This window comes from Pogona vitticeps, chromosome 5, assembly GCF_051106095.1.
Source record: "Pogona vitticeps strain Pit_001003342236 chromosome 5, PviZW2.1, whole genome shotgun sequence".
In the NCBI taxonomy this organism is placed as follows: Eukaryota; Metazoa; Chordata; class Lepidosauria; order Squamata; family Agamidae; genus Pogona; species Pogona vitticeps.
In genome coordinates this window covers 154,357,961-154,419,548 of record NC_135787.1, presented here as the reverse complement: position 1 = coordinate 154,419,548, position 61,588 = coordinate 154,357,961, and the positions used below count along the sequence as shown (strand labels likewise).

General features: G+C 40.1%; 1 protein-coding gene across 3 annotated transcripts; it reads left to right on the top strand.

Annotated features, from left to right (window-relative positions):
- Positions 1-4,534: 4,534 nt before the first annotated feature.
- On the top strand, positions 4,535-42,652 carry POC1B (POC1 centriolar protein B). 3 transcript variants are annotated; one of them, XM_073000292.2, is made up of 13 exons: positions 4,535-4,809; positions 6,308-6,392; positions 7,899-8,070; positions 8,929-9,108; positions 10,997-11,104; positions 12,578-12,693; positions 17,833-17,966; positions 18,635-18,703; positions 19,049-19,201; positions 22,111-22,203; positions 38,019-38,081; positions 39,884-40,123; positions 42,372-42,652. In XM_073000292.2, the coding sequence occupies exons 1-13, from the start codon at positions 4,795-4,797 to the stop codon at positions 42,468-42,470; spliced, it is 1,527 nt and encodes a 508-aa protein (XP_072856393.2). In that variant the 5' UTR covers positions 4,535-4,794; the 3' UTR covers positions 42,471-42,652. The 3 variants fall into 3 exon arrangements, with proteins under 3 accessions (XP_072856393.2, XP_020633134.3, XP_072856395.2); XM_073000294.2 differs by lacking the exon at positions 4,535-4,809 and adding an exon at positions 4,823-5,711; XM_020777475.3 differs by lacking the exon at positions 38,019-38,081 and having other exon boundaries at positions 4,537-4,809.
- The last annotated feature ends 18,936 nt before the right edge of the window (positions 42,653-61,588 follow it).

Here is a 61,588-nt window from a genome sequence, read left to right as displayed (position 1 = left end):
ACCGTCTTTAGTGTGTGTGCCAGGTCTACACTTAGGGGTGTCTCTGCTTTTCAGTGATCAGTAGTACTGTGCAGCTATTCAACAATTAGATTTTCTCTGATATAAGACAGGGCATTTTGAACATAATTGACCTTGTCTGAAACTGACTTTGTCTCTTAAGCACAAATGGAACCTTTTTTGAAAAGTGTGAAACAAATATATAAAATATGGTTTTCATTTCATGCCTGTGTACACAGCTAACCATCTTTGGACTTTTGATAGTACAATAGCTGATGTTTGAAGTGATGTGAACTGATAAACATCCAGTGCATGAACAAATATGGGAAAGTATAAGTGAGACTGCATAGTCAAATTTATTCTCTAAACCCAGAAAAAATGGGGGGAGGGAGTAAGGTTTTTTAAAACATTTGCATATGAAAACTAAAATAAAATTACCTACTTTTTAAAATTCAGAACACATTCAAATCCTGAATGTACTAAAGCTAAAACATTATGAGAATTACAGATGGGGTTCTGAAAAATAGCAGTAGAAATCCAAGATGCATTTCTGAGCCTATCATTGTCATAAGAGGAGCATAGAAGGAAGCCTTCACTGTTGGTGGAGTGCTGCTGCCTGCCTGTTGCTGATCTAGAATGGTAGAATTAGTTACAGAAATAAAAGTATTTCTGTCCAAAAAGAGAGAGCCTTATTTACTTAGTTTATTACATTTGTTTGAAGGTCTCCCTCTGATATGTTCTTATTTTGCTTGCACAAAATTAAGACTTCCATATTTTTAATTTGCAAAAATATGCCAACTAATCTCCAAACTTTCATTTCCTTCCTGGCCAAAGGAACCCCAAACCCTAATGTTCTTCCATGACTTAAAAATTTCTGAAAAATGTATATCTCTGCCCTTGAATTCTAATCACCAAGATAATTGCCAGTTCTAAAGCCTTAAAGTCAAAACTGAATTCCAGTTATCCTATTTCCCCGAAAATAATATCTAACCTGAAAATAAGCCCTAGTAGGATTTTTCAGGATGCTCATAATATAAGCCCTACCCCAAAAATAAGCCCTAGTTAAGTGAAACCCCGCCCTCCACTATTGTGCAGGAACCAGAAGACGACATGACTGTATAGTGGTGCCTCGCATCGTGATCACTTTGTATAGCGATGAAATCGCTTTGCGATGGACTTTTTGCCATCGCAAGAGTGATCACTTTGCAATGGCCCCTATGGGGAAATTTCGCTTTGTGATGATCGCAGGGAAGCGATCATTGCAAAGCCCCCATTTTCGGCCAGCTGATTGGCGGTTCCAAAATGGCCACCGGGTAAACAAAATGGCCGCCCGCTGTTTTGCCTCGCTTTAGAGGCACTGAAAATGGCCACCGCAATGGAGGATTTTCGCATAAGGTTAGTTTTTAAGCCCATAGGAATGTGTTAAACATGTTTTAATGTGTTTCTATGGGCTTTTTAAAATCACTTAGCGATGAAATTGCTTAGCAGCGATTTTTGCCGCACCGATTAACATCTCTAAGCGAGGCACCACTGTATTTGAATAAATGTAAATTGTACATGAAAAAAATAAAATCCCCTGAAAATAAGCCGTAATGCATTTTTGGAGCAAAAATTAATATAAGACCCTGTCTTATTTTTGAGGGGAAAGGGTAATTTTGAAACTATGCAGATCATCAGTGTGTGACCCCTTGAAAATTTACTGCAACAATACTTTAATCTCTCAATATTTTGCTGCTCATCCAGAAGTGAATGTTCCCAACAAAATAACTTTGCAAAGAAATGTAGAAAGACTGTGTTATTGCCAGTTTCAGTCCCACTTCAAATAGCTACTATGTTTGCCTTGTGTATGTTTGATCTTTGAATAGAAGCATCATGGTAACTTGCTTTTCATGGCTTTTGGCTTTAATATTTGCAACAAACTTATATGTATAGCATCATCACTGTACAGAGTATTTTATTCAGAAAAGACATGACAGGTCCCTGTTCTCAAAAAACTGACATAAGAAAACTAGAAAAAAGAGAGAAATGGAAGCATGAGTAGTCAGAGAAAGTTGCAAAAAGATGCAGGAAGTTACTTTATTCATAACTTAGTAAGATGTAAGTAGGTGTGCCTGTATCAGAAAATGCTTCACAGGGCTTGCTGGCATGAAGAGGAAATTGTGAGTCTCCATGTCCTAAAACACAAGGCTGGCAGTCTTCTGCCAGTGATGATGCTATCTGCATTTTGGAGTTTTAACTATTGATCTCATGTCTATAATACTTTATGGCTATGCTCTTTGCACAGACCATTTTTTCACTCCCTAATCTGATGAACAATTGGAAACTCTTGTGAAATTTCAGTTGGTCCTAATAAAGGTCCTGCCATCTTTATGGATTTTTGATTGTTTTGTTTCCATGGTCCAAGACAGGTCTTTGCTTTTTTAGTATGGGGTAGCTGAAATGATGTTCAATATTGTAACAAAGTATTTAAATCAGTGTAATGAAAACTGGAAGTTACTTCATTCTTCCCTGTTTTCACTCCATATTTCATATTCAGGGGTGCAATCTGGAAATCAGTATATGAACATTCTTAGTGGATTGGGATGTGAATTTTTTAATTCTTAAGGAGAATCAGTACATTTGAAAGCTTTTTACATGTGGAAAGGTTATATGCCAAAGCCTGAGATCACTCTATACAGTACTGTCTTTGCTCCCAACAAAGTAGGTGGAGTGGTCTAGCCCCATCGGAAGTTTTCCTGTAAAATGCTAACTGGAGGGGAACAATATGGGGGAAAAACAATGCATATTCCCTATTCTCCTGTAGAAGGATCAATGACATGTTTGGTATAAATAAAGCTTAATAGCAGTAGTAGTTTTGGCATGTTTCATAATCTTAGATATATAATCTGTGAAATATTGAGCAGCTTATTGAACTAACTACACATTAAGAAAACAGTTGTAATGTTCCAGCTTTGCAAGTGAATTTGTACTTACAGTGGGATGGGAGAAGCTATTATTGAAAAAAGGCCTTGTAATATATTGACTTCTGTTGTCCAACAACTTATACCTTTGTGTGTACAAATGTGATTTTTTTGCTAAACTGCTTAGCCTTTTGTCTCCCTAAATACATGTGTATGGAATACAGCCTTTTCTTACATGCTTTGCTAAAATTACATTTGCCCCTCTTCTAACTATGTATATCTGGTTCCTACATTCTTATTTCCTACAAATCAAAAGCAAGCTTTTAAAATAGGAGTGTGCATTTTTGTGTACTCTGCACAAGTCTTTATTACAGCATGCCCAATAACAGAGAAAACTGTAATCTTTTATTTTCATTTTCCTGCCACAGCTCCTTATTCTGTGGTACAGACAAGTCTAGAGAAGGGAATTCCAGTAAAGAGGTAATTTTAGATTCTAGTCTTGATTGTCTTATCTCAAGCCTCCCAGATGATAATGTGAATTATTTTAAAAAGAAGCAAGATAGTCATGCTCCCACTGAAGGACAGTCTTGCATCTTTAGAATTTATGTAAGGCCCTTGTTCCAGCTCTTGGAAAAAATATTGTACAGCTGGAAGAGGTGCAGAAAGGGGCAACTAAAATGATCAGTGGACTGAATCAGTTCTCCATGGAGGAAAAATCAGAGTTTGGGGCTGTTAGCCTGGAACCTGAATGGTGGGAGAGCCAGAACAAATAAAATGATTATTTTATTTTATTTTTTACACAGGGCATGCGAAACTCACTCCCACAAGGTGTGATGAATGGTGATACTTTAAATGGAGACTGGAAACATTTATGGAGATTAAGTCTATCAATGGCTATAAGTAACAATAGTTGTTTATTATACAGGCATAACTTGGTTTACGAAATTAATGCATCCTCTGGGATGTTACATAATGCAGAAATTTCATAAACCGATACACGGATTGAGCTAGGAACGGGGGCGGCGCTAGAAACTTCCAGGCGCAATGAGTCCTGGGGAAACCCTTTCGTACAGCGGGGAAAAAAGGAAAGGAAAAAAACAACAACAAACAAACCGGGGCATTATTTTCTATGGATTTTGGTTCATAAACCAAAAATTACAAAAACCGAGGCTTTTGTAAATCAAGGTAAATTGGATCTTAGGAAAATTGCTATATAGATGCCAGCTCCCAGAATAGCCCCCGCCACCATGGCTGTAGTTCTGTGGCAGTCCAGCAATAAGTCTTCCAAACTCTGGTAAAAGCATATCACTTATAAACTAAATTACTAACACTGTGTTACCTTTCCGTGATAACTCCACATCATCCGCCATGCCTCTCTCTGCCTATCTGAAGGTCTGAATTTGGCATTTAATGCCCCAGAGAGAGGGAGAGGTGGGGAGGTCAATATTAGTCTTCTGAAAAAAGAAAAAGCCGAGGTTCCCTATCTTGCGAAAGCTCCGCCCCCTTTTTGCGCGGCTCTTTCCCAAACCTGGGCCAAAGCAGACGCGACGCCCGCCGTCGCTAGGCAACTGCACCAGCTTCCGGCTCGAGGGCGAGCGAGTGAATCGAAAGCCTATGTCACGGATGCCCCCCCCCCCCCCCAAGAGCTTGGCGGTGAGAAGGCGATGGGGCGCCCTCTGCCTCTCGGTCTTCTCCGACATGAGCGTCGCCTCTTTTTGAGAGGCGGCTACAGGGCCTGCCGTCATTCGATGGACGGTGGCGTGTGTTCTTGCGTACCAAGCGCGAAAGGCCAGCTTAGGACTCGACTGGTCTGGTCTGGGGCGCGGGCATTTTGACCGGGCCGTGGAAGCCGCCGGGAGTGAACACCGCGAACCCGCTTTCGTTGCCGGGCATCTCGATGGCGTCGGCTCTGGTAGGAGGCAGGGCGAGACCGTCACGGCGGGGGAGGCCCGGCAGTATTCTCGTTATGGTCGTCACGGACCATGTGGTGCATAGATGCGAGCAAGCTTTGGGGTTCACCAAATCGTTTCCTCTGAAACAGTCTTCTTGAACATGCTGTGTGCTTCCTAGCAGCCTTGAAGTGGAATATGTACCGGAAGGGTTCACCCGGTGAAGCTGGGCTGGATACCCCCAGATCCCAGTTTATATCCTTCCGTCACTATTGTTTGTGGCAACAGCGTTGAGCCCCGGCGTTTTTTTTTTCCCCCTGCCCCTTCCCCATTTATTTACTTTCAGCATTTCAGTAGTCGCTTTCAGGTGAACCTAGCAAGTGAGTTGCATGACATTGTCAGAGAAACTTGTCAACTGGGCATTTTGGCTGCTCTTCATGGCATCGTTTACTGTGCAATTCTGTGCTTGCCTACTCAGAAGTAATGTCCTGTAATATCCTCAGCAAAATGACTGTAGGTCTGTAGCCTTTAGCATGTCAATTTTGAAATAAAGAGGTAGTCCACTCAGCTTCTCTTCATGTGGCTGTTTTTTGTCTGCCCATGTTCCACTTTTTATATCATAAAACTTGTTCATCAAAACAAGTCATTCACCTATTGTTTGTGGTCTTGACAAATGATTCAGGTCTGTACCGGGAAGGCTTTTTACACGGAGGAGATGAAAAGGACTGATTGTATGACTATAGTCTTTCACTATTTCGAGTCACTGGTGGCTAGTTTTTTTTTTCCCCAACAGTCAAATTCTATGTATGAAAACATGCTGCTCTAATCCTCACTACTACAAATGCAGTTTCCCCTCCTTTTGGTTCCTTGAGGTGGTCTTGCTTCCAAAGCATTGAACTGGGAAGTGGACAGAAGCATAGCACTGGTAAGGCAGGTAGGAGTAGAGACCTCACAAGTTATCTGACCTTCTAGGTGTATCTATACATAACACTTGTGATACTTTTGCCACATGTTGGATAGCCCAGGATATAAATGTATACACTCTACTTTAAGTCCTTGAGGTGCTTTACAGTATATTTAAAATATACAAACACTTACAGTACTCAGAAAAAAATAAAAGCACCAGTTTTATCCCAGTTCTAAGCTGTTTCACCTGTCAGTCTGCTGAAAACTCTGGACATATCTCTGCATAAACCTTCCTAGCTTTGAAATGGTTGTCAGAGCAGCCAGTTGTATGATTCTCAAAGGACTGAGCTTCTAAACAAAGGCTTAGACCTGCTATCGTAAGAGAGAATCTACATCAAAGTAGCTTCATATCAAGCTGTAACTCTGGTAGATAAAAAGTTGTGAGGCCCCTCATAGATTAATAATTTTCACATCAAACTATAGCAAAGGAGCTTGTGAGACCTTAGACTTTGAAAGGTTTATTATTTGTCAATTGCAGGAATCTACTGTATTAGAACATGTGAGTGTTTAAGATAAAATGTAGAAACAATGATCAAGCTTCTTCTTTTCTACTAGGAGGATCCTATATTGATCCGTTATTTTAAAGGCCACAAAAATGCAGTCTCCTGTGTAGCCTTCAATCCAACCACTAAAGCACTTGGTAAGTCTGTTAACAGGATTTGTATGATGTGTTATTTGTATTGTTGTAGGAAACACACATCCATCAACCAGCTCTCCTCTACAAATGGCCCTAATGATATGTTTGATGTTTCAACTCTTTGAACTTGGAAATTATTTTTGGTAAAAGCGAAATATGTTTTCCAAATAGATATGTTTCCCAATGAGGACACGTTTTTATTTCTTACTCCCAAGTAAATGTATACAGAGTTCCTACCTTTTTTTTCTTTTTTCTTTTAACTTTATTGATTTCAATGTTCTGCAGACCATCTACATTGGTGTTTCAGTGCAATTCCACGAGACTAAACATTCAAGACTCTTAATACTTTTAAAATATTAATCTGAGCCACTGTGATTGGGTTCAGAGTTCTCTTTGGGCAACTCCTCATTTTCGGCAGGAAATAAAACTGGAGACATCTTAATAATCTTTAAACTGTCACTTTTATTATCACCAACCTCCTCCAGCACATTACTCATAGGGTCAAAGACTCTCAACTCTGGCAACAGGCCATAACTAGATGAACCAAAACTTTCCCCATATTCCTACAGACTCAATGGAGGGTTTGCCTACGCCATTCCCTGTACATCGGTTTTCGGGGAAGAGTACTTCTCAGGGGGCAAATCATCCCACAACATGAGTTCCTCACCCAACCTCGCTGGTCTGTCATAGAAACGGTTGTGGGCTATCTCAGTCTCTCTTTGCAGCTCTGACTCACGCGGTGCCATGATCATGGTCCATTCTTGGGTCAGGAACTGGGCCGGCTTGTCTCCCTTCAGCTTTAGCTCTGGTAACAATCCTCCCAACTTCAGATTGGGAAAATCCCTCAGCAGTCCTTGAGTCTTTACATATTCAACCTCCCTCTTCCATTCCTCCTTCCTCTTTCTCTCATACTCCTCTAGCACTGAACCGAACCAACGCACCCCTTCCTCACTAATATCCTCCTCCCACACTCACTTCTTGCTCCGCCTTCTTTCCTCTTGCGTCCTCTTCTACTAAACGAATCTCCACCTTTCCCGCCTTCTTCAATTCAGCTTCCCCCGCCTCCTCTGTAACTATCTCTTCCTCACTCCCCTTATCCTCTCCTCCTTCTATAGCCTCTATCACCATAGGTGGCTCACTCTCGCACACTCCTTCACAGCCACCTTAAGTGTTCCATTTCCATGACAGAGTCATTGTTAGATACAGAAAACATGTGAACGGTAGTAGTAATCCTATCTGTGTGCCATTTTGGATTCTTTGTTCAAACACAAAGTAGGTAACCTAGTGACTTATATTGTTGAATGCCTATGAAATTATTGCCCTGGATCTTGAAATGATGGCAGTTCTGAACTGAGTCTATATCTTCACTCTTCTGTTGTGTTTGGTAGTGAAAGTGACTGAAATATTTGATATTCATATTGAAATTAAAAGTGCTCTGTCTTAACAAGAACTATGGATTTAATATTACTATTGCCTTTTTTTACATCTTTATAATTATTTTTTTGCCAGCTACATCTTCTTTGGACCGGTTTCTCATGATATGGAATTTGAGATCAAACTCCAAAGCTTTTAGATTTGTGGGTCACTTAGAAGGTGTAACTTGTGTACAGTTTTCACCAGATGGACACTTGCTTGCAAGTGCTTCTCAAGATAGAACAGCTAGATTATGGATTCCTTGTATGTAAGTATGGTTGAAAAATAAAGGTATTTAATTGGTTGATTTTTTTTTCAAGCTGTGCCAGTGTTAAAAGTATCTTAAATTTAGGACACGTCTCCTCCAGTAAAAGAGTTGTTAATGAAAATAATTCTTACCTCTGATCTTTTGCAGAATTTATCTGAACTGAACAGACATAGCAAACTACATGTCATTGATTGATTGATTGATTGATTGATTGGTTCATTCATTTATTCTCTATGCTGCCTTTTTCCCAATTACGGGACCAAAGGTGGCCCAAAAATTATTAAAAACCAAGCTAATTAAAAACACAATAAATTATTAATTAAAAAACAAATTAAACATATATTAGTATTAAAATACTGGAATTCTCAATGGAAGACATTTCTATGTAAATACGGAATAAAGTGGTTTGTAAACCACATTTGAAAAGTAATCTGAAGAGGCGACATGGGAAGATGAAGTGGAAAAAGACGGGGCGAACAGCTCTCCAGATCTCTACCTGTGCCTGGACAAAGTTTACAATGTGATCAGCAAGCTTTCCAGCTATGCACAACCTTCAGATAGGATGTTCCATTAAAAACAAGAGGAGTAGAGGATGCTGACTTCCAGAAGTGGCATGGAGTTAAACCGTAGCAGACACTTGCTTGAGGAAGTTTGTGCAAACTATTCAAAATAAGTACTGTATGCTTAATGTAAAAGATCTCAGGTTTTGCACAGATGTCCACTGTGATAGAGGAGCTGTCAAGGCTTTCCCTTTGCCAGTACAAACTACATGTAAACGAGTTGAGGACAGGGGGGTTAACTGCTATTTTCTCTTGATTAAATTCAGCATTGTAGATGGGCGTCTTTTTTAACTTACAGATATGGAGAATCTGTGTCTTTGAAAGGCCATATTGCACCAGTTTGCAGTGTAAACTTCTCACAGGACAGCCAGTTTCTAGCTACTGCATCCAATGACAAAACCGTAAAAGTGTGGAGCATTCACAGCCAACGCCTTTTGTTTACCTTATCCCAGCACACACACTGGGTGCGCTGTGCCAAGTGAGTACTTATATGCCTTATCTTCTTTATTTTCAAAAGCAGTGATTTCTCTTAACCTCTTACCTAGTGAATACTTTTCTCTCATAAGACATAGACTTGTTAGGTCTGAACAGATGGTACATGGTACAGCAACCTGGCTGAAACCAAGGGGGATCTATGCCTAGTCAGAGCATGAATGGGAGACTGAGTCCTTAGTTTTACCATGGAAAGTAGAATGTGAACATTAAATGTCTAAATGTTGTTAAATGTATAAAACTGCCTGAAAAATGCCATGGATATTCATCAGTGGCAGGTGTCTAAACCTGTTTAGATATATATGAACAGGAATGTGAATTGTACAGCCCACAGGATGAGGTGTGCTCACTACACTGTGTTGTAGCGTAATCATCATCATAGGTATTTTTTTTTAAAAAAATTAGAAATGAAGTTACAGTCACTTCTGTTTTCATAGGGCTAGTGCAGCTCTTACAAGATCCTATGGTTGGAAAAATGGTTCCCAGGCACCCAGAGTTTGTCAGTCACTAATATAAAGAAGAGAAAATAATGCAATATAAGTTTTAAGAGCATTCCAGTATCGTGTTAAACGATATTTGCCGTGTTTCCTTGAAAATAAGACAGGGCCTTATATTAATTTTTGTTCCAAAAAACGCATTAGGGCTTATTTTCAGGGGATGTTTTATTTTTTCCGTGTACAACAGTCTACAGGGCTTGAAAAATTTTAGAATGTCTCACCAGTCAAAAATTTCATCAGTCAGCATGACCGGACTATAGCCTTGCAATTTATGTTAACAAATTTCAACTAGGCACTTGTTCACTTTTATTTCTACGTAACAATGCATACAAACCCAAAATAAATTGTATTACGTACAAGGGAATCACTGACTTATACTGTCAGACTTGGGTTGCTTTATTACTTGCGTGCCTGTCGGGTCATGAAGCTTATATTTTGAATGCATTTCTTTTGAATGTCTCCAGCAAAAATAAAACTGAAAGCAAAAGCTCCGGCCTCTTAAGGAGCCACGGTTCCCTCCCACCCCAGGATGTGTCCTCGTTTGGTTTAATTGGGAGCAGGGAATCTCCATATTCTCCAGCATGGGACTACTCTACATTCTCCTGCAGAGCTATATCTCTATGTGCTGCTCAAACTCTCTTCTCGCAAGAAGAGGGCAGTTTTCCTTTTGCAGTGGGAGAGGGAGGGGAGGACTGCAGGATTAGAGAGAGAGAGAGGCTCCTTGAGCAGAATTTTTCACTCATCACAGACAAGTGGACAAGTGCATTTTTCAAACCCTGACAATCTGCATTTATTCAAATACAGCAGACCTGGGCAAAGTGCGGCCCGAGGGCCACATACAGCCTGCGAGCCACTCCTGTTCAGCCCGCGGACAGTTTTGAACATCAAAACCATTTACTGTATAACTTTTTGTCTAAAGTTGATCAGTTGCTTATCTTTAACATATTGCAAGAAACCTCTTTAGTATTTATGAAGATTAACAAGTTTAAAGTAAAAAGAATCATAACATCACTGTTTCATTTTATTTTTAAGTCAAGTTGGTTCGGCCCCTGAACACAGTTCAGATTTTTCATGTGCCCCCCCTATAGAAATTAATTGCCCATCCCTGAAATACAGTCATGTCATCTGGTTGCTGCGCAGTGGTGGAGGGCAGGGTTTCACTTTACTGGGGCTTATACTGTATTTGGGATAGGGCTTATATTACGAGCATCCTGAAAAATCATACTAGGGCTTATTTTAGGGGAAACAGGGTAGTAAGACATAAATGAGCCTATGATTCCCTAGCATTTCCTTGCTTTCCTCTCCCTCTTTCTTTGCAGTCGTTACTTGTGAAAATGTGGATCTTTTTTCTTTCTTTACCTAAAACATTTTTTGTAGATACTCACCAGATGGAAGATTAATAGTATCTTGCAGTGAAGATAAAACTGTGAAAGTCTGGGATGTTAGAAACAAGACATGCATTGACAGTATAATAGACTATGACGGGTAAGGAGTATTCACATGGGATAAAATGAGAATATTTTAGCTATTATTTTAACCAGCAGACGATCATAAAAGGAAGAAAACGTCTGATTGATTACGGAGATGTCTTATAGCTGACTGCATAGAAGCTGAGTCACTGATTCTTTTCCTTCTTGATTATGAGACTTATCCTGTCTTTGTATTTACTTCAATCAGTACCATTTTTGACAGGAGACACCCCAGGAGGCCTTTCTTTCTATTATCATCCTTCTATTACTTCCTCTTGCCATGGTTGCTTCATGCACCCTAAAAGTAGCATCCAACTTACCTTGAGATGCCCCTCTCTTCGCATTGTTTTTAGGGTTGTGAACAGAAAGAGGAAAGATTACTGGCCCCAAGACCATCAAGCTCCCTGCCTGCCCTCAAAGTGCCACCTTGAGGCCAGCTAAAGCCAGATCATAATAGTAGAAGAAAAAGTGTTCACTATTTCCCAGTCCTTATCTAAGCAAGAAGGATGGCTGTTAAATCCATTTGTTGAGCAGTATCAAGACTAGAGGCTAAAAATTCATGTTTGTGAATGTCAACCAAACATCCTTACAGTCAGGGGCAGCTTCATGGACAAAGCAGGGATGGAGTGGGCAGATACTCTCCTACTCTGTTCACAAGCTGCCTAGGTTTTGCACAATGGCTCAACAGACAGCAGAGTATCAGATGTAGCATTCTCTATAGCATAAATTCCACCACAGAATCTCTTCGCCTTTTGCATAATGGTGTGTGGCACAGTTTTCTTTGGCATGTGAGCTTGACGGGAATAAACAGATTGCCGTACACCATGGAAGAGAAATTGGAAGCATCCTGTTCATCACTGGTGGTCCTGAGGGGGCCTCTCTCCTGAGGTGCATAAAACAGGTGTGAGATAGATACTGTTCCTATGGGAGAGCAACCTGTGGAGAGTAAAGAGCATAAAGATGACCTGTAAGAAGCACTTGGAGAGTGTAGTCTCTGGACTTGGCCGCATACTGGGAATTTGTGAGGAACTGAAAGAGAAGGCAGAGTCCTGCCACTTGAGTGTTCATGTCTCAGACTCCGCTCCCTGTTGACGGAAGAGGGACACCACCATGGTTGGTGTGTTTGTGCCTTGAGTGGTAGGTCTCTGCTTGTTTCCTAACAGCCACCTTACTCAAAACAGTTGCTCACTGGCAGCGACAGACCTTGCAAGAGAGATACGGACGCTGCCGCAGTTTCAGGTGCTCACTGTGTCATCATGGCTGTCCTAGCAAAAGAGCGTCACCCAGAAAACAATTTGGTTTTGGTGCAACAGACTAATCCACGCACCCACTAGCAACTGCTATCTTGCAGGAAATGTTTTGAGGATGCAATGAGATTATATTATGGAAAAGAAGTCATATTAAGAAAAGCAAGACAAATGAACTAAGATGACAAGATGGCATTGTTCCTAAATGGTGACGGATCACTGTTTTTAATTTAAACTCATAGATTTGCAAATTATGTGGACTTCAGTCCTGATGGTACTTGTATAGCTTGTGCAGGTTCTGATCACACCGTGAAGATCTGGGATATAAGAATTAACAAATTATTGCAACAACACCAAGGTAAACGTTTGTTCAGTTATCTCTGCCTTGTAACCTCTTCAGTCTAATATAGGTTGTAATGGCTGAGAGTGTAATCCTTGATCTGAAATCCTCCAATTACAACTTTATTTTTTTTCGCAGACACAGTGGCAGCCTTATGCAAGCCATTATTTTCTTAATCTTGACTTTGACTTCCCTATCTTGATTAAGGGCATTATAAACAAGCATGAATCATAGATGTGAACTAATTATGATGAAGATAATGCAAATCAGGAATTGGTACCTTTGAAACTGTTATATGAATGCTAACTTAAAAATTCTATTTTAAAATACTTTAGCGGTTGATCTGTCACGTTTAGTAATAGAAGTTCATATAAATTATATTGCCATCCTTAAGGATTGTTGCCTTATCTTTGTTTATGTTTCTGCTTCACCATCTGAGTGATAATATAAGCTATTTAATTGGTAGGAAAAACTATCCTTCAGCCAACATGTTAAATCTTCTTCACTAAACATGAGTTCAGCCTTCAGACTGGTCTATCGATCATTTCAGTAATGTTATGCAACTGGTTTAGAGAGGTCAAAATGCAGATGTGTTTCTTTTTTGAGAGCCATATTTATGAACATTCCTGACTTTAAGTTTTTGACATAAAGAAATTCTTTTGATATTGTGCTGGCTTAAGGTTTGCTTCATTTCTCACGTTCTGTATTTTATACTATATCCCACTACTACTTCCCATTCAGAAGTCTCTTCTCACCACCCCCTTCACACAATGAAATACTGAATTGCTTCATTCAAAAGCAGTTTGAATGACATCAGGAGAAACCAGAAGTAAATAAAACATCCTTTATCAGCGGTTCCTCTGTTTTTCAGAAAATAACGCAAGCCTGTTCAGATGTCATGTCCATGGAATTCATGGATAGTGACCATGGGATTGTGATGGGAATCCTCATGCTCTAATTCGGCATGCTGGTCACAGAAAGAAAGCCCTGTGTATGTGAATTGCATTCACACAATAAATGGAATGCATACATGTTTTTTTGCTCCCCACTTGTTCCCTGGATCTATTTGAATACAGCTTTGATTCATGAAGGCTTATGCCATAATTTAGTTATTAAAGTATCAGAGGATTTTTAATGTTATCTGGAAAACATATAGGGTTAAATACAATTGCTCACTAGATTAGACCCGCAAAGTCAATGGGATTTATGTCAGTGTTAGTATAATAGACCTCAGCTATTGCAGTGGTTCTTAACCTTGGGTTACTCAGGTGTTTTTGGACTGCAACTCCCAGAAGCCATCACCACCAGCTGTGCTGGCTGGAGTTTCTGGGAGTTGCAGTTCAAAAACACTAGAGTAACCCAAGGTTAAAAACCACTAAGCTGTTGGATTTAGCCCATAATTATTAAATACGACATAAACTTAACTTTTGAGGTTGAATAAAATCTCATCACAGACTGAGGTGTTAGTCTGAATACTAAACTGATTTTTGTTTTTAAAAGTTCCTTTTTGGCTAATTTGTCTGAAATTTCAGTCATGACAGAGATTCAACTATACTGTAATTAGGGTGCACTTCATTAAAACTGATAATGTTGCTATTGTAAGCCACAAGATGGCAGCAAAATAATTTAGCTCAGTGGTTCTTAACCTTGGGTTACTCAGGTATTTTTGAACTGCAACTCCCAGAAACCCCAGCAAGCACAGCTGGTGGTGAAGGCTTCTGGGAGTTGCAGTCCAAAAACACCTGAGTAACCCAAGGTTAAGAACCACTGCTTTAGCTCTATATCACAAGGACATTTTATTTGTTCTTAGCAAAGATAGCTGAGCTTTGCCTAGAAAGGAAAAATGGAGTCACCTTCATAATATAATGTTTCTATACTCTGTTTACTGTCTGACTGTTACTGGGATCCAAACTTCAGCATCTCCATTTTTGGTATCCAAAGACTGCATATCCTCAGCAAGTGCTTTCCCTCTATTGGGATAAGAATCATTTCTGTCAGAAACTGAAAATGTTCCTTCTTTGCTGTTAATGCATTGGCCAGAATTCTACTGGTGTTCACATGATGTTTGAATAATATACCTGAGTTAATGGACAAGGTGATGGCTAGCACCATGGTGATGGCCACCCTTAGAGAGGCCTGGAAAACTACCACCAGGAACCGAGCCTTCTTGGTGGTGGCTACACCATATGGAATGTGTTACCTGCAGATATATCCCCAGCTCCTTCCCTTCTGACCTTTAGCAAATGGATAAAAACTATATTGTTTGAAGAGGCCTTCAGAAACATCGTACCCCTTTGACATCCTCAGGAACCCATGAATTAGATATTAATTTTTATTGGCCCTCTAGGCTTATCTAATTCTGGGTTATTAATATTTTGTCTACATCTCATTATGTCCTTGTGGGCTGAGGTGGGTCAGTCTTTTTAACTGCTATTAGTTGCTCAGAGTAGCACTTAGGCACTGTATGTATGTATGTATGTATGTATGTATGTATGTATGTATGTATGTATGTATGTATGTATGTATGTATGTATGTATGTATGTATGAATCAATCAGTCAATCAATCAATCAATCAATCAATCACCATGCCTGATTACATAGATATATAGATAGCTATATACAGAGATAGATGGCACAATCCAGATACACTCCTAGCACTTCCTGCAGTTATCTGTGGCAAGTTATGCAGACCTTATACAAAGACTGCAAGGATTCCAGCCAGCATGCAGTGTTATGTTCTATCTTTTGGTGAAAGGAGAATCACCAAGAAGATGTAATTTTCATATTCCTCAATTATTGCTACTGATTTCCCCTTTTCGTCTCAGGCTTTATATCTTCATCTGCAGTGATGTCATCACATTCTCACTTCCATGTTTTAAAATATTATTTGATTATGTACAGTGGTGCCTCGCATTACGACGTTAATTTGTTCCAGTGAAATTGCTGTAGAACAAAAACGTAAAGCAAAAATAAAAAAGCCATTGAAATGCATTAAAACCTGGTTAATGCGTTCCAGTCGGCTAAGAACTCACCGTCCAGCAAAGATCCTCCATAGGGTCAGCCATTTTCGGGTGCCTATGCAGCGAAAAATGGCTCCTAAACACAGCAGGGAGCCATTTTGAGCACCCGGCGGCCGTTTTGAAAACCTGACGATCAGCTGCTTTGATCGTCAGGAAGCAAAATTCGGTTCCCGAAACAGGGAACCGATCATCGTGCAGCGAAATTCCCCCATTCAAAACATTTTGCGATCGCTTTTGTGATCGCAAAAACCTCATTGTAATGTGGATTCGTCATTAAACGGAGCGCCCGTCTTGCGAGGCACCACTGTATTTCAGTCAGTAGAAAAATGCAGTTGTTTGTTAATACCATTATGTATGTATTTCTGCATACTTATTGTGGAACTTGGGGGATGAACATACAGAGTAGATCCCAGGATTCCTAAGCAATGTTTAGTTAACAGTGTCTGACACTACACTGTCTGAAATCAAGTTGTGTAAAGTTACAGCATGTAGGAATGATGACATCATCAGTCACAGTCATATTTAGAGAGTTAAAAGTTTCTGATTCCGGTTCCCTTGGGAAACCCATTCTGGAGAAACCTTTGGGAGCTGATGGACTCAGAAGAAAGTCTCTGGGTTGCAAAAATTGTTGTTGCTGGCCCCCAAAGGCTTTCTAAGGAATCTTGAGGTGAGGGAATTGAAAACTTTTAACTCCCCAGAAATGGCTGTGGCTGCGGATATCATCAGGCCTATGTAGTTTAACGTTATGCATCTGGCTTTCAGTTACTGAATTTGTAATTTTCCAAAGCAGAAACTGTCTGATGTCCTGGCTTATTATTTCTAGGCACTACTGTATGTAGGAGATGTTGTTCTAGTCATAAACCATTAGGTTAATAAAAAGATGTAATGTTGGAGAACCCAGAAGGCAGTTTATTTGAACTTGCGGCAGTGGGCACATAGACAGAACTGCAAATAAAAATAAAGCCAGAACTACTGCTGCAGTAGAAAAAGATAGGCAGTTGAAAGGAGCTGAAGTGGCAATTTAGGGACAAAACAATGGTGGGAGTTCAAAATAAATAAATAAATAATCTTGGAACTGCAGAGTTGGAAGGGACCTTATGGACAATCAAGTCTAGCCTCTGTCAAAGTCTAGCCAGTGGGGAATTGAAGTCCCAACCTCTGGCTTTGCAGTCAGTTTACTAAACTGCTGAGCTATCCAGAAGTTCAATAGTTGGAGAATCATTCAGGATGTAGGCATCCTTCAGTCTTAGGAGACTATGGTAACATGCTCTGAATAGAGGTCTTGGAACAATGTCTAGTGTGGCTGAGGAGGCCAATTTGAGAGTGACAATCCTTTCCATACTAAAGACAAATACAATCTGTCCCCTGTCCAGATCCCTGATTTTGTTGGTTTCCAGACTGCTTTACCTCGGCCTGCTGAACAAGTGTCTCTTCAAATTGGGAGAGGCCATGCTGCACTGCCTGTCTCCAGGCTGAACGCTCAGATGTCAAGGTTTGCCATCTGCTGAGGTCCATTCCTAAGGCCTTCAGACCCCGCTTGCAGATGTCCTTGTATCGCAGCTGTGGTCTCCCTCTAGGGCACTTTCCCTGTACTAATTCTCCATACAGGAGATCTTTTGGAATTTGCCCATCAGCCATTCTCATGACATGCCCAAGCCCACGTAGTCGCTGTTTCAGAAATCTATATATGCTCAAAATTCCAGCTTGTTCTAGGACTACTCTATTTGGAACTTTGTCCTGCCAGGTGATACCAAAAATGTATCGGAGACAACGCATATGCAACATGTTCAGCTTCTTCTCCTGCCGTGCAGAAAGGGTCCAGGACTCACTGCAGTACAGGATTGTATTCAGGACACAGAATAGACCTGCATCATGGTATATGCCATCAGCTTATTTAGCCATATTCTCTTTGTGAGTCTAGAAAATAATTCGGGATATAGTTATAAACTAAAACAAAAGTATGACGTGTTTTTAATTGGCTTTTAGCTATAATTCTATGCAGATTCATCTGAGAGTAATCCCCACTGAAATAAGTGAAACACTTCTGAAAACACTATTTAGGATTGTGCTATTAATCCATGAAGACTTTGACTCCAGAGTTTCCGTCAGTATCTGAACTATTTTTAATTTAATTAGTTCACAGAGCTGGTGTTAATTGCACATCTTTCCATCCTTCTGGTAACTATCTCATCACTGCCTCTGATGATGGTACCCTTAAGATTATGGATCTTTTAGGAGGAAGACTTCTATATACACTTCATGGGCATGAGGTAACATGTTCTTAACTTTTTTTAAAGGGATACTCTGCATAGGAAAATACAAATTTACCATAACACAGAGAGTGTAATGTGAGTATATGCATAAGTTGTTCTATGAGTATACCTACTGAGCAATTGCAGTAGTCATAAAGCATCCTAGTTGGTGTATTTGCAGCATTAATAAACATTTCCATCATTACTCCACCTATTACGATAAAACCAACAATTCCTTCTACAATTAAGAGAAGTAGACTAAACTGAAGTGAGATGATTTCCTACAAAAGAGATACTAGTAGGTAAAATGATCCTGTATGTGTAACAGTTTTGTATATAAAGTGTGTATAAGGGGGTGTGATTTGATATGAACATATTTATCTCACTCCCACATCTCTGTGGGAGTATTACTAAGTGAGGGTATTATTAGAGTTAGAGAACTCTGGAGGAAAGAAAGTTGAATGAATGTGACAAGTTCTGTATTTTTGCTTAATGGGAGACAAAAAATGAACTAAATTGTTAATCCTAACTAATGAACCACTGAATGAATGGGATGTGTTAAATCTATACTTACAAAGTCTCATTAATTTACGAATCCATTCTAGTTGGGACTGACAGTTAGATTGAGCCCTATGTGAGAGCTACTGAATGATTTATTAACCGTCTGTTTTATCATTTTCAACTAGGGGCCAGTCCTCTCTGTAGCCTTTTCAAAAGGTGGGGAAACATTTGCCTCTGGTGGTTCAGATGCACAGGTTTGTCAGCAACATTGAATTCTTAACATAAAACCACAATATTTATTAAGTGCTATAAACAAAGAAGGCTCTCCTGTGTTTGTTAAAAGTTCTTCAAAGATCTTGTTTAAATGTATTGTTATTTGAGCCTCTTTCTTTTCCATTCTCTCTCTCTTCTTTTGTTTGCCCTTAAGTTTGAGAGTTGTTGCCTGGAAAGCCTTTGTAGTCAAATGATTTAGGATGCCTTCTTGTTTTAAAAAACACAGGGCAATTGATGGAGTCTCTCATTGCCAGATAAAGGGACTATTTTTTTAAAAAGTGAGTTAAACATTAGTAAACATTCATGGCTTATATGACTTTTTGCAGGTACTGTTGTGGAAAACAAATTTTGATGCATTAGAATATAAAAAACTTCTTAAAGAACACATGCGAAGAATACATACGGATGAGCCTCCTCACCTTCTTGATATTTACCCTCGATCACCCCATCGGCATAATGCAAAATCACAGTCTGTTGAGGTAAATAATTATGGCTTCTCATATTTAACTAGCTTCAGATTAAAGAAGGGTCTACAGATGGGACCAAAAAAAAAAGCACTGCAGCATGGAGAACTCTTGTGCAGCATTCAAAACACAGCTGAAAAATCTTCTAATTTTGGTTTACATTGTTAACCTGTGGTAAATGTGTTTCTACAGGGAAATAGCTCTTTCAAAGTGTGAGTCAGTCATAAGAATGAAATAATCCTCAGAAGAATTGGCAGGCAGGCAGGGTGAAGCCCAAAGCATTTGGGAAACACAAAGACAAGGAATACTATCTCATACAGTTAGCAATTCTTCTCAACAACACTGAATACTGGTGGATAACCATTTAATCTGTTCATTTTTAAAATGTATTTTCAACGCGGCACACAGACTATTTTTACATGCTGCTGTGTGAAGGACAGTTTGAAAGATAATTGATAGTCCACGGCAAAGTTCCCATTAGGCTGTGTGTGCATGACTCCACTTCCCTCCACGCAGCTGTCTTTCTCCTGTGTGTGAGGTTCCTGTTGCGATGGAACCCAGCGTGTGGGAGTCACACATGCAGGGGTGGAGTCGCGAGAGAGGCGGGGCTCCACCCAGCAGGGCTGAAAATTAGAGGGCAATTTGTTAAGGCAGTTTATATCACGTTAAGGTTGCCCCATTATTCAGTATATTATACTGTGTTCATTCATTATAGCTATTCATGCTTTTTTCATATTCACTTTAATTGAATCTTATTTTTCCCCCAGCAGATATTCTAATGTGCACTAGAGGGCACTACAATTTAAGCTTTTAAATTTACAGTAGAAACTAGCCAAATGTCAAATCAGATTTTCAGGTTGACTACAGTTTTAAGTGTTAGAAGTGACCTGTCTCACTATACTTTCTGTCTTGTCTGCACAATAATTGTGATTGACTTGGATAAGAAATAGTTTTGCAGGAAAAACTAATGACCATCCTAGAAAGTAAATATTATAGTTTTGTTAAATTGTTTTAATAATGCTCAAATGGAAGTGGGATGGAAAGCTTTGGCTCAGGAGTTGTTAAACGGGTATACAGCTTGAAAGCTTCAGCTGGAGTACAATGCCAGTGCAGTGCCCATTCCTGACAGGACAGTAGGAACACATTACCTTTATTGGCATTATCTACTTCAGTGCATTAGCTACTTTGATCCCACTTCTGCCTCAAATCGCATCAATTACATTGGCCAAAATCCTGTAGCGTATGTCAGTGGTTCTTAACCTTTGTTACTTGGATGCTTTTGAACTGCAACTCCCAGAAACCTCAGTCAGGACAGCTGGTGGTGAAGGCTTCTGGGAGTTGCAGTCCAAAACTCCTGAGTAAGACAAGGTTAAGAACCAGTGGCGTATGTTATGCCCATGTAAGGGCATAACTGGCACAGAGAGGTTTTTGTTGTTGTTGTGCTATGTCAAGTCAGAACTAGCCTATAGTGACCTTAATAGGGTTTTTGAGGTAAGTGAAGCATTTAAAGAGTGATTTTACAGTTCTGGTTCTAGTTTCCAGTAAGTGTTCATGGCACAGCCAGGGAATTGAACCCAGATTTCCTGAGTCCTAGTCCTTTAATTTATCTACTACAGCACACTGGATGTGCCAGCAAGACATTGTCGGTAATTAAAGAGTTTCTGCTTTGAATCTCTCACAATCAGTTTTGTTGCAGGAACTCTTTAATTATTGGCAATTTCCTGTCAATAACATCATCCAGAAAGAGGAGATTGCTAGTAAATAAGAAGTTCCTCCTTCAATCCTGGGGCTTCTCTGACTTGTGCACAATGAAATTGATTGTGAGCAAGTCATGTGAGCCCTGAAATTGAGGGAAGAACTCTCTGATTACCGGCAATATCTGCCTGCTGGTGACATGATCACTATGTGGGATTGAATCTAGGTTATAAGCAGTGCTTTGGCTGCAGTACTGCCACAAAGCTCTTAGGATAGGCAAAGTGCAATTCTCCCATTGTTGGTGGGTTGTAACCATCAGTGTTCCTCAGCATGGCTATGCTAGTGAGGTCTTGTGGGAGTTGTCATCTTAATAATATCTGAAGTTCCATGCTTTACCCATTCCTCCTTTATCTGTTGAGATGTCTTTGTCCCATCCACAAAAGGAGATAAAATAGTTACAAGTTCGAGTTTGGCTTTCTAAGCGCTTGCCCCCTTGTTAAATAATTCATTCCTTAAAGACGTCCTGATATTCAAACTTTTATTCCACTAAGGTTTTTAAAGGTTTTAATGGAGCAGAGGGATGTTTTAACACCATGATGTTGATGGTGACTGATCTGCTTCCCTTTAGATTTAGCTGAGGAGGTAGCCTGACTTTTAAAGTTAATAATTTAGAGATACTTCAGAGAGATTTGTTTCTGCTCTAGATGTGGCATTAAGTCTCCCATTCTTCCATGAGCTTCACTGAACATCACTTGGCCTACTTTTTCTGGCATTTCTTAAGATGGGCTCGTCCCAGTTGATTTGCATGTCTGTAAATTATCCCTAAATGTCGACCAGTCTAGGACCAAAATAATTTTTTTCCAGTTCATCATTGCCACCGCCAGAATTCCTAGATTTTGCACTCACTCTTGTTATGAGACCACTGCTACTACTATTCAGCATTTGTGTATAAGGCTTTAACATTTTAAAACAGAGTACTGTAAAACATGACTTTTAAATAATAGTTGCCCATGTATCTTGAGAAGAAACCCAATTTTCTTCTCAAGACAAATGGGCAAAGCTAGGGAGCAAATATGTGTATCGGTTCTACCAAATGACTACTAATGTATCTTCCTGGAAGTGTTTATTTACTAATTAGCTAAGAGGATGATTGTCTTACTCCAGGTATTCTTTGAAAGTTCAGTGCTTGTGTCCTTTTCTAATAACAACCTCAACCTGATTTTCAACAGATAAATCCCAGCTATGATGTAACAGACATGCAAACATTTGATCCACCTGTTGTAGACATTAGCTCCGTGGCTTCTGTTTCTTCAATATCTTCAGTAAGTTTTTCAGGAAAATGTTAAACTATATGTAAGATGTATATTAGCAATGTTTGCTTTATTCAGGATACAGTAATTAAAAATTCTGTATGAAACTTGGATTTTATGGACAAGCATACTTGCACAACTTTTTTCTCTGACAGCTTATTTCTGTAACTTCATCAAAATTAGAGAAGAAGTCCTGTGTTCATAAGTACATGGTACATTAATCCAGAAGGCTGTACCTGTATTTTTTTAATTCAGTGGTTTTCTTCATCTGCTTTCATGACACATATTTTACTTTTGAGTACTGTATTATTTTGTTGTTGTTTCAACTTATATACCATGCTTGAGCACTCTCTGGGTAGTTTACAACACAATTGCGTAAGGAACACTTTTACCCCCAGTGAACTGTGTACTCATTTTACTGAGCTTGGAAGGATGGAAGGCTGAGTCAGCCTTGAGCAGGCTACCTGAATCTGTTGGGATTGAATTCAGGTTGTGGGCAGAGACTTGATTGCAATATTGCAGTTTAACCACTGTGCCACAGATGTCGCCTAAGTAGCTTTCAGATTTTTTTTTTTAAAAAAATTTCGATTCTAGAATCATTGTGTCTGAGATTGTTTATTTATTTAAACTGTTCATTTCTTTTCTGTCCACCAGGGCTCTAACGTAATGTACAACAAACAAATTAAAATGACTAAAAACAGATTAAAATGTTAACATGAGTCTCCTTAGGCAAAAGATCAACATACAAAATGAAATAAATTTAAAAAAATTAAAACAAGTTAAATATATTTCATCAAAGCAAATTTCAAAGATTCTCTGGAAGTCCATTTTAAAAGCAGTCTTACGGATTAAAATCCTTTTAGAACAATATAGATCCACTTGGTCACTGGGAGTAAGCAAGAATGGAGTCAGCCTTACTTTCCTTGAGAAGTTGCATAACTGATATGTTGCTTCAGAAAAAGCGCTGTCTCCTGTGTCAATACATGAAGTATCAGTTTTCAGACTGTTCATGTAATCAAGTCATATGGGCAATGTTTAGCCCTATTCAGCTATTTCATTTTTCTCGCCAACTTTAGAGAGTAGCAGTCCCCTCTGTTCCCTTTTATTAACACTTCTACATTCGATTAACTGTGACTCTAAAGAGAAGGTCCCGCTCATGTGCAGTTTTGAAAACTACAGTTCTTGCTCATGTAAACAAACAGCAGTCTCTCCTATTCAGGCTCACCATCACTCAAGTGAACAAAGCATCAATGGAGGAGCAAAGTATGTTCAGGAAACTGAATTCTGTAATGCTTGAATAGAACTTTTAGCTACATATACACCCTCTCCGCTTTCTGGATGATGCAGAAATACTTCAGTCCCTCATTATGGAGCACAAGCTCTTTTGAATAAGAGCTGTATAAACCATCAGCTTCAAGATTCTCCTAGTCACCAAGATTCCTCAACTTTTTACATTGAAAATAATTCTAAGATACAACTTTTGCCTTTCCCATGTTGCAAATAATCATCAAAATTCCTGCACCTCATATAGGGTTAATAGATTTTATGTGCTTCCTTACTTCAGCAAATTTTCTTCTAAGGCATCAGAATTATAAATTACTCATGAGCGTGTGCATATGCCATCTTCTTCATTAATCTGCCCTTACAGCAGCTACTAATTCAATAATTGTGGAAAGTACTGCTCTAGCTAATTATTTGTACTTTCCAATGCAGTCCAATACAAAGAGGAGTGTTTGGAGTTCTGCATTGGAGAAACCAAACAGCCACTAAACAGGAGAATGGCCCAGTACATGAGGGACAATGGCTCAGGACCACAATCAGTAGTGTTCTTTCATTTGAAGGACAAAGGACACTCATTTGATGACCAAGATGTACTCATTTTGGATAGAGAAGATAGGTGGTTTGAGAGAAGGGAAGCCATACATGTGCATATAAAAAATTCCTTATTCAACAGGGGTGGAGGCCTTAGATACAATCTATCTCCTATTTATCATGCTGCCCTTTCATCAGTCCCCAGAAAGATTAGGACCACACACACACTAGAAAGACAACTGTCAAAAACTGTTAACAACCCATGATAGTAGGTGGAGAAAGACTGCAGAAGTGGGATTATCCCTCACCCCCAGTCCTTTGTCCTTCTCAGAGCCTATTCAGACCAGGGGAAAGTGAAATGAACATGGAGGATATATCAGGGATCTCCTACAAACTCTACTCAGACTGAAGAATCTACTTGGATGAGTAGTGAAATGTTTCAACCTAAGAAGAAAGAAGTCCAGTTGCCATGACTCAACTTCAAGATTCCTTTCTAATGTTTGTGCTTCTCAAGATCAGAGCCTGCACACACTGATAGCTAAAATATTGGGATATTATTAACCCTCTTCCATTGCCCAGTTTACTACTTGTATGTAGCTGTAGCAGTAATCACAAAATGGGCCCCAGCCTTGCCATATGGGCTGTAAAAATAGTTGTGTGATCCAGAAAGCAGGAAAAAAGAAAGTAAGTAATTGGTCTTGAGCAGGCAACTCATTTTGATCCCCCTTCTACTAAAACTAGCTTATATGCCAATTCTCTTGTTCTTATCTCTCCCTTCTATTAACTACTCTGCACAGTTAAAAATGAAACAACCCTCTTTTCTGAGGTTTTTATTATTCTTGAGTTCGTAGCCTGTGAAAGTGTTATCCTCCGAAGTAAAGGCTTTAGCTATTGTTGTCCTAGTTCAATGAACTTTAAGAAGGAATTGCTCTACTTTCCCAGGTGAGATTCCAGAATTGTTCTGTATACTTCCAAGGAGAAAGAATGTTTTCTTGACAAAATGTGTCACTTTGAAAAGACAACTAATAGGTTCGTATGTGTTAGCTGTAACTTGTCCTCCTATCCCTCTGTGTGTGTGTGTTTAGTCGTTTAGTCGTCTCCGACTCTTCGTGACCCCATGGACCAGAGCACGCCAGGCCCTCCTATCTTCTATTGCCTCCCGGAGTTGTGTCAAATTCATGTTGGTAGCTTCGCAGACACTGTCCAGCCATCTCATCCTCGGTCGTCCCCTTCTCCTCTTGCCATCACACTTTCCCAACATCAGGGTCTTTTCCAGGGAGTCTTTTCTCATTAGATGGCCAAAGTACTGGAGCCTCAGCTTCAGGATCTGTCCTTCCAGTGAGCATTCAGGGTTGATTTCCTTTAGAACTGATAGGTTTGTTCTCCTTGCAGTCCAGGGGATTCTCAAGAGCCTCCTCCAGCACCACAATTCAAAGGCATCAATTCTTCGGCGGTCTGCTTTCTTTATGGTCCAGCTCTCACTTCCATACATCACGACAGGAAAAACCATAGCTTTGACTATTCGGACTTTTGTTGGCAAGGTGATGTCTCTGCTTTTCAAGATGCTGTCAAGATTTGTCATCGCTTTCCTCCCAAGAAGAAGGCGCCTTTTAATTACAGGGCTGCTGTCTCCATCTGAAGTAATCATGGAGCCCAGGAAGATAAAATTTGACACTGCCTCCATATCTTCCCCTTCTATTTCCCAGGAGGTGATGGGACCAGTGGCCATGATCTTAGTTTTTTTGATGTTGAGTTTCAGACCGTTTTTTGCACTCTCCTCTTTCACTCTCATTACAAGGTTCTTTAATTCCTCCTCACTTTCTGCCATCAGAGTGGTATCATCTGCATATCGGAGGTTGTTGATATTTCTTCCGGCAATCTTAATTCCGGCTTGGGTTTCTTCCAGTCCAGCCTTCCGCATGATGTATTCTGCATATAAGTTAAATAAGCTGGGGGATATATACAGCCTTGCCGTACTCCTTTCCCAATTTTGAACCACTCAGTTGTTCCATGACCAGTTCTAACTGTTGCTTCCTGTCCCACATATAGGTTTCTCAGGAGACAGATAAGGTGGTCAGGCACTCCCATTTCTTTAAGAACTTGCCATAGTTTGCTGTGGTCCACACAGTCAAAGGCTTTCGCATAGTCAATGAAGCAGAAGTAGATATTTTTCTGGAACTCTCTGGCTTTCTCCATAATCCAGCGCAAGTTAGCAATTTGGTCTCGAGTTCCTCTGCCTCTTCGGAATCCAGCTTGTACTTCTGGGAGTTCTCGGTCCACATACTGCTGAAGCCTACCTTGGAGGATTTTGAGCATAACCTTGCTAGCGTGCGAAATGAGTGCAATTGTACGGTAGTTGGAGCATTCTTTGGCACTGCCTTTCTTTGGGATTGGGATGTAGACTGATCTTTTCCAATCCTCTGGCCACTGTTGAGTTTTCCAAACTTGCTGGCATATTGAATGTAGCACCTTAACAGCATCATCTTTCAAGATTTTAAATAGTTCAACTGGAATGCCATCACCTCCACTGGCCTTGTTGTTAGCCAGGCTTTCTAAGGCCCACTTGACTTCGCTCTCCAGGATGTCTGGCTCAAGGTCAGCAACTACATTGTCTGGGTTTTTTTTTTTTTTGTATTTTTATTTTTTATAAGGGATAACAAAAAGGAAAAGGGAATTGGGATTGATGAGGAAGAGGGGAGACAATAACATACTTTCATCCATTCTGTACCTATTGCCATATCAAGATTTTAAATTATTCTATTTACTCTTTTCTGCCTTCTAGATTCAGTTCTCCTTTCAATATGTACTGTTCACAAGCTGCCTGTTGATTCTGTCCACTTGTTAAATAGATCCCATCTTTCTGTTGCCTTTTGCAAGGGATAGTCCTTCATGACTTCTGATAAAATGTCCATTTCGGCTATTTCCCGTATCTTTTCAATAAGATCTTCTTGTTTCGGTACTGTTGATCTTTTCCAATTTTTAGCATATAAAATTCTAGCTGCCGTAACTATGTATATAACTATATAATTCTTTGACTTATCTATATTTTCAGGTATCATACTCAATAAAAACAGTTCTGGGGTTAATGGCACTTTACAGAGCAATATTTGTTCCAACATTACATGTACTCTTTTCCAATATTGTTTCGCTACTCCACATGACCACCACATATGATAATAGCTTCCCACTTGTGATTCACATTTCCAACACTTATTTGATACATCTGTATACATCTTTGACAATTTTTCTGGGGTCATGTGCCATCTATAAAACATCTTATATATATTCTCTTTAAAGTTCACCGATCTTGTAAGCTTTATATTATTTTGCCATATTTTCAGCCATTGATCAATATCAATGTTATGCCCTATATTTTGTGCCCACTTAATCATACATTCCTTAACCATTTCATCTTGCATCTTATACATATTCTGGTTTCTCTTCAGACCGCATAAATCTTTCGCCTTTTACATGGTCTGGGTTGTCCGGGATATCCAAATCTTTCTGATATAATTCCTCTGTGTATTCTTGCCACCTCTTCTTGACGTCTTCTGCTTCTGTTAGGTCCCTCCCATTTTTGTCTTTTATCATGTTCATCTTTGCGCAAAATGTTCCTCTAATATGTCCAATTTTCCTGAACAGATCTCTGGTCTTTCCTTTTCTGTTATCTTCCTCTATTTCTTTGCATTGTTCATTTAAGAAGGCCCTCTTGTCTCTCCTTGCTATTCTTTGGAAGTCTGAATTCAAGTTTCTGTAACTTTCCCTATCTCCCTTGCATTTTGCTTCCCTTCTCCTCTCTGCTATTTCTAAGGCCTCGTTGGACAACCACTTTGCTTTCTTGCATTTCCTTTTCTTTGGGATGGTTTTCGTTGCTGCCTCCTAGACAATGTTACGAGCCTCTATCCAAAGTTCTTCAGGCACTCTGTCCACCAAATCTAGTTCCTTAAATCTGTTCTTTACTTCCACTGTGTATTCATAAGGGATTTGGTTTAGATTATACCTGAGTGGCCCAGTGGTTTTTCCTAATCTCTTCAGTCTAAGCTTGAATTTTGCTATGAGAAGCTGATGATCAGAACCGCAGTCAGCTCCAGGTCTTGTTTTTGCTGACTGTATAGAGCTTCTCCATCTTTGGCTGCAGAGAATATAATCAATCTGATTTCGATATTGCCCATCTGGTGATTTCCATGTATAGAGTCGCCTCTTGTGTTGTTGGAAAAGAGTGTTTGTGATGACCAGCTTATTCTCTTGACAAAACTCTATTAGCCTTTGTCCTGCTTCGTTCTGAACTCCAAGGCCAAACTTCCCTGTTGTTCCTTTTATCTCTTGGCTCCCTACTTTAGCATTCCAGTCCCCTAGAATGAGAAGAACATCTTTCTTTGGTGTCAGTTCTAGAAGGTGTTGTAAATCTTCATAGAATTGTTCAATTTCAGTCTCCTCAGCAATGCTGGTTGGTGCATAAACTTGGATTATTGTGATGTTGAATGGTCTGCCTTGGATTCGTATTGACATCATTCTATCATTTTTGAGATTGTATCCCATTACAGCTTTTCCCACTCTTTTGTTGACTATGAGGGCTACTCCATTCCTTCTACGGGATTCTTGCCCACAATAGTAGATATGATAATCATCTGAGCTGAATTCGCCCATTCCTGTCCATTTTAGTTCACTGATGCCCAGGATGTCGATGTTTATTCTTGCCATCTCCTGTTTGACCACCTCCAGCTTCCCAAGGTTCATAGATCTTACATTCCAGGTTCCTATGCAGTATTTTTCTTTGCAGCATTGGATTTTCCTTTCACTTCCAGGCACGTCCACAGCTGAGCGTCCTTTCGGCTTTGGCCCAACCACTTCATTAGCTCTGGAGCTACTTGTACTTGTCCTCCGCTCTTCCTCAGTAGCATGTTGGACGCCTTCCGACCTGAGGGGCCCATCTTCCAGCGTCATATCTTTTAGCCTTTTGTTTCTGATCATGGGGCGTTCTTGGCAAAGATACTGGAGTGGCTTGCCATTTCCTACTCCAGGTGGATTGCGTTTAGTCGGAACTCTCCACTATGTCCTGTCCATCTTGGGTGTCCCTGCACGGCATAGCCCATAGTTTCTCTGAGTTACTCAAGCCCCTTCGCCACGACAAGGCAGCAATCCATGAATCCTATCCCTCTAGCACTTGTTTACTGTTCTAATTCCAGCGCTTCTGCAAGCAGAAATTAGGAAATAGCAGTTTGAAATCAATTAATAATGTGTAGCACTGTGTCCATTGATAGTCTTTGCAAGATGCTTTGTGTTCATGAGGGATTGCTTTGTGATACTGCATCAGGCATAGACATTCAAGGCCTTCTTTCTTTGTAATGTCATCTGATCTTTTACTTGTGAACTCTGACCTCATGGCTCCAGCACCAGTTCCGTCCTCAACACCTTTCTGTTTTGCTTCCCATATTTCTGGGAATCCAAGCTGCCACCACCATCGCCCAGCTGATTCTGAAGCATGCATAAAATGCCTCACAGCCATCAGCTCTCACATCCACTAACAACTGGTTCCTTCCTCTTCTTATGGAAAAGCAACATTATCAGAATGCTGGGCTCTGAGGAATGCAGAGACAGCCTTTCACACAGGAAATTACTACTCCAGCACTCTCAGAGAGTGCTTCTGTCACTCGGACTGTCTGCCCATAATGAGCTTCCTGCTGACCTACAAGATGATTTACTACAGCTCTAAATGCCTGTGCCAGCCAGTAAGCATAACGGCAGCTAATGAAGCTGGCAATCAGCAGTTCTGTAAATCTGTAACTGCCCTGTTTTTAAACTTGAATGTGATATGTCCATGTATATTTCACTGACCTTTTACATACTCCCTCAAGTACCATTGGTCAGTGAACTGTGCAGAGTTTACAAAGGGGAAAATACTCGTGCAAATCACTGGCTCATTTACAGATAGTTCTTTCTTTCTTATGTAAATAGATCACTGCCATGCAAATATTTTCCTTTAAGATTTTAAGACATTTACAGGTAGCCTAGACAGCTGGCCCACTGAAAGGAAACACAGAAACTTCAGCCTACCATCTTGATGCACTTGATGGGTTCTGACCTGAAGCCAAAAGCCTGCAGGATACTCCCTTCGTTAGCTACATTAGAAATCCATAGGGACCTGTGACAGCAGCATGGTATCCAATTCATGCAGAGTATGAGAGTGGCACAGCCTTGCAAATGGAGGATAACTATATATCCACAAGAGGAATGTTCACAGCCTCCAAAGAATTTTTTAAAATTTAATATCGTAAGATGGAGCTAAGTAAAAATCAATCAATCAATAAAATCCAATACCAGTGCCTATGACTGTTGTTGTTTAGTCCTTAAGTCATGTCCTACTCTTTGTGACCCCATGGACCAGAGCACTCCAGGCCTTCCTATCTTCCACTCCCTCCCGAAGTTTTGTCAGATTCATGTTGGTCGCTTCGGTGACACTGTCCAGCCATCTCATCCTCTGATGTCCCCTTCTCCTCTTCCCTTCACACTTTCCCAACATCAGGGTCTTTTCCAGGGAGTCTTCTCTTCTCATGAGATGGCCAAAGTATTGGAGCCTCAGCTTCAGGATCTGTCCTTCCAGTGAGCACTCAGGGTTGATTTCCTTCAGAATGGATCAGTTTGTTCTCTTTACAGTCCAGGGGACTTTCAGGAGCCTCCTCCAGCACCACAATTCAAAAGCATCAATTTTTCGGCAGTCAATTCTTCTTTATGGTCCAACTCTCACTTCCATACATCGCACTTACTCAGTCATTATTTGACATTAGTTTTCTAATACTATATGTGCGCAGTCAGATTTTAAACAGCAGAGGCAACAGCAATGAATATATTGGCTAGAGGCACATATGTTCTTAGCACGTGTTCTGGTCAGATCTACGCACATTAACAGAAGGATCATATGAGAAAATTGTTTATCCCCAATATATAATGTTTACTCCCAGGAAAGTGTGCTTAGAACTGTGTCCTGATTCTCATAAACTGCTGTTAAAGTAAAATAATAAATATGTGCTTAAAACTCATCCATTGTAATCAGTGACACTTTAAACTCTTGGTTGGCCATTATACTGTCAATGCAGACTTCACAGATTGTGCATAGTAAATGAACGGAAGAGGAATGAACTTATTTAAAGAAAAACAGTTGTGTCAAAATATCTTAGAAGCATGCTTGAGAGGCTCCCCCTTTGGCAGTATCTGCATTTTGAACTTACTCTGAGTTATTGAGTTGTTGATATTTTGGATTATGATAATGCATTGCTCCTTCATGGCCCTATGCTCGAGCCACAGTTAAAATATAGTACTTCCTTTCAGGCAAACTACATTTTTTATTGTGGATGACAGACCAAATCAAGTCTGAACTCCTTTTACAGTGGCGCCTTGACTTACGACCATCCCTACTTACAACCATTTCGAGTTACAACCAGCTCCGGCGCAAAATTTTGCTTCGACTTGCGGCCGGAGCTTCCACTTACGACCAGGAAAAGGCAGGGGAAAGGGGCAGGAAATTGAAATGTACTAACTTGTTGGTGGCGAAGAGGCTGCTTCTTTGTAGCTCTTTAGTCCCAACAGTTAGAGAAAGGGATACAGCAGCGGGGGGCGACGGGGGCATCCCTCGTCGCTCCTCGCTGCCCTCCACAGGGCCAATGTCACCGCTGCTGCTGGATCCCGGTTCTGAGCCTCAGCACGGGGGGTAGAGGGGGCCCTGATCCAGGCTCCTGGAGGAAGGGATTTGCTCTGTTTATTTTGGGGGGGGGGTTGTTTTTGTTTTGTTTTTTGCAGCCCCAGCAGGTTCCTATGGGGCTTATAGTGTTTTATTTTTATTTTATTTTATTGTCTTTGTTTGTTTGTTTGTTTGTTTGTTTGTTTGTTTGAGAGAGAGAGAGAGAGAGAGAGAGAGAGAGAGAGAGAGAGGCGGAACGGATTAATCACGATCCCATGTGTTCCTATGGGAATGCATGCTTCAGGTTACGTCGATCTTCTGGGATGGATTATGGTCGTAAGTCGAGGCACCACTGTATAAGCAACAATGATTTAAGTAGGGATACCATGCTTCAAGAACATTGTAAGAAGGAAAGGCTCACCGGAAAAAGCCAATAATGCTGGGGAAGCCAAAGGCAGCCAGAAAAGACAAAGACTTATTGTGAGATGTACTGTATTAACAAAGGAAGTCGTGGCCTTGATTTTGCAAGACCTAGGCAGGGCTATTAAGAATAGGATTTTTTGAAGGTCATTAATTCATAGGGTCACAATACGTCAGAGACAACAAGAACAACAGTCTTTTTTACTATTGTTGCTGTGTGCTATCAAGGTGCTTCTAACTTATGGTGACGGTTATGAATTAATGACCTTTAACAATCCTATTGTTGACAGCCCTGTTCAGGTCTGGCAAACTATAGACCATGATTTCCATCATTGACTTAGTTTATCTAGTCTTCCTCTTTTTCTACTGCCTTCCATTTTTCCTAGCATTATTTATTTTTACTGTGAGTATTGTCTTTTCATGATATCCAAAGTGTAATAGCTTCAGTTTAATCATTTTAGCTTATAGCAAGAGGACAGATTTCACTTAATCAGGAACCCAATTGTTTGCATTTCTGGCAGCCCATAGCCACTCTTCTTCTTTTCCTATCATATTTCCTAATGTTTAGTTATAATACTGTTTTTCTGGTTTCATCTTTAACATTCATGTTTCACATCATTGCCATTTGCTGACAACAGTGGGGTGTTATTTGCAAATCTAAAATATTCTTCTTTCTTAAAGTTTATTCTTCAAAACGAGAGGCCTATAAAAATCCTAAGTGTATCCATCCTTCTCTCTGACTCATAACTAACTTCTGTTCCTGGGTTCAAGCCTATTATGTCTTTCTCCTGGTTATAGTAAGCTCTTAGAGCCTCAAGCAGTTCAGTTGGCAGGATCTTCGCAAGCTTGTCCAGAATTGCTATTTTGCTTCTCCAGCTAACATATGTTTCCTCGTGATCAATGTCTGTTTGGGTGGGTTGGGAATAAGAAGGGGATTTTGTATCATGTGATTTTTTTAAAGACGTGTTATAACAGATTGAAATTTCCTTGAACCCGAGTTAACTCCCTTTCATTTCTTTTGGCTTCATTTCTGTCATTAACAAGAAATAAGGAGAGAGAATTGCTAATTTTAGTATTAAAGAGAATTACTTCCCTTTTTGGGTGGGTGAGGGAAATAATGAACAGCGTACTAGCAGCATATTTGATATTTTTTCCTAAGGTTAAGTCTCATGTTGTTTTTCCTATAGCACTTTGTAATTTGCTATATTGCTGCTTGCACTTCAACATTGTTGCCACCTTTTAATTTCACCTTGAAAGTTGCTGTCACATTAAACTTTATGTAAACTGCCTTTGTCTTGATAGACTTTAGCCTACTAAATTAAAGCTGGTGTGCCAGCTATGACCTATTTAAATTTATATTAGCTGTTGTAGGATTTGGCTGCTTGGAGAAAAAGGCAGAGAGTCTCCAATTACATATACAAGATTATTGTGGTGTTTTAAACATGCACTTGTTAGTGCTGTGTTGACAGAATAGACAGATGAGACAGACCAAGAAATTGTGCCTTGAGGATTTCTGTAGTGATGAAGGAAAACTGGATTTGCAGAATTGATGGATCTTTGAACTATTGAAAGACCAGGCACCAAGAGTTCATATTGACAGATTTTGTAAGGGACAAGCTTGGTGGCATATATCTAGTTTTGAACTGATCCACATTAGAGCCTTGTCATGACTTTTTAAAAAAGAATCTAAATGTAGTGGAGCATCCTATCTCCTGATTTTGCTGGCCTGCAGTGTTCATTTTTCAGAATGCACATTATTTCTTGAATCATTTCAAATATAACTTTTGAAAACAGATTAATATGAGCTATGCTTGCACTGCCAGTGTTTTATAGTATTTCTTTCGTTTCTGGGTGGTGTTCTTTCATGTTTTGTTGTCAAGTTGTGCAATAACTTATATATTTCTTGGCTTTAGCATATTTGTTTTGTTTTGTTGGCAGACTGGAAATAGTTTTGTAGGCATATGCCAAATTGCTTTGCCCAGTCACTTTCATTTCATTTTTGGGTTGTTTTATTCTCAGTGATGTTGTGATAGATATGCTCATTGTCTGCCCAACAACAAATGATAGGGAAAAACCCAGATACTTTCATAAGATATGGACTTCCTCTCTTTAGAGAAAGCTGGCTTTAGCCCTGTTTGTTGCAAAGCAATTTAGATATGTGTATTTCAAAAGTGGACACTAACAATTAAGTTAATATATAAGCAAATTGTCCCATTCTGACTCGTCTACCATCGCTAGAATATGGATTACTGCTTTTAGCATGTCCAAGTGGCTTGGGATTGCCCAGTGGACCTCCCTGCCCTTGCTGCATCCTTTGAGTTGAATTTTCCATGCCTTATGGTAGTCTACTTTTTAAGGTCCTCTCCATTCAAATCCTGATTAGGCACCTAAGCTATAGCTTAGATGTATCAGAGGAGCACATTATTTGCTTTATATTTTGATCATATTGTTATGAATCTACTTTACAGAAATTGTTTCTGAAAGTTTATTCCAGTGCCACTGGTTGGGGCTTCCAGGTTATTTTTTTCACTTGCCATGTATCAAGTCTGTTTAAAGATATTTGTGACTCACATAGTATCACCAAAGCATTGAGTAAACACAGAGTTCTGCTGGCTCTTTATGCCTCACATTGTGGGAAGGAGAATTAGTAAGTCAGGAGTCATTTGTTTTGTCCAATGGAAGCAATTACAGTATTCATATTTCTAGGAGATTTTGAAACATTGAAGTAGGTTTCCGACCAGTATGTTATGGAAGGCATTGAACAATATCATGCAAAGAATCTCCTTTTGGCCTATATATGTGCTGTTTCTATTCTTTTTTAGAACATAAGATGGCTCTTTTCATAAAATGGCTGAAGCCTGGTCCAGTATGGGTAACACGGAGAAGGCTGCTATTTTAGTGGAACATGTCCAAGGTTCACTTGGGAGTGAAGAAATATTTGGGTGGTTCTTTGAATCTCCAATGCAGCATTTTAGAAACATTGTTCTGGAGACCATGGTCTGTTTAGAGAGTTTGGCCTAGCTGCCCACAATTAAGTGTATTTTGAGTATCAAGTGGAGGAAAACCACAACTAAATGATTCAGCTAGGAATTAAAATGTTCAACCAGCACAGGTGAACTGCTTAGCTTAGAGTAGGTTCAATATTTGTCATTCCTCAGCTGTTACAAATGGAGAATCTAGACAACAAAGATGGTGTGTTCAATGTGTAAAGGGTGGTCTGGATGTGAAGGAAGGATTGGGAAGAGCAGCTGTGTCCTCTGTTATTTAAAGGCAAGACAGGAAGCTAGTGGGCTAGTGAAAGGGGATGAGGTTGTGAAACTGGTTTTGGAAAAACAACTTCTGCTAGAATTCTCCAGCCTAATTAGGTAGCATGGTGTCATCATGTAAGGCTTTGCTGTTGGGTCTAGCTGTGAGGTAATCCTTGGAATGTGCACACATATGGTGTAAAGAAACTCACTGCCAATTACACCTAGCTTGTTTTTATTTTCCATTTAAATAGTGCAAATGTTTCAGTGGTTTCAAGTTTGTTGTTCTACACACTTTAAGAGCTTCCTGTTGCAGCTCCTCACAGAGGATATTGAAGAGCTGCCTTCACTACATTTCTTTGCTTCTTTCTGTAGAACTCATATTGTTATTTTTGGTCTCCATGGTCTCTGTAAGAATATTTGTAGTTTGTGAAAATACTTGTATATGTTCCTTCCTGCAGTATTTATATCAAGAGTTGACTTTCTGGCAGAGAATTTCTCACCTTTGGAAACCCAAGGCCTTTGATTATTTTTGTCTCTGGTGGCATCTTTTAAAAAAAAAGAACATATGAAAAAGCAAAATTAAAAATTAAAAAAAATGTTTGCTTGTTTGGCAAATGCCACAAGAAATTGTCCAGCAAAAACTAAGTTTTAAACTTGAAATGTTTTTATGAGTTTTGGCATTATATTCAATAAAAACATTTCAGGTTTAAAACTTAGATTTTGCTGGACAATTTCTTGTGGCATTATATATATAGCAGCTAGGTTACTCTGAGCCCAAAAATGGAAGAATGGAGAAATACCAACAACAGAGGAGCTCTTAAAGAAGCTACTGGATATTGCAGAACTAGATATACTTTCAGAGGCAATGCAGGGTCAACTGAGACATTTTGTAAAGGAAAGCTGGAACCTGATATACAGTTGCGTCCAGAAAGAGACAAGAACATTGGTGAAGAAATTATTATGGCAAATCAGTACTTACAAAAACCCGTTGATATTAGATGACCTAGATGATGGTGAAATCTCTATCTATATATGTATATGAATGTCTTGCTTTAGTTCTCTTTTGTTATTTTTATTGTGTCTTACTCTGTTGTTTTGTATGTTTATTTGTATGTATGAATAATAATAATAAAATAGATTAAAAGAAAAACAGCAATCCAAACCTGGTATGCTTATGGGCAAAAAGCTGAACCATGTTCAATTTGCAAGTTTAAATGTAAGTTAAATATATGAAAAGGTAATGAATGGAAAAGCAATGGGCTGATATGTTCAATAATGTTGCTGTAATGAAATACAGTTCTTTTACCTCCAATATACTAAACATGGAGCATATCCTTAAAGAAGTGTTGGAAATAATCCCGCTTAAAACTCTGTATGATCAGTATTCCTTGCGTCCATCAGTAGTGGCGTAAGGAGGGCTTAATGAACAAGAAAAGAAGCTTTCCCAAAGCCTGATTTGAGTACTGTAAATACAGTGATCATCATTTTTTTTGTTTATTATGTACATACCCCACCTTTCCTCCACTGAATGTAAGGCAGCATGCATGTCTTTTCTCCCCATTTCCATTATGTCCTCACAATAACTCTGTGAGGTAAATCAGTCTCAGAGCCTCTGACTGGACTACAGTAGATGAAGCGTGTATTTCGATCCAGGCTTCCTGGATTAATCAGAACACCACACTAGCTGGGATCTCTAATCACATAGGTATACATTTTTTGCATTCAAACCCAGTTTTGTCTGCTTCAAAGACCATAGACCTACTTACTGCTCTGAGTATGGCTGAGAAGCGGCTGCTATCTGATGCCACAGTTGTGCTAAATTTAACACAGCTGTCATTCTTTACAAGTAAATAAAGGAAGCTGGCTGTACCCAAGCACAGCTGCAAAGGTAGCAACTGAGGAGCCGGGTTAATTTTCCCCTGCCTGTGTTATAGTAAAACCAAGTCACTGTGATTCTTTTTTCCCCTTGTTCCAGAATGACCTGGTGCCCTCTAAAAGCTTGGGCAGCTTTGGGTTAAATTAGTAAGAATAACAAAGTGAGTTACGAAAATGTCAGCTTCATTATTGAGAGAGCTGGTAATCCGGTTAGGCTTGCTGCTTGCGATTTGGGGGTCCTTGCATTGCCACAGATTTACAGCCCATTCCTAGGGCTTAAGCTACAAGAGCAGACTTCCTCGGTGACTTCCGCTGTTGCTGAAGCAGCGCCTTCCAAGGATTGCTCATCTTTTCCCTGCCTTTCAAAATTTGCTTGAGACTAACTGCTGGTAGCCTTGCAGCTCTTGTGCATTCCTCAGGCATGCGAAAACAATGCTGGTCCTATTCTGTCTCTTCCAAACCCATGCATACAGAGCAAACCCATGCATGCAGAGCAATCCTTAACCTGATCAAAAGTAGAACCGGAAACTGAACACATTAAGATGTCTTTTCATCATTTCTGTTTACAAGTTGCAAATATCAGTAACCGTTTACAAGTCTTAGGTTTGTAAAAACACTAGATTCCCCTCATTTTATGAATGTGCCATTGACTGAGTTTATAAGAAGAGTTCACTGGAACCTGTATAGAGTGTTTCAGAAACAGAGGCTAATTAAGACGTACCCCACCCAAAGTTGCTGCTGTACAGCTTGATAGTTCATTTTAATATTTTTTTATTTTTATTCATTTAAAAAAACAGTTAAAACATCCAATAAACAAATATCTAAATGGACAGTGCTTCCCACCACCACCTGGACTACTTGTGAGTAACAGCCTTTACCATTTACCATCGTGGAGTCCCATCTTCCTTCTATAATTTCGTTGACTTTTTCATGGGCTTTGCCCCTTCCTCTTTGTTAATACAAAATCAATAAATTCTCCCCCATATATCTATACATTTATCTTTGCCTGTTTCCCCCTTTCCTAACTTTTATATTACATGTAAGCTTAGCATTGATAACTGTATAACAAACTTCCTGTCTAAATTTATGGACATAAATAGTTCTGTGAAATATTGTCTGAAATTCTATTGCTCAGCATAATAAATTGCAACTAAATTAGGCCAATTGAATCAACAACATTTATGGAAGATTTACTCTAGTTGTGACATTACACTGAGCAACAGGATTTCAGCCAAAAAATACATTTACATCGTAATTTCTTTCTTCTAGATCCACATTTTTTTTCATACAGCATTCAGATAATAGTGCTCTTGAAAGTAGCATTCTTGCCCTAGTCTCTGTAAAGTGCTATGTACATAGATGACAATAATACCCCTTAATTCTTTAAGTAAATTTTAATGTACTCCAGGAAATATTTCTTCAAGATTTTCTAGTTCCGTTCTGTACACATCTATTCAAAAATAAGTGCATTGAGTTCAATATGATTTCATCCCAGGTAAATAGTTCAATGAGTTGTGTATTTGGCTATAGAGCCTGAGGTCTGGCATTGAATTCCCCACTGTTCTCCTAGGGGAAGAGACAGAGACAGCCTGTGTAACTTTGGGCAAGCTACACAAATCCAGGGGAGTCCCAGAAGGGGAGAGTGAGTTGCTTTAAGTTGAACCTGAAAATGTGTAATTACGTTTATTACAGATATAAAGGATTGTACTCTAATTCTTAATAAATGTGTTTAATGAACTGTCAGTATTACATTTCAGGTTTATTAAGTATAAAGTATTTTTTAAACTATATTGAATGCCATGAAGTGATTAAGAAAATTCTGCATATGTAATCGACCTGGGAGCTGACTGTCCTATTTTTAAAGTGCATGCCTCACCAATGTCATGATTCATTAGAAAGACTATCTTCAAATCCTTGTTTGTCATGAGATCATTCTGGTATTCCACAGGAAGCTGTCAAATATGCTTTATGTGTGTGAAGGCTGGCCAAAGATTAAAGGCAGATGGCCTTTGAGTTGAGTTTTATAGCATGAACTTTCTTCAGAGCACCATAAATTATTTGCTTATTTGCAGGCAAAATTAACACAACTGGTAAACTTTAAGAGATGCATGTACCCAGCTAAGAATGTACTTTTGTGTTAGCACCATTTCAAATGTTGCCACTTGCTTATAGAACCTGCCGAAGCTGTTCCCATGTAACAATGGTCAATATAAGACAGAGGCTCCTCAGAGTTTGGACTATGATTGCTATCATTGGTGACTGTTGGTCATGCTTACTGGAGGAGCTACTTGTTGCCCAATATAAAGGCTATAATTCTTCTAACCATGGGTAAGATCCAATGGTGGATGCACCCAAACATGCTGCACAATATACTGAATAGACAGCAGTTAATGTTGTGGATCTTATGGACACTCATTCCTGTGGTCTCCATATCACTAACCACCAGAGACATTAAATTAATCAGATAAAAAAACAGCTCCTGGCTAATTATAACAGTATAATGGACTGTGATAAACCTTCCATATTTTGAGTAGAAGTGCAAGTGAAATTACTATTACTTTGGAATTGATTTCTCAAGAGGAAAAAGTAAGTATTCATGGCTAAACACTGTATTTTTTTAACCTTACCATAAATGTGTTCTGTGTTTTATTTTTAAATGAAGGCAAAGCCAAGTCCTCCATTAGCAACTCCTTTTGCACATCAAGATGGAGTGAAAAATAAAGGTTCGCAGCATCCTTCAGCTTTATGCCCTCCAATGGCAAAAACTAATCTGGAGGGTGAAAACAGATATATTATGCACACTGTTGACAAGTCAGGCACCATGGACGAGGCTGTCAGCATTTCACCGGTTCTGACTAATGCCTTGGAGCACATCGTGGAACAACTTGACATTCTGACTCTTGTGAGTGAATTCCCAACACCATTGCATCGGCTGAAGTGCCATTTTTCTGCTGGCCCTTTTATTCAGCAATCTTTACTTTTTTTTTTTTTTATGAAAATCTAAAAATGACCCAGAAGGTTCAGGAGCAGGGAGTGCAAAAGGAAGATCTCTGTGTGTGAGAAGGGAAGGTGCCCAAAGACTAGGCTTCTGTCCCATACTGGAAATCACCTGTTTAACATCTACTTACCTATTTGCTTACTTGATTGTTGTAAGGGTTTGCATCCTGTCCTTCAAAAACATTCCTGGGGTAAATTCTGTGCCTCTCAGTTCATTTATGAGCTTGTTTGCCTAAGGCTTCACTCACTTTCTTTGCCTCAAGCTTTATTAGTCATTAATGGATAATAATACTCTCTACAGAGTTGTAACAATTACCAAGATAAGGTTTATGAAGAAGGATTTTAAACAGTCAATTAAAATGTTTTCATACTCTACAACTTTGCAGAAGTCTGTTTGAAATTCTAAAGAATAGTAAGAACTTACATTTTAATGGAAGCCCGTGTTCTTTTTTGTTAGACAGAAATGCTGTCATTTTTTTAAATTCTCAGTTACAGTAATATATCAACCTTACTACCAAATGTGTCCTGTCGAGAGATAAGATTGAAAAACTAAACTCTTGGAATCATTGATAAATTAATCAGCTGAAGCTGACTTATATACTGTTTTAAACCAAGCAACCTTACAAGTGAAGTCCTTTGACACCCTTTTTTTTAGCAAAATGTGTGCAATGGAATTATTACTCTTTCTGCCATCTTCATTCCTAAATTAGTATTAGAGCATTGACCCACTTGTAACTGTCCTTCTGAAACATGCCTTACACCAATGGTCCCCAGTCTTGGGTCCCAAGATGTTCTTGGACTATATCTCCCAGAAGCCTTCACCACTAGCTGTGCTGGCCAGGATTTCTGGGAGTTGCAGTCCAAAAACATCTGGGGACCTAAGGTTGGGAACCACTGCCTTACACAATGTGGTTGGATCTACACAAAGATTTCTTCTTAATTAACTTTATTACATAACACATGATACAGGTGCTTTATTGTATAATCAAGATTATATTGAAAAGCTATTGTATCACAGAAATGTTGAGTTGTAATACAAAGACGTATTTTAAAAAAATATGTTGAGCCAAACCATGGTTTAAGCTACTAGAATTTATTTGCTAGGTTTCAAAGAAGCCCCTATATAAGCAGAAATCAATTTCAAGTGTGTTGGTGGGGTCACCCATTCCCTTCTCTGTTGCAACCACCATGACACATCACATGTTGTTCTTCATAACTATTCAAAGATGGCAGCCGTTCAGAGGGAAGTGGGCTGAAAATATTCTGACGTGTGTGGGACACCACACCTGGTTCTCTGGATCTTCCCTTTCCAAAAGGGAACCCTCAACACTTTCCACAGTGATCTATCATAAATAAAGTAGCTCCCTGGAGTATTTTCTCTTTATAGCAGTAACACCAACCTATGTGAATATGTGTCATAAATCACTGCTACCAAATAGGGATACTGCTAAAGTAAATATTTAGTGCTAGGGTGCCAGCTTTAGATCACTTCTCTAATTCTGTATTTTTGATGCTCAGAATTTTATCTATGACATCAGGGATGGGCAATTGCCAGAGGTTTGGGAGCTGCACACACCCATCTGGACGTCAGAGGTCGTCATCTACTCTGTGTCCCTCAGCTTTCCCCTTTTAATTTATTTTTTCCTGAAAAAGGCAATGCCATGTTTTTTGTTCCCACCTCCACTCCATTTTTACATTCAGGAGGTACCTCATACAGCTCAGGCAGGGCCAGAAACATAGTAAAACTTCCTCCGACTTTCTCAGTTCAAAAATTTTAAAAATTGGTAGTGTCAGGAGACATGAGAGTGCCAAGGGGCATCTCTGGGCAACTAGGGGCTGCGTTTGGGCCCCTAAGAGATACATGCTGCCCATATTTTGCTAGCCCTTGACTTATACTGATATCAACTGTATGTTGAAAACATGAGGATAAATATTTATTTCTGACACTGTATTTATAAATGAAGTATGTTTTACAGCACAGGCTATTTCCAAAAATAAATTTTGATAGTTTCTGTAAGATACTGATCGTTTACAAATTATGGAATATTTGGACCAAATTGTGAATCTCACTGATGTATTAAAAGGCATTAATTTGCAACTAAAATGATGAATATGCAGCTGTCAATAATAAGCCTTTGTTTTCCTTCCAATAGACTGTCTCAGTCTTGGAGCAGCGCTTGACTTTGACAGAAGATAAGCTGAAAGAGTGCCTAGAGAACCAACAGAAGCTGTTACTTTCTGTCCAACAATAAGAATAATCAATAAATGTGCTGGTGAACAGTTTTTAATACATTATTGGGGAAACAGTGGGTGACGATCCTAACGTGGAATAAAATATGCCTCTTTTAAAATAAGTTTTCTAAAGATCATTGATAACATTGTAAATAAGGTTTATTTTTGTCATTTTATTAAATCTATATTACTTTTTTCTCAATCTCCTGCCTATTCATCTGTGTTCTAATGCTTATTCATCTTTGACATGCTGGTCCAAAACTCTGTGAAGTGCCAGTGTGTGTGCATAGTTTTGTACAGGTGCTGCACAGTAATGGTGCACTGTACCATACAGACACTTTACCATTCCTGTCCCATGTACAATGATATTTGTCTTCTCATTCATAGTGTTATTTCTTTCATGAAAAAGATCAGGTTGTTCTGTTAAGAGCAGAAACAATGCAGCTTGAGTGGCTCCTTTCTTTCTCTGGTTTGCCATGGGGGAAGTTGGAGGACGAAAATTATACGCAAGTGTGGAACAGTGGCCACGACGTCCCTGAGATGACTGAGGGATTGGAGAGGAAGGTGATCAATTAGGGACTCGATGGATAGCAAATGTACATGACCAGTAAAATGGCACTTGCAAGAGGGAAAGATAAGCCTTGAAATCCATACCATTAACAACTTGTTCATCAGTATCCTAGTAGGATAGAAACTTGATTTTGTTTGTCATTTTGTTTTCAGAAAAGAAATCTGAAATGTACACATACTACAAGATTCTAGATAGCACATCTAGATAGTCTCATCCATCCATCTTTGCAGACATATTCCTATTTTGATTTTTCCTGCTGGTCTTAAAAGAGTCAGCAAGTACTATACAGGAAAGAAAACAAGGAAATTTGGGATTTCCTTTACACTTGAAGTGGGGATTGATCTACAGTATATGTTCTATATGCAGTAATACACTATAGTAAATCCAGGGCTTGCAGGATTGAAGCCCTTGACTTTCTGAACAACAGGGATTATGATATCATCCACTTCACAGGCTTCTTTGTTCCTTTTGAGCTGTGCTACAATCCTCACAGTAGATGGGGAAGAAATGGACATTTCTAGTAACAGTATAATGTTGCAAGCTGTCTTCTTGTAGTGGAAAGTATTTGAGAGTGATTTGTCTTGCACAAGCAATTAAGAACCATAAACTTTACAAAAGACCTGATTCTCATCAGCAGATTAGGACCAATCTAGCTGTCTGGCTTTTTGGAGCAAGATATGGAGACTTGCACACCTGCACTTCCAGATTTGCACTGTACTTCTGTCTATGAGAAAATTTGATTGATTGTTATTATTCTGAAGTAACACAACTTGAAAATGAATGATTTGCAGTGGAGAAATGGAAAGAAATATTTATATCTTCCATTTTGCCACTACCTTTCTTTGGTAACTTTACCTTCAGCCAGCTGTCTTGCTACATGCAATAGTCAGAAACAATTCTGAGAGGAGTTTGTAACTACGGACCTGTAGAAGATAAGGGACTGCTTAGAGGGGATTGTAGAGAAAAAGCAATGGGATTGAAATTTTAAGAAGCTACTCACCTGCCTTTTGTCTGCTGTGGGTTACCCTTTTGTAAAGCTGCTTTGCCTAGAAGAAGCAGTCACTAATTGTTTTAATTGCATTTTAATGTGTAACATGGAATCCAGTCCTTTCTCAGTCCTTTATAACAATTAACTATCTCTAGTTTACAATACACAGAGGAATTATATCAGAAAGCTTTGGATATCCCGGACAACCCAGACAATATAGTTGCTGACCTTGAGCCAGACATCCTGGAGAGTGAAGTCAAGTGGGCCTTAGAAAGCCTGGCTAACAAAAAGGCCAGTGGAGGTGATGACATTCCAGTTGAACTACAGTATTTAAAATCTTAAAAGATGATGCTGTTAAGGTGCTACATTCAATATGCCAGCAAGTTTGGAAAACTCAATAGTGGCCAGAGGATTGGAAAAGATCAGTCTACATCCCAATCCCAAAGAAAGGCAGTGCCAAAGAATGCTCCAACTACCGTACAATTGCACTCATTTCACACGCTAGCAAGGTTATGCTCAAAATCCTACAAGGTAGGCTTCAGCAGTATGTGGACCGAGAACTCCCACAAGTACAAGCTGGATTCCGAGGGGGCAGAGGAACTAGAGACCAAATTGCTAACATGTGCTGGATTATGGAAAAAGCCAGAGAGTTCCAGAAAAATATCTACTACTGCTTCATTGACTATGCAAAAGCCTTTGACTGTGTCGACCACAGCAAACTATGGCAAGTCCTTAAAGAAATGGGAGTGCCTGACCACCTTGTCTATCTCCTGAGAAACCTATATGTGGGACAGGAAGCAACAGTTAGAACTGGATATGGAACAACTCATTGGTTCAAAATTGGGAAAGGAGTACGACAAGGCTGTATATTGTCTCCCTGCTTGTTTAACTTATATGCAGAATACATCATGCGTAAGGCTGGACTGGAGGAATCCCAAGCCGGAATTAAGATTGCCGGAAGAAATATCAACAACCTCCGATATGCAGATGATACCACTCTGATGGCAGAAAGTGAGGAGGAATTAAAGAACCTTGTAATGAGGGTGAAAGAGGAGAGTGCAAAAATGGTCTGAAACTCAACATCAAAAAAACTAAGATCATGGCCACTGGTCCCATCACCTCCTGAGAAATAGAAGGGGAAGATATGGAGGCAGTGACAGATTTTACTTTCTTGAGCTCGATGATCACTGCAGATGGAGACAGCAGCCACAGAATTAAAAGACGCCTGCTTCTTGGGAGGAAAGCGATGACAAATCTTGACAGCATCTTGAAAAGCAGAGACATCACCTTGCCAACAAAAGTCCAAATAGTCAAAGCTATGGTTTTTCCTGTCATGATGTATGGAAGTGAGAGCTGGACCATAAAGAAAGCAGACCGCCGAAGAATTGATGCCTTTGTATTGTGGTGCTGGAGGAGGCTCTTGAGAGTCCCCTGGACTGCAAGGAGAACAAACCTATCCATTCTAAAGGAAATCAACCCTGAGTGCTCACTGGAAGGACAGATCCTGAAGGTGAGGCTCCAGTACTTTGGCCATCTCATGAGAAGAGAAGACTCCTTGGAAAAGACCTTGAAGTTAGGAAAGTGTTACGGCAAGAGGAGACGGGGACGACAGAGGATGAGATGGCTGGACAGTGTCTGCGAAGCAACCAACATGAAATTGACACAACTCCGGGAGGCAGTGGAAGATAGGAGGGCCTGGTGTGCTCTGGTCCATGGGGTCACGAAGAGTCGGACACAACTAAACGACGAGTTTACAAACAGTACAGAATGGTATGATCATTTAAAATTACAAAAGGTGTAATTTTTTTAAAAAGGAAATCTAATGAACGGCTATACAGCTGTCAGAGAGTGGGAAAGGAGATAGTACTGAGTCATCTTTTAATGCCTTTGTGCTTTAACTTTCAAAGGAAAGGTACCTGCAGCTAAGGTTGTTTCCCTGATGAAATCCCTGTTCTTTTTATAGAGATAAATAGAACAAAAGAAAAGGCTGGAGAATTGCCTGGTGCTACTTGTGATGTTATAACATTTCTTTTGATGTTTTTCCAGCCCTGAATGAGAGGAACTGAAAGCTTTGCTTTGTTTATCGTTTTACCTGTATTGAATATCAAGGTCTGTGGCAAGATGAATCCTCTAGAAAGCCCGGTGAAACGTGTTTGCACCAGACAGTTGTTTCTGGGAGCAGTTGTATCAGAAAAAGTTCCACAGAGTTCAAAAGGTGCTAAAGCATATGTAAGCTGGGGATTTTTAAGTAGGTAAACTCCAGCTGAGCCGTACTGTTTCATGTTCTTTCTCTCCCATGTCTCATCAGCAGAACATGAAAGAGGCCACCGCTTTTCAAGCAGTAAAAATAGCTAGAAATGCTGCAGGTGGCATTTCTTCCTCATTGAAAGCATCTGTCAAGTTTGCAGTAGGTTTTGTTTAGGTGTTTAAATCCACTTTGGGGCATATATTATGACTAGAATGCTCCTCGGGCTAGAATAGGAAGTTGCCAGGTTTTTTTAAATGGATGCAGTTGTAAAATTTAATTCCTTATTTATTGACAGGTTCTGATTTTAATGGCACACATGGAGTACGTCCATAGGGAATATAAATTGGGTTGGATTTGCAATTGCATTCAGTGGGCAGACTCGAGGTTTTTGTTGTTAATTTTATTTACAGTTCTGTCACTCTGAAGAATAAGAACTCTGAAATAATGGGACCAGAAAATCATAACATAGGCAGCTATATTTGTTTGATTTTAGGTACTGAATATGGCACCTTCCAAATATTTCTGAACAGACACAGAAAAGAGTGTGCAGCCAGAGACCTAAACTACTGAGCTATCCAACCAGCTAAAAATATATTTAATGGCTTTTAAAATTAACTTCTGAAAGCAACTAGATGTTGCTTATCACACCTAATTAAAGTGTTATGCATCATATTCAAAAGGTAACTCTTAACTACTTCATACACTACACATTATTCAAAAGCTAACTACATTACATATGAATAGTCACTTCCGAACTCTGAAGATTATTTCCATAATACTTTCTGCTTCTAGTACAACAGCCAAGTTCTCCACTGTCCATAAGTGTAGTGGAAACATGTGCATTTTTGACCACATCTATGTTACTAACGGATTCATCAGCATTCTTCCACTGCTTTTCCATAACAGAATCAGTCACCCAAACATGGTCATTATATACTCATGGTAGGTGTGCTAAGAGCAACACACATTCATCCTTTCACTCCAGTAGATTGGGCTTCTTAGATGCATTTATGGTCTCTATTCTTTCTCAGATTGGAAGAACACCTGTTTTGCCATCTTCAGAATGACAGTGCAGTAAGCAAAATAAAATGGTATTTCTTTTTTAAAAAACATTAGAACATGATAGACGAAAACAGGAATCTACTTTTTGGAAATTATGGGAAACCTGCTATGGTCTGCCTCCTTAATGCCATGTTGAAGGAAGAAAAATCATGTGCTCATAGAACTAGTAACTAAATCATCTGGCCACATCCTCTTGCTTGTTAGAGTGTAGAGGGAAAAGGCTTTTGCCATATTTCAGAAGCAGTGTTGTGGCCTTTGTACAAAGAACTGTAAGAATAGAAGGATTTAAAATAATCCCCTGAGGGTTTTCTTCCTTTTTTAATATAACAGACCTTTCACTTCAATCCACTTTATAGAAAAAGTGTTTATTACACAGGAGAGGCAGTTCTTTCTCCCGTAAAATATTCAGAGCCCCCAGTAAGCCATCTGAGCCCATTCATTTAAAAAAGAAAATACAATTTTAATAGGCATACCACCCAGGCAAAAGAAAAAAGCAGCTCTAAGTCTAAACATCAATAGGAGGTGACTTGACCATGACAAAGGAACCACAAAATGGGGACCTCTACCCAAGGGCATAAGGGGACTTTCTGAGCCCAATTTCCCCGTTTTTTTAAAATTGAGAATAGGATTTCTGGAAGAATCTGGAGGTGCTGGGAGTGTTTGAACCTTTAAGAGGACTGTGAACAGCTGTGGATGCATATCCTGCTCATCACTTTACAAACCATTGAGGAATTCACAAGAAACCTCCAGGTACCTAACAACTGGCTTAGAGCAACAGCTGGCCAAGTGCGTAGCTACCAAACCTTTCAGCAGAATGAGGCCAAACTATGGTACAGACTTCAATTGACTGGGCTGTGGTTCCTCTACCTGACTAGCCCTACTTTCAGTGCTATTTCCTGCCACCTATCATCAACTGGGCATCAGCTGCTCCCTCACTTCAGCAAGATAATTCTCTAGGAGAGAGCTACTACCAAAGATAATTCCCAACTGCTCAGAATCGAAGAGGAAAAAAATTCCCAAGAATATGTTAAAGGATGACCCTTGCCATGACTTTCTCATAAGAAGGAACCCTACCTTTGTTGTCACCCAAGGCTGCCGCCGCCACCACATCATGACCCACCTTGGGTTCTGCAAATCCTGCCTGAGAGGTGGGGCTCACCTGGGGCAAGTTGTTGATCAGGCTCTGTTTCTTCATGTGCTGCTCAGGGTGTGAAAGAAGCGCCACAGCCAAAACCAGCATGGTTGCAAGAGTGAGCAGGGGCAAGATCAGACCAACAGCTCACCCGCTGCATAATGTCACAGCTGTTTCAAAAGCAGCTGGGATACTCCTAGGATTTACTTGCCTCGGGTTAGGAGAAGGAATCAGAGGCAGATAGAAATCATGTCAAAATGTTTCTGTCTCAAGGAATTCCTTGACTTCAAACGATGGCAAACACGTCGTAGGGACTTTGTCATGATAGGAGAGGGACTGAGGCATCTAAATCTCCCGGTGATGCATGTACAGAGAGATATGAAACTATGGATGTCTATTACCCTGAGGTTATCAAGAAAGAGGTCTGATCCTTCCATAGGTGGAGCAAATTACTTTAACAGGATGCACACGAGGCCATGTGCATCAGATTCAAATAGGCTCGAAATCAGGCCGGCTAGCGTCTTAAACTCCACCCCCTTCTTTTTGTTGCTTTCCATTTTAGGAGGGGGAGTAGGATCAGGTACCTAGCAGACCACGGCATAAGGGTGTACTCCTCTTGGCAAGCTATAAGTTGTATGATCCTGGGCCTTCCTGGTGTCTGGAACTCTGTCTTCAGCTCTTTCGACCTACAAGAGTAGGAGATGGCAGTAAGGCTTGTCCCTCGCCCCCATTGTAAGATTATTAAAAGCTGTTCAGAGGCCAGTCTCTTCGGTTACACTACTGTTGGCTGGGTTAATGAGAAATCAGCCTTTAATTGCTTATAGTATTCATTACAGTCTCCTCCTTTAAGCAGCCATTTTTGATACCTCCATGGATGTGAATAGCCAGCATTATTTGATATGGGATTTTCTAATGTAATAGAAAACAGTTCCTGTTAAGACCCATATTAGAAAACATGTGGCAGCACTATATTTCCTTGTACTCTCCCAAGAGCCATTTGGTTGCCTTTAGAAGTGCTTTAACAAAATAAGTGTCTCATTAAGGTTCTCCAGAATAGACCAGAAAGTAACTAAAAGAGGCCTACTGAGCTTAGTGTAGTTAGACTGCTTTTATGGTGGTATTAATTAGAATAATATATTCTAATTGTTTAGAAACTTCCAGAATATGAAATTGTATTTCTAATAGAATTCATAAATTCTTATACATGTTTACATTTCAATAACCTAATCTATATACCGATTAAGTGTAATGGGAGGTTAGCCCCTCTTGTCCCACAGAAGCCAATAGTTCTAAATGATTTCACATAACTATTATGTACATGGAGTTATAGATGGGTCATGAAGGGATCTGACATGATAACAGGACTTGTGGCTGTCACACATCAGGATCGTCTCTTGCTTTCCTGCCCACAAATTTATTTCCAGTTTGTTGAATTAAACATCTCTCCTCTATGGAGCCAAGGCCAATGTTTCATCTACTCTATTTCCAGTTACAGTAAAAAGTAGCAGTAGCTGAAGTTTATCTGGCAGAGGCTCAAAGACCAAAAACAGAGAGCTTGGGATTAGAGAGTGAATTATCAGACCTACCGTAATGTCGATTTGACTTTTTGCCAGATGAACTATTAAATAACCTGCTATAAACTTACAGCCCTTCAAAGAGCAATTACTTTGAAGAACAGTGAACCTTTCATAAAGACCATAAACTAGATTATTTCAAGCAATATGCAGTCACCATCAGTGCTTTATGTTGTAATGACTGTGTTAATTAGTATCGGTGAATAGCTGTTTAGAGCATGAACATACGCTGCAACCATACCAGGCCAGGCCATTGGTCCCCTAGACTTATTTACCTCACAGATAGCTGATCTCTGAGGTACAGAAGTTGGTCTTTGCCAGAAATGCCATAAACTAAACCTGAGTTTTTCTAAGCATCAGCTGTGAGAGTATAATGTTTATACCATGGAAAGAGTCTATTTTTTTCCTCATGATAAATACTAAGTAATAGTCAGATGATTCAAAACACAAGGGTTATTTTTAAGTGTTTGACAAAGTGGCTAATTGTCCTTTCTAGCACCAGCTCCTTGTGCTCCAAAGAAAGCAATCTGAGGATCCTCGGAGCCCCAGGTGGTGGTGGAAGGAGACTGCATAAGGTCTGCACCAGGAGAGGAAAGCAGAAAAATCCCATGTACTGGTTGACATGATCATTATATGAAAATGAACAATATTCTGTGTTAATCTTTCACTCAACTGTAGTAAGGTTATTGAGTAAACTTTGGTCCCCCCTCCATCTGCTACATAATTCCTTTCTTCTGCCACCAATACTGTATTAAGGAGACTGACTGCATCAGAATTCAGAGGAAAAGTACTTTTTCCAGACAAAAGATGCTTCTAGCTCCCAGGGGCTTGTTTTAAGAGAAAAGAACAACATTTTTATAAATTATTGTTCATATGAAAGTGCTGTTCTTTTTATATGCTGTCAAGTCTTCTGACATACGGCTACTGTAATAAGGTTTTTGAAGTATTTGAGATGTTGAAAGAATACCGTATTTTTCGCTCCATAAGACGCACCTTTCCATAAGACGCACCAATTTTTTAGGAGAAGAAAACAGGAAAATATAATCTGTTTTCTTCGCTCCATAAGATGCACAGACTTTCCACCCCCGTTTTGTGGGAAAAAAGTGCGTCTTATGGTGCGAAAAATACGGTAGTTTATACCAACATCCCCTGGCTGAACAGGAATCTCCTGAGTCCAAGTCTGGTACTCTATCCACTACATCAGATTGGTTCTTTATTTTATTGTATTGTGTTGTATTTAAAATATTTATAGCCCACCCCATATCACAAAATCTCACGGCAGGTTACAGAGCTGTTGAAACAATTTAAAAACAAAAAGTTTTTAAAACAATTTAAAATTAAAACCATTAAATACACATACAATTAAAATATGAAAACTATTGCATTAAAACCAGTGCAGGTCATCATCTTCAACCCTCAAAAGGCTCTACTGAATAAGCCTGTTTGATTTTGTGTCAAAATAATGCCGATAATATCGCTCATGTGATTGATTCATTGACCAGTGGCACGGTTGTAAGCATCCTTTCAGAAGTACATCCCCTTATTGTCTTAAACCTTCAGGAATCGGATGGGCCAAAAGCAAAAATAAGCTTACATGCATCATAATATCATTAGCAGTTAACACAGTTCTCTTGAGTGGTGTTCCTTTTGCTACCAAAACATCACAGTCCATGAGCAGGGCTGGTGTATCAGCAGGTCTCAGGAACCCCAGAATTTTCAGAAGTAGCCAAGATGGAATAGAATGGAGTATCTCTGAAAGAGCATTACTGGCCAAAGCTGCAAATGAGACCCCTTTTCTCAACTGCCACATACTGTTGCAGGCCCTCCGCAAATGTCGCAGGGAGCATGGATGGAATGCTTACAACCACCTTTTTGTCCAACACTCAGATCAAGCACACTGACCTTTAAAAAAAAGAATAGTTAATAGGTTACTAAAGTGTGGCTTTTGTCTCAGCTTTTTAAACATGTCAGAGCTTGAATGTTAATGACATTGTTTCTTGTGGTCTGATGAAGTAAATAAAAAATCTTCAGCGACCTGCTATAGCAATCAAGCTATTAGGAAAAGGAAATGAGCAGCCAGGTTACACAGAACATATTGTATCTTTTAAACATTAACCATTGTTAAGTGTCTGTTGCCCCAGACACAGTGGCTACAAGGCACCGAATGAGAAGCAAATCCGGATGCATGGGCAACATCAGTTTTACAAGCTGTTTGCTCTCAGAGAAATCAGCTCTTCTCTCATTGAAAGATGACTCCCTAATGCTTGGTACCCAAACACTTTCTAAACAGAAAACTGATCTTGAGAAGCAGAATCCTAATAATTCTTTTATGTACTTATTCCAAATTCTGGTGCCTGTAAAGCAAACTATTCATTTTTTTAATCTACTGCTAATGTAACAAGCTTTTTTCTCTGTATACATACCTCCTTATACTAGAAAATCTTGAAATCAGTATCATCAGACTACCCTCTATTTCCTCTCAGCGCAAGGATTATGGGAGCACTATTGCCATGACAGCAAAAATCACAGTGAGTGGGACTAAGGAAGTAGTTAGCATTGCTTATAATGTTTAGAGTATTGAAGTTGCACTCAGAAAACTTTGATTCGAATCTCTACTTATCTATGAACCTCACAGGGTGACCTTGAGCTAGTCACATTGTGTTATCCTACCCGGCCTCACAGAGTTGTTGTAAAAACAAAGCATGGACAAGGAGAGCTATCCACAAGAAGTGTGTTTGCTTGTTTTTAAGCAAAGACATTTGTTAAACTTAGTTGATGAGAAAGTCAATTCATTCCAGGAAGACTGGTTTATACCAGGATCAACAGATTCTCCACTCTTTCTGCATATTATTATGTCTAAGAGGATACCAGCATGATTTCACAATAAGGATGTTAAAGTAGCCATAAAATGATGGCAAGAAACCTTTCTGTAAAAAACTGGAAGACTTGCCCAAATGAAGAAAAATTTACAATTGCAAACTGACAAAATAATAAGAGAAGATATAAGGAACGTGAGAAGAAAATCGCTAAAAACACAGGAAAAGTTGATAAACATTTAATTACCTACAACAGAAACAGAAAGTCAGTCTAATTATCTCTACCATATTTATATTAGTGATTGTGATTATGATTAGTTTTGAGGAAAACACATGGGATGGAATCCTGCTAGCATTGAGTGTTCACATCACTTGCCATGGCTAATTGATGAAGTGTTACAGTTCATCTCATTTGTGCAATCAGGCATGGGAGCAAGCAGGCAAGTGACCAAGATATGGCTGCATTTCAAGGAATAGCTCCAAAACACGATTGGGTATAGTTATAGGTCCCTTCAGATGCTCTACTTTTCAGTCACCATTTCCATCGCCTTCTACAGATGGAGGGCAACCTCCTGAAGGAAAAAAACACTTCCCTCCACAGAATCTTCCCACGCCATTTTGAACTGTGATTTGAAATTGCATGGAGAGTCTCCATGAGCAGAGTGACAACTGAAAGGGGGGCAGAAAGCGTATGTTTACCCCCTTCTCATGTGATCAGTCATTGTGAAAATGAATTCCTGAAGAGGGCTGTATCCAATTAGAAAATATTCCAAAACGTAAGTATTAAAAGGCTGTGACAGGTTTAGCAATAGCTGAGGTACAGTGGTGCCTCGACTTACGAATTTAATTGGTTCCAGAACTCCGGTCGTAACTCAAAACGGTCATAAGTCGAAACACTATTTCCCATTTAAATGCATTGAAATGCAATTAATATGTTCCAGCCGAAAGGAAAAAAATCACACACACACAAAAAATCACTGCAAGACCCATTGGAAACATGATTAATTCATTCTGGCTGAAGGGTGGGGGGGAAGAAAAGCAAGCAAAGTGTGCAAGACCCATTGGAAATGCAAAAAAAGCAAAGCAGAAAGCAAATGAAGCTTGCAAAACCCATCAGAAATGCAAAAAGGAAAAAAATTCAAAAAAGCAAAGCAAAAAGCAAGTGAAGCATGAAAGACCCATCAGAAATGCCAAAAAAGCAAAGCAAAAAGCAAGCAAAGCATGAAAGACTCATCAGCAATGCAAAAAAACCCCACCAAAACCAAAACCAAAAAGCAAGTGAAGGATGCAAGACCCATCAAAAATGCAAAAAAAGCAAAGCAAAATGCAAGCGAAACGTGCAAGACCCATTGGAAAAGGGGGAACCCCAAAAAGCAAACAACCATCCAAGACCCATCGGAAATGGGGGGAACCCAAAAAGCAAGGAAACCCCCCAAGACCCATCACAGCACAGAAACATAAACCCACCAGCTCAAAACTATGCTGCCAGAACAGTTTTTAAAAAGCACAAAGCAGCACCTTACCTTACCAGGCAGTCCGAAGCCGCCTCCGATCGCACTCATTCTAACCATTGGGACAAAAGAGCTACAAAATATCAGCCTCTTTGCCTACCAAAGGTTAGCAATTTGAATTTCCTGCCTTTTCCCCCTGCCTGTCGTAACTGGAAGCTCCAGCCCCAATCGAAGCAAAATTTTGCAGCCGGAGCTGGTCATAACTCGAAATGGTCATTTGTTGGGACGTTCGTAAGTCAAGGCACCACTGTATATTTCTTAACAGGTCTGAAAATATTGCATTGAAATTCTGTAAGGTAATATCCCAGAGTTCAGCCAACCACTCTAAATCACACTACAGACGTTTTTATCACACAGCCTAAGCTTCCACATTGAAATCATTTTAATTTTAACCCACCTTAAGAAATATTTCTCTCTTATGCATAGTACGCCTTTTTTGTAAGCAAAGTGATACAGTAGTTCCATTCTGGGCAGTCTCTGGATTTCTTTAGATAAATATCAAGTGATCATTTGCTATTTACAAAGAAAGACATCTTAACATTTTGCTTACTACAGAAATACATTTTTTTTAAAAAAAACTGTCTCTTCTCTGTCTGGGAACTGGGGAAAAAATAGCCCCTTTCAACATCATAAAATCTGTGTTATTTTTTTTTCCATCAGTTTAATCAGCTGGGAGCCCACAAGCATGAGGAGAGGGCAAGAGCCTAACTAGTGTCCACTGGGACCCAGATTCATGTACACATGCACATGATATGGCATATACACATGCATCTGCACCATATATATGTATATGCAGCCATGCACACTTTTATATGCATACACAAAAAGAGAGATTGGGGTAGCAGGGAGGCTGAATCCTAGCCAGCATTGTTGCCACTGCAGTCATGGAAACAGTAAAACTGGGCTTCTTCTGGGAGGGAGGAGGAAGCTCCTGGCTCCTTTCTGTCTCTGCCATATCACTGGCAGCGTTGCTTCTATCATGGCGCCATTGGCAGTGGAGAAGTAAAGGCTCTGAATTAGCATTAGCAGGAGCTGGGCATAGGAAGCAGGGGACTTTGCACAGCAGGCTTTTTTTTGAGAGGTGTAAGTTATGCCCCCCCCCCAGCTAGAAGAGGAGGATCATTTGAATGAGTCCACATTCATGAACAAATAGATATGAAAGACAAGACCTAGACAAGGATGAGATTTGTGTCTTTAAACTCTAGTCTTAATTTTCATGGCTCTATACATTTTTGTGGCTCCTTAGAAACTTACTCAAGGGTAAATACAATCACACAGACAGGTGATTGTTGGCCCAGGGCCAGCTCAAAACGTTTTGTTGCCCGTGCTACATTATTTATTTAATTTATTTTAAAATATTTTTACCCTGCCTTTCTCCTTAAAAGGACCCAAATGATGTCACTTCTCCTCCTGCTTGCATCTATCCCAGAAATTGACTGGATTGGTCATTTTATCTTTCTTCCACAGTGGCAATAGAACACCAGACAACAACACACCGATTTTGAAAGCACAGTACAGGCTGTGTGGCACACTCAGTTTTGTCTTTTTATCAGAAGAAGAAATCACCAAAGGAGAGGATCATAAAGAACAGCTGTAAGAGTTGTCTCAGGAATTCTCCCAAGCCTTGAAGGAGATTTGTCTAGTGGTGGGTGGTGGTGTATGTGTTTCTTTGCACAGTAAAAAGATAAAAAGTCCACCATAAAATTGTATTTTTCTGTGTAATTGCAATGTTATCAACACTGATACCCTTGTCTTCTATAAATGTTTTGAAGTGGGTGCTTATCAACAACTCTGCCTGCAACACAATAGATCATGAATGCCACACAATCATGTGTGAACTCTGTGGCACATCACAGCTTATAGTTAATGTGAAGCAATAGTCATGGGTGACTCTTTCAAAATGAAGCTTCCTCATGATTATTCTATCTTGCAGGTGGGTTCTCAATGATGCAATAATCTCTTTTATGAACCCATATTGTCATTGTAGTGATTTGCCATCAAGTTACCTCCAATTTATGACAGCCGAATGAATGAGTGATTTCCAAAATGTTCTATCATTTACACTTCTGCCCGGCTCTTGCAAATTGAAAGCCATAGCTTTCTTGCTCTCTGAAAAGAACTGAATTATGAAACAAAGGTTAGGATTAGGATCAAGATACATATTACATTTAGCACACTTATTACGCATGCGCGCACACACACACACACACACACACACACACACACACACACACAGAGAGAGAGAGAGAGAGAGAGAGAGAGAGAGGGAGGGAGGGAGAGGTGCTTAACTCTGCTACTTTTGCTTTGAAGGGAAACCAGCTGATCAGCAACCTATATAAGTTACTTTAACACTAAGACTTGAATATTTTGTTGCATGGATTCTACATAAACTGGTAGACTCCAAATAATGGCCAGTGAAACCCACCAACAAGGCATTGGTATTTAGCAAAGATAAGAATAACCTTCCTTTAAAGCAGTGGTTCCCAACCTTGGGTCCCCAGATGCTCTTGGACTAAAACTCCCAGAAGCCTTCTCCACTAGTTGTGCTGGCCAGGATTTCTGGGAACTGTAGTCCAAGAACATCTGGGGACCCAAGGTTGGGAACCACTGTTTTAAAGTGAGGGGAATTCAAGGGAATGCTTATACGTATATCCTTTCATGCCAGGTGGCTATACAAGTGGGGTGAAAAGGACAAAAGGGGGGAGAGAAGTGAAAGTAGGATGGCTTTTAAAAAAATCATCAGCAAAATGGCTACTTCTAACCATAGATGTTGAAATAGGCATAAAAGGATAGAAACTTTCGAAAGACAAGTTCTGAAAGATAAAATGTTGTGGATGTAGAAGAACAGGGAGGAAGTTATGACTATTTGCAATATTATGGAAGGATGTGGTTATGCCTTTGAGGCCAAATGGTGAGGAAGAATAAAAAGAAAAGAAATGTGATTGTAACAATAGGAAGTGGTAGTGCTGAGCAAGTAAGGAAGCGAGGTTTTGGAGGAAGAGAACATAGATCAGTGTGGAGAGGCTGAGCGTAAAGTGCCAGTGAGTAATGCCAAGTGAAGGATGATGGCAATGGGTGTTGCTGCACTTGATAAAGTCTCCCACGTCTTTTGTGCAGAGAAGGTACAGAAAAGGGCCTAGGATGAAAGCTGATGAGACTCAAGAGAGAAAGAGTCGCCACTTTTGCAATAAATGCAAAAGTTAGAGAGACCTATGCCAGACATTTTGTAAAAAGCCAAAATTTCTGTAACTGTAAAAACTTAATTGGGTTCCTCATGGCCTGTTCAAGGCTCTGGTGGGCCCTGGGCAAAAAAAAAAAGTACTGTAGTTGGGGTGGGGAGGAAATTCCTCCTTCCTCCCTCCCTCCCTCTCCCTTACCTCCCAACTATGAAAAATGAACCACACATCATGAACAATGTAATATAACATAATTTTTATTTGTTTGTTTATTCATAAATAAATAAATAAATAAATAAATAAATAAATAAATAAATAAATAAATAAATAAATAAATAAGATTGACTTGCTAAGGTAATCTTGGTAGCAGTAAATAAGTGAAAAATGCTTAGATAAACAAACAAACCTAAAGCTGAGATTTGAGGCAGTCTGCACATGCCCAGAGAATAGGAACAGTTGTGTGCATCGTTTGCAGAACATGCTGAGGCTGCAATCCAGAGCAGACCCTACTTGGAAGGGAGGGTGGGAAGCTGCCTGTTGTGTGGGGTTGCAGGATGCTGAGCTCAGGCTCAGAAGGAGGAAGGAACAGCCACTGCCACCCAACTGAAGGTGCTGGTGGGAAGATTGCCTCTGAGCTTAAGCAGCTGGCCTTACCCTCCCCCTGCCTCACCTGACCTCTGTCAGGAGAGGCAGGTCTTGCTGATGCGCTTCAGTTCCGGGATGCCATCATGGCGGCTGGGAACAAAGACGGCCGTATGCGCCTCCAGGGGTGCGGTGCCCTCGGAGCCACAGAAGACATCCCAGAGCAGATCTGTGAGGTGCAAGAGGTGCACTCATCAGGGAGTGGTGCCCAGGAGCACATCCCGCAAGCATGTCTCCTGCTCATGCAGCACAGGAAGAAGATCAGCCGCCCTGATGGCGGCCACAGTGGCCATAGCCTGGCCTCTGGGGGAGCAGAGAGGAGGCGGAGGAGGGTGGCACACCTTCTGGAGGGTCCCACAACTCTTCCCTGGGCACAGCAGTGGTGGGGCAGTGGTGGGCCATCAGATGCAGGGTGTGGTATGCGAAGGAGCCGAGCACCGTCTGCCCACCATCCAGCCCCCACAACGTGCTAGGCAGGAGCCCCACTTGCATGCACTGCACCACTGCCCCAGGCTGGCCGCACCCACACAGTCCCGATGGCTCCTGGTCAGCTGCTGCTGCTGCTCTGGCTGCTCCATCCCCATCTTCATGTGCACCTCTACAGACAGTGGACCCTGGGGAAATGCCCACTTTGTTCTCTGAATAAAGCAACGAAGCGGTTCCTAATGAACTTACTCATAAGTTGATTTTGGAAGCAAAAGTGCTTCCTGGGAGAGCACTCTAAATGGGACCTGATTTTGCTCAGAGTCAGCTCTCTCTGGCCCCTTTCTGACGCAGCCACACGTTCCCAATTTACTGGCACTGCAACTTTTTCTGGCCACTTTGACTTGCTTGCCGTTTTGTGTCCTGTTGTAAAACTCTTTGAATCAGAAAGCCTTGCTCATTGGCTAGCAATCATTTACGTAGAGATCCATTAGTAGGTCCTGATGTACTTTCTGCCCACCCATGATCTTCAGGGTACACCAAAAGGCAGAAGCTCCTCAGAGCTTCAGGCAGGAGATTTCACCATTTCCACTTGAAGTTGTAGAAGGTATCACCTGGGATCTTTGGTAAACAAAGTACAGTATCTGCTCTTTCATTTAACTACAGCTCACTTTTATTCAGCAACACTAAATGTGGACATGTTTCTCATATGACTAGAGGCAGCTGCTGGTCCAGCACTTCACTCTCAAATTCGGTGCTCCTTCCCTGCTGTGATCATGATTTCCTTGGGCCTCTGGACAAAAATGAAACTGAGGAATTCCCACCCCACCCCTGTTGACATCCTGCAGATCTGGGTCAGCTTGCAAGCACCTGAACCTGAAAGTGTTTTTGTTGGAATGCCAACAGAAGCCTCTCGCTTTCTGTGGTCATGTTTGTGCAGCCAGCTTTAGCCCAGATATGCAAAGAACTCTTTCTCTTTAATATCCTTATCGTGGCCGTAGGACTGAGCTCTTCCCAGACTTTTCACCTCTGAGCCTCTCACTGTGTTGAGTGTTCTTTTCCTGTTTACTCTAAGTGCTATTTTATTACCCTGTGGGATGTTTTCCCTTTCCAGTTTAGTGAGACACCCTGCTTCTTCTTGTTTTTTCCCCCCCTCAAACTCTTCTGGGATCTGCTGGCGTCTTTTGAGGCAGACTATCCTGTTTTCAGACAAAGTTCCTGTCTTGTTGAGAACAATCATTTTTGGATGTTTACAGCAATCTTGTTATGGAAAGTTTTATGGTGTTTTTTTTTTAACTATACCGCAGGACTTCAAGACAATCCTTCCCCCACTACTCAAACATTTAGTGTTCTTTTGTAAGTTCCAAAGTACAAAATAAGCCTAATGAATTGCACTTATAGGATATAACACATGGGTTGGCCAATTGCTGCTCTGCAGATGTTGCTGGCTAGGAATTGCCTTCAGCCTTGGCCAATATTCCTAATAGTGAAGGAGGATGGAAGTTGCTATCCAGATGTTTTAGGTGGCAACTCCCAACATTTTCCATTGTTGGCTCAACTGGCTAAGATTCATGACAGTTTCCATCCAACATCATCTGCAGGGCTACAAAGGTGCCTACCCCTGACCTAGAAGGAGAAGGTACCACCATACATGAAACAGTAAGTGATAATACAACAAATACGTAAAGGGCAACAGAGCAAGTAAATAATTGGCATAGCGTAGGGGAGCATCATGCTACTTTGCTGCCATAGAGAAAATAGATGTGTGTTGCAAGAGAATGGATTAGTACATACAAGCAAGCAGTTGAAATAAAGGTGCTATCACCTTTTTTTCTAGGAGGAAAATTGACAATCTGTAAGTGTTTCAGTGTTCCAAAGACATGTCTCATGCGGATCTTTATGACTAAGCAAGCATAAAGGTAAAAGGTAAAGGTTCCCCTTGACATTTTAGTCCAGTCATGTCCGACTCTAGGGGGCGGTGCTCATTCCATTTTTCAAGCCATAGAACCAGCGCTTGTTTCCATTGTCACATGGCCAGCATGACTAGGGAATGCCGTTTTACCTTCCCACCAAGATGGTACCTATTTATCTACTCACATTTACATGCTTTTGAACTGCTAGGTTGGCGAGGAGCTGGGACAAAGCAACAGGAGCTCACTCCATTGTGTGGATTCGATCTTACAACTGCTGGTCTTCTGACCCTGCAGCACAGGCTTCTGCAGTTTAACCCGCAGCGCCACCACGTCCCTCAACAGGTTATGTGGCCCAGAGAGTAACTAAACACAGCCAGCTGAAAAAGGAAAAGATTAGCTAAGAAGTATATGTTACATAACAGCACTGATGTTCCCTGTCTGTCATGGGTTTGGAGGGAAAGTTCCATCCTATGGGGAGTGGAAGGCGGGACATCAGGAGGAGGGGCTGTACTGTATAAATATGTGATGCCTGTGTGGTGAGAGAGAGATGCTGAGAGACACTGGGTTGTGACGAAGCAGCAGCTGGGAAGAAGAAGCTGTTGTGGGAGTCTGTGTGTCAGACAGGGTACTTCTGTGTGTCAGAGTACCAACCTGATAGGTTCAGGTGTCTGTTGGTTAGCCAGAACTGATAGGTTCAGGGTCTGTGCTTCAAGTTAAGGGTTCTGGGTGAACCAAACTGTATGCTTGTATGAGTGAGAATAAGCCACGTTACTTTGTTTTATTCACCTGATCAGTTTATTATCCCTGTGTGTTGTATGTAAATAAACCTAATTCCTTTTATTGTTTAAAAATCCATCCCTGGTCTGTGTGACTTCTTCAAGGGAATGGTTGGTGGCAGCTTAGTGTAACTGTGTGACATATCCCAGTAGGTCTGGGTTTGTCACATTGATTGGTGTCCAGCGTGTGGGATACGACTGGTCCAGTTGTCCAGTGGTCCAGCAAAGCCTTGGCAAGTGTGCCCAGAGCAAGGGGGGTCTAGTCAGGGACAGTCTGAGGCGCGTAGGTAATCTTCTAGGTGTACC

Bases quoted from the DNA above. Each gene is read 5' to 3' on its own strand.
- POC1B (XM_073000292.2), top strand. The intron at 19,202-22,110 runs GTAAATAATTAT...GATTTTCAACAG, and splicing joins CAAAATCACAGTCTGTTGAG to ATAAATCCCAGCTATGATGT. The intron at 38,082-39,883 runs GTGAGTAACAGC...TTTTAAATGAAG, and splicing joins CACCACCACCTGGACTACTT to GCAAAGCCAAGTCCTCCATT.